The sequence below is a fragment of the Dermacentor variabilis genome, chromosome 5 (assembly GCF_050947875.1).
Source record: "Dermacentor variabilis isolate Ectoservices chromosome 5, ASM5094787v1, whole genome shotgun sequence".
In the NCBI taxonomy this organism is placed as follows: domain Eukaryota; kingdom Metazoa; phylum Arthropoda; class Arachnida; order Ixodida; family Ixodidae; genus Dermacentor; species Dermacentor variabilis.
In genome coordinates, this window is record NC_134572.1 from 176,805,716 (window position 1) to 176,877,804 (window position 72,089).

Consider the following 72,089-nt stretch of genomic DNA (forward strand, 5'->3'; position numbering starts at 1 on the left):
AATCGGCCCTTAGGGGTACCGGCGGCGGCCGTCTGTGCAGGCTGCGGGGCCGCATCCTCGATCTTGTCTGCTGCTTTTCCGCTGGCGTGGACAGAAAGATCACCCACCCTCTTTGCTTGCCTACACGAGTTATAGCTAGAGTTACTGCGCTGATGCAGTGGCTCATTGAGGATTGCGAGAGTTGGATGGTCACCTCACTGCCGACAGAAGTCTGAAAGCTCCCAGTCGCAAAAAACCGAAGCGCACAGAGAACTTTCGCTTTTGTCGGCAGTCCGGTCGGCCCCTTCGTCCCAATTTTGCCCTCAAGCTCAGCACACCGCCTACGTACCAGCGCCTTACTCATCCTGATATGGTGGCGGAAATCCTCCTCCGGCAGATCGAAGGCATCTTCCCTGTTTCTAGTTCTTCTCTGCCCAGTGCGGCAGCAAAGAGCTGCGAAAAGATACAAGTCATGGGCGCCGCCATGTTTGTTTACAGTGGCTCCCGCGAAGTGGACCTACTCGGCGCGGTTCTTGTGCCGGCCGGCGAAACGGTTCCTTTCGGCGCCGTGGCCACGCCCCGTGACGTAGGCGAAAACTGCGGAGCTGCCTCCGGAAGTTTTTCGTCACGCCGGACGTGACGACGGTCGGCCAATGAGAGGAGGCGAAACGAACTGGTTCTCGAACGGAACCGCAGTGGGATGTGGCCCCAGTTCCGGTTAGCAAAAGTGACGTTGATAAAATGCATCAAGCTAAACAATTTTATTACAATAATGCTAAAACAAAATATAGGAAGGCGAATCCATCGAAACAATGGAAATCACTTAACCACGATTGCCCTGCATTCTCCCAGCTTATAATTATTGAAGGAGCCTCCTTTGAGCCAGTAGTAATATCAGAAGCTTTTAACGAATATTTCAAATCAGTACTTATTCACGATGACGAGGCTAACGTTGTGGATAGTTTTGAAAATGCCACTTCCGGCTCTCCTGTAGAGTGAAACATGTCCCGTTGTGCTTAAGCTGTTGTTGAAAATTCAACTCAAGAATTTCTGGGCCTCACGACATGCCCAATATGTGCCTTATAATGTTTGCGGAGTGGAGTGCTAGGTGCATTGCGATTATATTTGATAAGTCACTTGACTTTTCTACAGTGCCCCTTATTTGGAAAATCACTAATGTAATAACAATGTTATAATCTCGTAACAATCAAATACGCCCTAATTATACGTTCATATCTCTAACATCTACAAGCTGTAAACTTTTGCGGCACATTATTCTTGAGAAAATTATATAACACATATCAAATAACCATGTTGCCCTAGGCCACCGACAAGGTTTCCTAAGCACATTTACTAAACTCATTCAATTTGCCTATTATGTTGCATGAGCGTGAAATAGTGGCAGCCAAATTCATGCCGTTTTTATAAGTTAATCCAAAGCGTGTGGCGTAATGTGCCGAAATGAACTACTAAGCTCGGCTCTTACCTTGACATACTTAACTACTTCGTCGGATTGCTGACTATTTATATTTGATCATATTTATAGATGGGGGGGGGACCACCACGTATCTAACATTGCACAGCACGGGCGCCTGAGAGCACGTACATATGTGTCAGTTTACGTTGCGAAAAGCGTGGCACACGAATGAAAGGGGTCATTTATAGCATTTGATTAATAGGTTTGCGTCACATGGGTTTCAAGATATGCCTCGTATCTGCACAACATTTTCAACCCCTTTCGCATCAAAGCCGCCCATTACCCCGAAGTATACTCAGCTTGCACATTGCCCATCATTAATTCAGCATCCCCATAAAGCTGTGTTACTCATTCATCAGCAACATTGGACGTCGGGGGATAGGCTTGTACTACCTGTGATAGGCATCTTCGGTTGAGCTTCATTACAACCACTGCGATCTTTTTGATATGGCTGTAAAAGTCATTACTGTTGCCCGCTTTATCTATAAGAATGAGAAATTTTAGCCCGCATTTTCTCTTTTCTGGAAGACCTGTGTAGCAGAAGACGTGGTAATCAGTCATCACTGTATATGACTCACCAGTTCTCCTAACCTGCTAGGGAAAATGATATCCCAAGAATCGCCGGATGATTCTTCAAAGAGCCCAGGTTGCAGGTAGCTTCGGAAGTAAACGACCACGCAATGAGCGATGGGACCAAAAACATCAGGCATAACCTAAATATACAGCAACGCAACGGTGTGTGTTATAGAGCAAATTGAGATAGCCACTAATATAGTTAAGCATATAAGAAGACATGGAATTGCGGGGATGCCATGTAACGCATAGGGCAGGTTGACGATTGCCTATTAGAGCAATACCGTGGGTCTCACATAAAGTGAGCCAAGCTGCTAAAAGAAAAAGAAAAAGAACAGTCACGACGCAAAGTACAATTAGGGAACCTCCAGTACTAAGTCATCAGAAGTCTGCCGACCGAGCACCGTAAGTTTCTAAATCGTATTTTGTGCCAGTTTTTAACTCTTTCTCTTTCCTTCCAACAGCTAGGCTAACGTTAGCTGGCAAATCCCTTGAGAGGGTGCAAAGGGAAAGGAAGCGCAGTCGAAGACGGTAAAAATCTGGGTGATGTAATGAAATTAAACAAATTAGCAGGGAGATTGCTGGGAGAGGCCTTCGTCCTCCAATGTTTATAAATAGGATGATGGGAATGACAATTTGATTAGAATAAAGTTTTAAAAATTCAATCATCTGGTAGCGCCACACAAATAATAAGCATGCATATAGCTCCCTTCATCACTGATGATTTCGAAGCACTTCTCGACTTCACAAACAGCTAAAGCTGGCCGTCTGAAGGATGATGATAACACGCATCGAAAAGTGCTCACTCCACGGAAGAACGGACACCTACCGCTATGGCTTATGCAAGCTGATTAGCGAACAATGGGAGGCAGACACACTAGACGCGACCGCGTTCTGTACTACTTTTTATTCTTCGTTATCAGACCTGCTAACCCGATTATTCTCGAAGCAACTCCAGATCCCACTTGAAAGAGCAAAACTTCGATCGCACAGCATGCTCCGTTATTCGGATGCACTGTACAAGCAAGTAGCATATCAGATCGGACAGCAACGATACTCGCTGCCGTTCGGTATGTCGAATTGACTTTGTGTAAGTGCTTCGCGATGTCCGTTCACCTAGCAACTGGATCTCAAGAAAGAATCACCAGTTCTTCGTTAACCAACTGTACTGTTCCTATTAATGGAAAATGGGTCTACGTCAAGGGGTCTAGCAAAGCTCTATTAGCATTGTTGTCTTTTTCTGCGTCCTCTACATCCTCTGGGATTAACAGGCGTCTATCTAACCTAATAGATTCTGCGTGGAGCACACTACTAAGATGGAGGCAAAGAGTACTGAATACGTGTAGGATCTACACGTCAGTATTAATTTAGTAAACTATCTTTCGCGAGGCAATGCCTTGGTAGTATGGCTCCTGTTTTCGTGTCTTGTGTGTATAATTATCGATAAGAAACATAAGATAATTAGAAGTTAATCGGTCTCGATTGTGTGCATACTGTGTGTTTTACATTTGTATAATTTGTATAGTTTTCCGTTTGACGCATGCGCAGCGGGAGTTCATTCACGATGGCTCGCCGTCCCTTTCTTCCTTTCTCTCTTTAAGGCCGTTGCGAATAGTAGATATTTGTGTGGGCTTTAATAAAGATGTTGTTGGCAGTCAGCGCTGGTCCTGAGGTCTTTCTTGTCCGTGTTCTTTTGGCGCTATTGAAATTGAATGACCCGTGCCGACTAGCTCGCACCCAAGCCCTTCTAAGTAATAATTATTTAAAACATTTAAATTAAAATTGGGTAAATTATTTAAATTAATAATACAAGTTAATTAATAAATTAATATAAGTAATATTATAGACATATATATTATTGAATTATTTAAATAATTTAAACCCTTCAAAATCATAATTACCGTTCCTGATGAACAGAGGTATCATAACTTCTTATAGCGCTAAACTGTTGAAGTTAGGAATCTTTGGTGAAGTGCAGTGGGAGCTGTGATGCATTGGGATATTGATAAGCTAGCGAGCAGCTCATTGCAAGGAGTCATTTTGTGCATTCAGGACTTTAGTGCTTATGGTTTAGGACCTGAAAGAGCCTGTCCAAGGCGTGCTGTTTCAGCTGTATCGAGATGATCGAACTTCTACTAGACTGGACATGTAAAAATTATACCAAAGTGACGATATTGCAGTAGGTGGCGGATGGCCTAAGTGCGAAGTTTGGAACTAATAAAGCATATGATGCTTCTTTCTACTGTAGCTTTTAAGCTTAGACGTTTCTGAAACACAGACAGCAATCTAAGACAGAGCTTGAAATCTAGTATGGTTTGCATATGAACAGGAACCAGACTATTCTTACGCAGATGTTAGCGAACCAACGGCCAAGGACTAAGGGCTCTGAGAAGAGTCATGTTCTAGAATCAGTCTACGACTAGTTCTTAATTCAATGTCCTTACTTAACCTATGAAGGCATTGCCAAGTTAAATGATTTGTATTGATAAATCAGTTGATGTTATATTGTATACATTTCTTTCTCCTTGGCAACAGTTTTCCTGAGGTGCAAAAACTATTTTCGCCGCTCACATCAGACAAGGGCAAGATGAAGGAAATCAGCGCGTCCTCATTACTCTGTGATTGCTACATCTTATTGTTTATTGCACTGTTCTAACACGTGCTAGAAGAGTCATGTAAAAACAGCGCAATAAATGTACTATCGGCGTCAAATGAAGCGCGAACCCAGGAGTGCGTGGACGAAGCATTACTGAAGGCACAGTGCGCGCCATGTGGTCATCACCAGTGATAGGCGCACATATCTAGTTTGAGTGCATTACGCGATGATGTTCCTCCTATACTGCGATATTTTCGTGCATGTTCTGGTATTTTGTTTGAAGGAAGAAAAGATCACGACGCAGTAATGATGAAGGCGCAAACTCAACTACGCGCATCGCTGTTCACGTTTCATTTGACGCCCATAGCACGCACGGCTTCGCCGCACTCCATCCATCCATCCATCCGTCCATCTGTCCATCCATCCATCCATCCATCGATGCATGCACCATGCATCCATCGATCCATCCATCCATCCGTGCATCCATCCATCCCTCCCTCCATCCGTGCATCCATCCATCCATCCATCCATACATCCATCCATCCATCCATGCATCCATGCATCCATCGATGCATCGATCCATCCATCCATCCGTGCATCCATCCATCCATCCATACATACATACAGCCCTCCATCCGTGCATCCATCCATCCATCCCTCCATCCGTGCATCCATCCATCCATCCATCCATCCATCCATCCATCCATCCATCCATGCATGCATGCATGCATCCATGCATCCATCGATTCATCGATCCATCCATCCATCCGTGCATCCATCCATCCATGCATCCATCCATCCATACATACATACAGCCCTCCATCCGTGCATCCATCCATCCATCCCTCCATCCGTGCATCCATCCATCCATCCATCCATCCATCCATCCACGCAGACACAGTGACCCAAGTTGTCTACATGCTTGCGCCACTAGGCATGTGCTCCTGGTCGTAAAGCCGTCGTGGATCATGGCATCCCGTCATTCTAGCTTTGTCATCCTGTACTCGTCATGCTGTCGTCGTCACGCCATTGTCGTCATACAGCCGTCATGCATTCGTCGTCACATCACCAAAGTGCTGCCGTCGTGTTCGCTCAAACGTTGTCCTGCCAGCTTCGTAATCTGACGTTCGCCATGCTGCCCTCGTCATCCCTTCTACTCCGACCCAGTGGTCCAGGTTGCTTGCTAGCTTGGCCCACTAGGTATGGGTTCGGGTTCGCGGTGGCGTCGTAGTCTTTGCATAGCAGTCATTCCAGGTTTTTCATCCGACTCTCGTCATGACGTTTTCATCGCTTCGTCATCTTCACGCAGCCGTCGTCATGCCGTGGTCGTCACGCTATCATTTTATCATATTCATCAGTCCACTGAGGCCAACCTATTTGTCGTCATTCAGTCGTTGTAATACCGCCTTTGTCGTTCACTAGACGTGAATCTGCATCATTGTACTATTATCATACTTTCGTCATTCACTCACGTTAACGAGTCCCTGTCATGTCGTAATCGTCAGATATTCAAGATCATGCCTCCATTGTGAGGCCGCCGTCGCAACGCCGTTGTGATCGTGCCACAATCGTCACTCAAGCTTCGTCATCATCATGCCGTCGTCATCCCTCCACTGTGATAATAAACTCGTCGTCATCCCACTGTACTCATGCCGTTGTCATGCCATCGTCATCAATGCATTGTCGTCACACAGCCGTAGTTATGCATTCGTTGTCATACCGTCGTCCGGATGTCGTCGGGGTTTCTCCATCGTCATCATTCCTCTTTGCAAAAAGCAGCGTCTTCCATTCCCATCCAGTGTGAAAGCAGTATATTTTTCGACACTGGATCGTACTGGGGGCGCTGGCGCTCGCTGGGAGCCACTGGGACACCATTGAGAACGCTGTAAAAGAGCTCGGTCACATTGAATTAAACGCTGTTCTCGCTGCTATGATGCTTGGGCGCGCCGGCTAGGGCTGAACACGAGCTGGTTCTCGCTGCAGTTCCGTGGCTCGTGCTGCAAATTGCGCTGGTTACGTTTGTGCCGCGCTGGTTCAAGTACGAAAGCAATATAGGCGCTGTTGAATATTAAATTCTTCATACAATATAGTCGGTAGATATACTAGTCCCTTGTCCTAAATAAGGCTGTATATTGGAGTGATAAATATCTATTTCCTGTCGCAGTTTTGAATACAGGTGCGTGAGCCGCCCCGATTTTGCATGCATATGTGACAGGTACTGAAGATAACTTTCGTTTATTGTAGTTCTCTTTTCACTGGTCGGATAGCTATATTATTGAACGGAATTACGCGAACGCAAATAACGCCTCGTTTTTTAGCAGTTTATCTCAACTACGGACTGCGAGTTATCGTTGTATTGTGCAGCCTACGCAAAACCCGAAAGTGGTTCAGTCGCCTCCGAGTAGGTGCAAGGAAGCCTTTTGCTGATTGATATTATCGTACCGATAACAAAGCTGATGCGATTCGTGCGCTTCCACTTTCCCTAGTGTAGTAAAAAATAATAGCTGAAAGGTTCTGAGGCTCAAATGCGCACATTTTGGCATTCACCAGGTACCCGTGCCGAGATTGTTCCGTTACACCGAAGCTTAGGCCTAGCGTACCCGCCGAGTCCGTCTTCACGCTATGGGCACGCTCAGGAATCAAGAAGTCTAAGGATAAATCACCCTACAGTTCAGATTTCACATTGTTGTTCCTAAATAAACATATTTTTCGTGTCTACTGCAGTGTCAGCACAAGAAGCGATGAGCGCAGCAGTGACGCGCTATAAAGATACGCATGTGCGTTGTCGCGGGAGACTGCCTGCTGGGCTTACCGACGCTTCTCTGACAGAGATATGTGACTACACAGACATGTTGATTTAAACGCGTTTGTGGAGCTAAGGAAATTTTGCATTTCCCTGGCGCGAAGGACAAGAAAGGGCTCTCAAAAGCGGCAGTAACCGCCCGTACAGCGTCCCGAGTCGGCGGTTCGTTTAAGACTTTTTCCCAAATTAATATACCAATCGCAAAAGAAAGTCAACGTTGGTGCACTCCCAGGCATACTTTTGAATACGGAAAACAACTTCATATTTCTAATAGAGGCGTAAGTTTTGTTTTCGGGGCTATAGCGCATCTACCACGTGTGCGCAAAACTAAAGTTGTGCCTTCGTGCTTGTACGGCAAATCATTCACAATTTACCACCTACCGGCGTGCCGTAGTGGTAAGGTACTGCGCTTGGGATCCGTAGGGTCAGACGTTAGAATCCTGGTGCTGCTGTGTCTCTTTCATTTTTTCTCTTTCTTTATTTGATTAAGGCATCCTGTGTTGTTTTTGTATGTAAAAGAATATATACGGCAATCAGGCACTTCGTATTTTTAGCTCTATAGAGCTGTATTTTGTATCAGTACTCCGCGCCTTCCAGTATGTCGCGCCTGTACCGCGCTCCAGCATCCATCGCGCACCTCTGGGCTCAAAACTCGTCATGGCACTGTACACTGAATAGCTTGTTTTTCAGTAGGTTTGTAACTTCTACATCCAAGTCTCGTCATACCGTTTTCCTCGTACCATTGCCCTCACGTTGTCGTCTCTCCATCGTCATTACTTCACTATAGTCATCTCATTGTCGCCATGTCATTGTCATCACACCACTTTAGTCGATCAACAGCCGTCATCTTTTGTTGGTTATTGTGTCGCAATCACGCTGTCGTCATTTAACCGTGATTATGCCACCACTGTCACGCCGTCGACCTCATTGCGTCGTGGTCAGACAGACGCAATTATGCATCGGTTGTCATAGTATCGTCGTCATGTCATTGTTTTCATGTCATCGCCTCCTCGTCGTCGTCGTCCTATCGTCGCCGTAATTTAAATAACGACATCTCATCGTCGTTGTGTAGTTGCCGTTATACGCCTGTGTAATTCGATCGACGTTATTCTTTCTTCCTCACATCATTGTCACTGCGTACGCGTCATACACTCTTTGTCCTGCCTCGATGCTGAAAGGCCATCTTGGCAAGCGATTGCCACACCAAAGCGGGACGATCTCGGAGTATGTGTCATATAGCCAAAGTAACGAAAGCATCAGATTTACCACTACATGTGTTATAAGGGTGACTTCAGAAATATGATCTGTCGCGCCATTTCTCGGTTGCGATTCGCATTACCATCGACAGTCGCCGTGAGATTAGTGCTGCCCTATTTTTCTTTTCTCGCTTTCAAATAGAGGAGAGCCAGTACAGAACCGAAAATATCGCAGTTTAGGGGTACCATCATCGCACAGTGCGGTCAAACCAGATCTCCGCGCTTGTCGATGGTGATGAGTGGATGGCGCGCACAACACCTGCAGTTATGCTTCGGCCGCGCGCTCCATTGTTCGAGTATGACTTCTGACCAATAGTACCTGAACGCATAACCTGACGGTCGAATAGACGTGGCTGTCGAGTGGTCATGCCGACGCACTGCTTGCTGTGATCATGCCCCCCCCCCCCCATTGTTAGATGTAAGTAATGAAAAAAATAGGTTTAGTCATGCCATACGATTTCCCGCAGACAAAGAAATAAAACAAAAAAAGGAAGAAAAAACAACAACAAACAGCTGTGGCGTTCTATGAAAACCGCGTACTCCACACAGCAAGCGGAGATCTTACCACAACGCCAAAGGCGCACTTCTCTATAGCTGCCTTATTAACCACCGACTCGAAACGTCCGAGCTTTCTGGCGCATGAATTTTGTATACTTTGGCGCTTCTGAAGGCCTATTTTTATACTATAACTTCTTACCTGTGTGGTGAAGACGAAGACGAAGAAGGCGCTCTTGTGTCGGCTGTGCGCGTGATCAGCTTTCGTCTACTGCCAGTGCTACTAGACTGGGCCTAGTGCCTCATAATAAATCATCTTATTACATTGCAGGGCAGCGGCTGTACCTCACCAGAAGGGCGCTGTGGAATTTTACGCCGTTGGCACGCCGTGCAAGCGCGTACGTACTGGCGCACGAAGTGATACATGCCGTGCCAGTAGAAACGCTGCCTTAGCCGAGTATACGTTTTCAGAACACCGGCGTGACCATTATGAGGAGCAGCATGAAAATAAGCGCATATGTCAGAACGCATGTGTCGTGGTATCACCAGGAGCCATTTGTGACCATCAGGCAAATAATTTCTGCGGTAAAGAACGTTGTCGCGGACAGTAAAGTGAGCGGCTTGGCGACGAAGTGTTCGAGAAGAGGGTGTGGCGGATGGGTCGTGGAGGAAATTCAGCATAGTTGAAAGCAGGGGATCCTTACGCTGCTCGTCCGGCATATCAGCGACGTTGAAGGCTGACATGGATGCGAAGAGCGGAGACACTGAAGCCACATCACAAGGTAGCGGCGATCGGGAAAGCGCATCGGCGTCAGAGTGCTTTCTGCCCGATCGGTAGACAACGCGGATATCATATTCTTGTAAGCGGAGTGCCCATCGCCCTAGGCGACCTGACGGATCCTTCAACGAGGACAGCCAGCAAAGTGAATGGTGGTCGGTGACAATGTCAAAAGGGCGACCATATAGGTATGGACGAAATTTGACGAGCGCCCAAATAATGGCCAAGCACTCCTTTTCTGTTACTGAGTAGTTGGCTTCTGCCTTCTTTAAAGTGCGGCTCGCATACGCGACGACGTACTCGTCATAGCCGTCTTTCCGTTGTGCGAGGACTGCACCAAGTCCGATACCGCTGGCGTCCGTATGTACCTCTGTAGGCGCTGTGGGATCGTAGTGTCGAAGGATCGGTGGCGAAGTAAGTAGGCGACGTAGTTGCTGGAAGGCTTCGTCACAGGAAGTTGACCACGCGGAGATGCCGTTGGTAGCGGTAAGCAAATTGGTCAGTGGTGCGATGATAGTCGCGAAATTGCGCACAAAACGCCGAAAGTAAGAGCAGAGCCCTATAAAGCTGCGGAGCGCCTTAAGAGTAGTGGGCGTCGGAAACTCTGCGACCGCGCGAAGCTTGGCTGGGTCAGGAAGCACGCCGTCCTTCGATACAACGTGACCCAATATTGTTAACTTGCGAGCAGCAAAACGGCACTTTTTGATGTTAAGTTGGAGGCCAGCAGAGGTGAGGCAGGTCAGTATCTCATGCAAGCGAACGAGGTGCGTCGGGAAATCTGGCGAAAACACCACGATATCATCAAGGTAGCACAGACATGTTTTCCACTTGTAGTTGCGAAGGATGGTGTCCATCATACGCTCGAAAGTAGCGGGCGCGTTGCAGAGCCCGAATGGCATTACGGTAAATTCGTACAAGCCATCGGGCGTGATGAAAGCTGTCTTCTCACAGTCATCATCTGCCATCGGCACTTGCCAATAGCCGGAGCGAAGATCCAAAGATGAGAAGTACTCCGCGCCTTGCAAGGAGTCGAGGGCGTCATCTATCCGAGGCAGCGGATAGACATCTTTACGAGTGATCTTATTGAGTCGACGGTAATCCACACAGAAGCGTATTGACCCGTCCTTCTTGCGTACTAATACTACAGGAGACGCCCAAGGACTGTGGGAAGGGCGAATGACGCCACGGTGCAGCATGTCGTCGACCTGCTCGTTGATGATCTTTCGCTCGGCTGCCGACACGCGGTATGGTCGCTGGCGTAAAGGAGGATGGGAACCAGTGTGGACGCTGTGAGTGACGGTTGCCGTACGCCCCAGAGATAGTTGGTCACAGTCAAACGACGAGCGAAAATTCTGAAGAAGCGCGAAGACTTGTTGGCGATATGAAGGCGGCAGATCGGCGTCTACGACAGATTCAAGAACGTCTGACGACGACAATGATGATGATGATGTGCACGGCACGGGAGAAGTGAGGGCGTCGAGTTCATAACAGGCCGTGTCGTCGGAAACATCGAGAATGTGAAGCGGGTCAAGAGGCTGAACACGACCGAGTGATTCGCCGCGCAGTAACGTCACATGGTAGTGAGACGGGTTACACACAAGCATTGAGGATAATCCAGACTCAGTGGTGAGTACGGCAAATGGGAGAGGTAGGGCCTTGCGACGTAGAAAAATCGGCGATGGTGTAAAAAGTACTGTAGCGTCTGGCGCGGTAGAGCAAGAGACGGGCACAAGCACACACATGTCGGGTGGTATGTCCGTATCGGACACAATAGTGAGCTTGGAGGCTGTTTGTTCAGAGGGGTCAGGCAGCGGGGCATCGGCAAGCGGGAAAAGCGCTACTTCGGCCCGGGCACAATCGATGATGGCACGATGGTGAGACAAGAAGTCCCAGCCGAGAATAATGTCATGCGAACATGATGACAACACGAGAAATTCAACAACATAGACAATGCCGTCGATGACCACCCTTGCAGTACATTAAGCGAGCGGGGCTATATGCTGCGCAGTCGCGGTGCTTAGAAGCATACCAGACAACGGCATTGTGACCTTATGGAGGCTGCGACAAAGCTTTTCGTCGATAACAGAAACTGCAGCCCCAGTATCAATAAGCGCAAGTGCGGCGGTTCCTTCGACCAAAACGTCCAATAAATTGCGTGGCGACTGTGCAGGCCTTGTAGAAGTCGCGAAGATTGCAGTTCGTGCCTGCGGAACTGCAGCAACTAGTTTCCCTCGCTAGGTGACTGGCGGCGACGTAAGGGGGAAAGTGAGCGACGACGTGGTGATGGCGAACGATGGGTGCCGACAGGGCGTCGAGGAGGCGGCGAAAACTCGTGGTCGGGAAGCATCGCATGCCCGGTGGTATCGTGGGAATAGGCATATCCAGGTGGTGCGACAGTAGCGTTAGCAGCTGGCATACGACGATGGCAGAAGCGCGCAACGTGGCCGGCGACACCGCAAGCGAAGCATATGGGTCGGTTGTCGCGTGTGCGCCAAGGGGTCTGAACTGGGCGTCGAGATGGAACGGCAGGCGACGCGGGAGGAGGTGCAGCTTGAAGTCGCATTGGCGCCGGAAACGAGAACGTCGGCGGCGCAGGTCGCGCGGCGACTTCGGCATAGGTCAGAGGTGCAGCCACGGGAGGGCAGGGTTGGGCGAAAGGTAAAGACCCAGCAAGTTCCTCGCGAATGGCCCGCCTAATGGGAGCAGCCAAAGATGTGTCAGGCTGGGGAGGTCCATCGTTGAGAGGCAGCATAGACAATTGGCGCGCCACCTCCTCACGAATGAAATCCTTAATCTCAACAGAGAGCGATGCTGCTGGCGTGGTGTGTGAGCGAAGCGTGAGGCCCGAGAGAGAGTCGCCAGGTGCGAGAGCGCTGCGCGCAAGGACCCTCTGTCGACGCAGCTCATCGAAGCTCTGGCAAAGAGTGACGACAGCTGCGACAGAAGTAGGGTTCCGCGCCAGGAGCATTTGAAATGCGTCGTCCTCGATGCCCTTGAGGATGTGCTTCACCTTGTCCTCTTCAGGCATGGTGGAATCGACGCGGGCGCAAAGAGCAACGACATCCTCTATGTAACTAGTATAAGTCTCGCCGGGCTGTTGAGCGCGCTGGCGGAGGCGTTGTTCAGCACGGAGTTTTCGCAAGGCTGGGCGACCGAAGACTTCCGCGAATGCAGTTTTGAAAGCGGACCAAGTTTGGAGTTCCCGTTCGTGATTGTGGAACCAGAGGTTCGCAACGTCAGCAAGATAGAAGATGACGCTACGGAGCTTCGTCGGGTCATCCCACTTGTTGTGTTCACTGACGCGCTCGTAGGTAGAGAGCCAATCTTCTACGTCAGTCTCACCTGATCCGCTATAAACAGGAGGGTCCCGCTGCCGTTGCACGGCGCCGCACATGACAGGAACGGCAGATGCGCCAAGCGGATTGTTGGGAGCGTCGTTCATAGTAGCGGCTGGAGCAGATGTTAAAGTTCGGCTGCGAAGTTCCAGGGTGAGGTCGGGGAGTGCAGCACCTTCCACCAAATGTAATAAGATGATTTATTATGAGGCACTAGGCCCAGTCTAGTAGCACTGGCAGTAGACGAAAGCTGATCACGCGCACAGCCGACACAAGAGCGCCTTCTTCGTCTTCGTCTTCACCACACCTGTAAAATATTGAACACATAAAGCCTCTTCTAGCTCCTCTTTCGTTAGAAAAGCGAGCTGTCAGCCACTATGGTGCTGAATATCATTGAAGTAAGCAACTGCGTGTATTTTCTTCCTAATGTGTAGAAAACCAAACGTAGCCCGTGTCATGACATCAAGGTATGCGTGCATGATGCAGTTTTGTACGTATCCTGCCCACTCTGCAAGTTGTGTGAAGCCTCGCGGGTGACGTCTTTGTGGAAAAGGTTTCTCCCTGTGAATCAGGCATGTGTGTAAGGCCTTTGATGTACCTATGTTCACGCGCATGTACAACCTTTCTCTAACACTTCGTTAACAGAAACTAAGAATTTCAAAAATGAAATTTGTAATAGATGCATATGAAAATATCGATTTCCCTTATATCACCGAAAGAAACATGGGCGCATGTTCAATTTCTGATTTTACCTTTGTTCTGAAGCACGCAACTTTCTTTATGTAATAGTAATGCGTGTTGCGAAATTTATTATACATGCACACATCTTAGCGCTCTTGCACTCCTCGCATCTAAGTAAACTAGATTTACGTACTTGTAGTATAAGTTATTTGGCTAACATTTATTTTAAGTATCTTCGATGGAATACGTTTATGGATTTATTTAGAGTACAAACATCATGTTCGCTTCTTTTTGGCCGGGAAGTCATGATATTTTAGCTTTTGTTTAATGGAGTACAACTTTTCAATATCTGAAACGATTTCATTCAGACAATACGGGCCACCATGTTTCTTTTTATTATTTTGGGTAACATCATGTACAGCTTGCCGTGATATCGAGAAGTTCCGTAAAACAAACGTACCTTACGTATCCATCCTTTAGCAGGAAAACTCGCAGCACCTATTCAACGGAAGTATGTCGGCGATGTGTGATATTTGAGATGACCTGAAGATGTCAAGTTTCCTGACACCGTTTTCAAAGTTTAGTGTCTCTGTTAGACTTTGAGTAGGCTCGATGATCCGTTTTTGAGGTGCCCGGCTGGAGATTAATCATTGCGATGGCAATTATATGGACACTCCAGGCGCATTTCTGCCGTCAACGTCGTCGTGAGGTTCCGTATGAGGGAAAGTTTTGAAGGGTGAGCCGGCGAACGTACGCGGTTCAATCTCGCATGCGCGAGCGAGGAACACGGCCCAGATGCGTGCCTTCTCCTGTGGCTCGCGAGGAAGGGGGGTCAAGCGAGGGAGGAGGCATATCTTATTTTCTTATAGCGCAAGCTTGACACGGACAACAGAAGGCACATCTGACACACACACAGCGCCTTCTGTTGTCCGTGTCAAGCTTGCGCTATAACAAAATAAGATATGCCGTACCATCCTCATCCTCATCGTCATCCTCATCGAGGGAGGAGGGGCGTTCTTCTCCGGCGGCTGCTAGGGTGTGTCTATTTTCCTCCTCGCCCGCCGATCAGTACAGAGTGACAGACAACCGCGGCGTCTACGACGGCGTTCGCTACGAGAATTGCAGACGCTGTAGCATACGCCTTATTAGGTGGACGCCGTAGGGACGCGTTACCGGTGCTAGTGTCTTGAAAGAGATCTGCAACGTGACCAAAGTGAAATGGAAGTTTATTCAAAATAGGAAATAGGAAAGTACACAGGAAATGTTGTACAGGACATCTGAATCCCTAGCTCAAGGCTAGTTGGGATCCATGCTAGTTATTATTCACAATCTTAACATGAATACGAAGGAGTATAAATAACTCATATATACATAAACATTCATTTAAAACACAAGGCAGGGTACGTGTATTAGCTACGAGAAACCCACAGAATCGAATTTGTATTTAGTAAATTATACCCTACAAGTGAAAAAGGTAAACATGTGTACACCATTCAAATGAAAACTATGCAGATAATAGTAATGAGTGATAATGGGATTTCACTGATAGCAAAAACCATTTTGCTTGTTTTACTTCTGTTGGTAAGCTGTTCCATAGGAGTGCTCCAGTGTTGCTTAACCTTCACCTTCCATATACATTATGCATTTTTGGCAAGAGAAAATTTCCCTTAAGTGCGCTGCTTGTATTGCTTCTGGAACGTAAAAAATTTGATACTCTCAAAGGACAGTTAGTGGTTATGCTGTTATAAGTATGCAATATAGTTTTAAGATCCAGTAATAAATTAAAAGGCAGTATATTTAAACTTTGCAACAACGGCATTGATTTAGCATTGTAATCCGAAAAAGTCATAAATCGCAACGCCCTTTTCTGAAGAAGTACAATAGGTTCAACATATGAAACGTACGTATTACCCCAAGATGCAATACAGTAGAATAGATGGCTATGGAATATGCTAAAGTAAACTGCTTTCAGAGTGGCAGGGTCGAAGTAATAACGGCATTTATACAGCATAAAACAAGCCTTGCTAAACTTTTTACACAGTAATGCAATGTGAGGCTTCCAATGAAGATGCTCGTCTAGTGTGACACCCAAGTATAGAATTGAACTCACCCGCTCAAGTATATTATGGCTTAGAGAAAGCGAATGACAGTCTTGTAGTGGTGCTTTCCACGAACAAGTAAAGAGAATATATTTAGTTCTCTTGATATTCAGACTTAGCTTATTTGACGCGAACCACTGGTTAACACTCCGAAGTTCATTATTAGCCACTTGAAATGTTTTTTCTAAGAAGTCTAGCGCACAAAGTAGAACAGTGTCGTCTGCATACATCACAGCAGAGAAGTTTTCTAAGGTATCAGGAATTTCGTTTACAAATAAACAAAAATACTGGCCCTAGTACTGAGCCTTGTGGGACCCCTGTAACAATGTCAGAAACGTGGGATTTGGTACCTGCAATGGAAACTAGTTGTTTTCTGTTATTGAGATAGCTGCGAAAAAATTGAAGAGTTAGACCTCGGAAACCATAGCATTCTAACTTATTTAGCAGTATGTCATGATCCACAGTGTCAAACGCTTTTCTCTCATCTAGAAATATGCCTAGGACAATTTTGTTGTGCAAGTTAGAATTCATGTAGTCAGACCGAGCTAATACTGCTGTGCTTGTCGATCATTTAGCTCGAAAACCATGCTGGCAATAAGATAAAATGGATTCACGTTCAAGAAATGAAGTGATTCGTTGGGCGATAAGTTTTTCAAAGACTGTGTTTAAGCAACTTAAGACAGATATAGGACGGTAGTTTCCTAATAAGTTATGGTCCCCATTTTTGTAAAGTGGAATAACCCTACAGCAATATTTAGTAAATCTGGATAGGTAGCAGTATAGAAAGAGAGAATGAATATTTTTTCTAATGGCATGCACAGTATATCAATACAATGCTTTAAGGCCACTGTGGATATTCCATCATGACCAGTAGAATGTTTGAATGGCATGCCGTTAACTACGGACACTATCTCGCCCTCTGTAATGTCCACAAAACTAAATGAGTTTGTCGTCCTTTCTCGGTAAGTAATGGATGAAAGAAGAGGTACATTATTAGATATTGCGTGACCAAACATACAGAAGTACGAGTTAAACCATGGGACTAAGGATTTCATAGATATTCCTAAGATTTTCAAGTCTGGCATTGTATATTGTGTAACCGATGGCTTAATTACCGAGTTCATAATGCGCCATGTAGCCTTTGAATTACCAGAATTACTGACTATTAAATTTGTGTAATACTCTTTTTTACGAACACGTGTAGCGCTAGTTACTACATTTCAAGCTATACGAATTTTTTTTTCATAATATTTCTCACCCCTATGGGACTTTAGTGTGCCAAAAGTCTTTATCTTTAATTAGTTTTAGCAGTCCTTTCGTCATCCAGGGGCAGATAGGAGTGCTATAATATCTTTTTTCGAAGGTGCTTGACGATTGCGCTAATGCATCACGCAACGCTTTGCTGAAACTGTCAAATTGGTGATTTGAATTTTTCTGCCTATCTATAGTTAAAGAGCAAAGGCATTCACGTAATACTGGATAGTCAACTTGATGAGAAATATGAGAATGACCCTGAGAATGAGTGCATCGAAGAAAAAAGATGGCAGCAGCAGAGTGATCTGTTACAGCCGAATCATAAGCATTACACCAGCTTGAATTAGTGTTGAGGTTGCACAATATATGATCGATCAGTGTGGATGCCAATGAAGTTATACGTGTTGGGGTTTTAATGACGTTATGTAAACCATATGATCTAACAAGATTAAAATAATCGCGGTCATGTTCCTTTATAGCATCAATATTAAAGTCTCCAGATATTATTATTCGTTTATTTAAATTGGTTAAATAAACTAATTAATGTTCAAAATGTTGCATGAAAGCTGATTTGTTCTTGTTAGGAGCACGATAAATTACTGCTGCAATGAAGCAATGAGAATTCACAACAAGCATATCAAATTCATTCGCGTATGAGTAAGAGTACTCTTTAACGACGGAGCACGATATAGAAGACCTCACAAATAGTGCAACGCCGCCACCCCTAGTTCCCGTACTTCGAGTAGAAGAATGCATATGCGGGTATATGGTACAGTTCGCCTGAACGCAGCCATGTTTCGGAGGTAGCAATAGCATCAAACGGGAAATTATGTAATGACAGAAGAGAGCAAAGATTGTCAATATGTTTGAGCAAGCTAGGCACATTACGATGAATTAAAGTGTAACAGGAGGAACTGTTCAGGAAGTCATTAGCAGACTGAACTATGGTAGCCATGTTAATGCAAAAACTAAAAAATAAGTGATAGGTCGTTATCATTACGAATATTGACAACCCGTGCATTCTCAGCCTTTCGGACGAGAATTTTTCCGTTTGCCACCCAGACAAATTTCCAGTTGCTTGTCTTTTTCCTGGTGATAGATTTCCCTAATAGTGTTTTCATTTCGGGGCAGAGGTGCTCGTTAATGTACACATTCGCTGAGCCATCGTATCCAAAATCCTGAGGGCTTATCTTTTTCTTTTTGAAACCTTTATTTATGCGTTCTCGAATAGAACGAGACATGCACTTAACTACAACATTTGGCCGATCCTTATCTTCACTGGGAACACGATCAATCACATCAAAGTCTGTTTCACTAACAGAAATGTCATGCTTTTGACAAACAGATGTCAATACTTCGACGAGGTTTTCGTTTCGTTTTAAGGGAAGTCCCTTGATTTCCAAATTTTGTTGTGTATATTGCTTCAGCTCGATTATTTCATAGCGGGTGCTTTCCAGCTTACTTCATAGTTCGTTATTTTCTTTTTTTAGCAACGCTTGTTCTTTCTTCATAGCATCAATTGCTGCCTTGAAGCTTTCAAAGTGAGAGTTCAAGAAATGAAGGGATTCCCTTATCTGTTGCATCTCATCTCCCAGAGTAGATCCATGCGAGTCAACCTTGCCTGATAGATCAGTAAGCAACTTTGCTAATTCCTTAATTGTAGTCGGTGGCTTGTCCGTCATTATCAAAGGCAATTCGCACTGGACAGGTAGTCAAAAAACGCGCTAAAAGAGCAGTCACGGAGCGATCCAGCCACTTCTGGTGGGTTATTATGAAAAGATCCAAGTTGATTTACCTGCACGATTTGAAGAAAACGATTAACGTTTGCCGAAGCGTCCAGTTGCCTGGACCGCTCCGTACTTGCGAATTTCGCACTTGTTACAGCTCCTTTTATAGCTGATGGGAGGGGGCGTCCATGATTTGACGATCACAGCGCCATTCCATGACGCAGGCGCAGTCGGTAGCTACCATGGTGGCAATCTTGAAGATGAAGGCTGATATAGTTGATCGGATGAAACAGCTGGTCGTTTTTTGACTGTGCGACCAGTAGCGAATTGGCCCCGGAATCTGCACGATCTGAAGAAAACGATTAACGTTTGCCGATGCTTCAAGTTGCCTGGACCGCTCCGTACAAAGTGCACGCCCGCGTGGGCCTCATCTTCAATAGGATATGCTATATTTGCAGAATGCACGTAGTGCCGGTAGCTTCCTATGCACTGTGCTTTCGGCACTACGTTCGAGTTAAGCGACACATCGCCTCCTCTATTTTTTTGCAATGCCAGCCAAATGCGACCGATCCGACCGTTCACCACCTTATCCTATCGTATTTTCCTACTGTCTCCCATGGGCTAGCGTTCGCGCCTGCGCCTGGTACAGGCAGGGGGGGGGGGGGGAGCACCGTCTGATTGGCGCCTGACAGCTGAAGTCGGAGGAAGACTGACAGACGCGTATTAACCTGACAGGTAACATGCGCAGGATCGGAGCGTCTACCACTGCTCATAGGGAATGGCAGCGTCGCGCGCTCGGACGCCCGCGTTACGCAAGCACGCGTAGCTAAATTAGTCGTACCATCTGCGTAGCGTCGCATCGATGCAACCCACTAAACTAAGGCTCACCAACGGCTCCCATTGGGGGGCGAACGGAGTATTGGCGTTGAAAAAATAGAAACTTTGGACAGATGCACGGAGGTCAATTGGCTCACGGCTGCTGCCGCGATTCCTAACTCCAGACAGTTTCCGCTATCATCTAGCGAAATGTGTTCATGCTTACGTGTGCGCTCGTGACACCATGCTCGTTAATTTAGTTAAAACAGGTTGGCGGACTGGTTGGTTTTAATCCATGATAAAATGTGCAAGTACAACTGAACAACGAAGTAGAAACAAGCAGACAGACAAAGACAACGCTGTCTCTGTGTGCAGTGGCGTAGCTAGGTCGTCTGGCACCCGGGGCTCTTAGCTCTTCTGTCACCCCCCCCCCCCGGGTGTAGTCGAGGAAGGCGGGGATATCGACAATTTTCGGGTGTCTTCAGACGTATATGACACCCCCCCCCCCTCTACTGGCCCCGTGCACCCGGGGCCCACGGCCCCCCGGCCCTCCCTGTTGCTACGCCAGTGTCTGTGTGTCTGTTTTTACGTCCTCGTTGAGTCACGCTTACACATTCTATCTTTTTTTCAGTTAGTAAGCGAAAGTTTACAACTTTATACTAACTACTATCCTATCCTTACTTCGTACATCTATCTACTAATTTGCTATCGCAATCGGTGCTTCGCCTTTCGGTTGGAACTGCGTTTGTTTGTTTGTTTTTTTTTACTAGTAGACCAAGACATCTATGCAACTGGTGTCCCGAGCCGAATGACACGTACAGGGAGTGGTTACATACAAGAGTTAAGCGAAAGTCTGTTTTCTCCCGGTATTCATATATGAAGCGCTTGGAGGATCTGATCGTGGGCTACTACGTGAGAAAACTATGCAGCATTCTCGTTGCCACGTTGCTGCTACCATTGACGGTGTCGACGCTTTCGTTGTTGTTTGCAACCAAATGCCTGGTTCTTTGCGCGTCTTGCATTATGAGAATGTGTCATGTTTAAGGCTTGTCATTGTCGTAATGTAAGCGTTTTTGTGGCACTGACGCTGTTTTCACGAAAGTGACAACTTCAGTTACTTCATGACAGTCTCGACTTGACAAGTAAAACTTCCCTGCAATTTATTTGTCATCCTCACCCGCTGCAGCATTCATTGTTGCGACTTTGGAAATCACGCGCAAACGCCACCGGTCTCAGGATCCATGTTGAGGGCGAAACATTGCAAACATTCGTAAACGCCTTTCTTGCGCTGTAGCAAAGGTTAGCACGTCCGGCTATGAAGTGCAAATTTACTTATTGATTAATTAGTTTTCATTTATTTATTTGCGATACTGCCTGTCCCAGTGAGACCAAAGCAGGTGGGAATCTTACTATACAGTTTTAGAAAAAGAAACAAATAGGTCATGCTACATGGTACAGTAAAAGAAAAAATAAAATAGAAAAAAGCTTCCTTAACTACTGCAGAAATCACCAATGACGATGTGAAATACAATATTTTTGGTTGGTATAACAATATCGCTCAGTAAAAAATATAGTATTACTAGAATTTATATAAAAATGCGAATGAATGACCTATGTAAGATTAAAGAAGTTATACAGCTAACAGATAACTGCGCAGAAGTGGCCAGTTTGGGGCTTGAAATGCAGAAATTCCACGCGCAGAAATAAGTATTACAGTTAAGATATGTGGGTGTGTTAAGTGGCGCCTTCTGTGTTTGAAGTCTCTAGTAGGTTGATGAACGATGCAATTGACGGCGAGGAAACTACGTCTGACACAACTACGACACAAGAACCTGTTGGCGCTCAGCCGATTCTCCTCCAAACTTTCATTTCAGACTTCGGCAGTTTTCCGTTCTCTTATAGAGGATTTAGACTGGTCTGATGTGGATAACGAGACTGATCTCAACCATCCAATGACACATTTTTACGAAAAATAAAATCTTTCTATGACGCTACCTTTTCTACAGTAGAAGTGAGGTGACAGAAAAAGTTTAGGAAGCCCTACCTGAGAGTCGTTCAAAAGAGTATATAGGTACAAAAGCCAGAAAAATTATCTGACGCATTCATTCACCTGAAGGACTTAAAGATATCAACCGAACATATAAAGATAAGCAATAATATAAACTCCCATCTTAAGAATGCTCAGTGTGAGTACTATTTATCCATGTTTTCTGATATAACAAATGACACCAAGAAAATATAGCGTTCTATTTGTAGATCAAGAGTCAGTCATGGCGATGCTTGGATTGCTAGCGTGTTTACTTCTGATGGTGTGCGATTCAGGGGCACGTTTTTCACCGACAGAATCATTTGATTATTTTCCTGGTTATTGGTGCATGCACCCAATCACATGATCAAACAGAGGACTTCGAAAATTCCTACCCTTTGAGAGCACCAGTACTATTTTCCTGCAGCCATGCAGTGAACTTGAAATTTATTATTTTCTTAAATCCTTCAAAAAATTCTGCTGCCGTAACTGATGGTGTCAAAGCTGAACCTATGATATTCATTGTTGACATTTTGTCTGGCCCCTTATGCCATATATGTTACAACACTAAGCCACTGGCATCTTTCCTGATAGTATGGAAATTGCTAGAATATCTGTATTGCATACGGGAGGCTGTCTTAATGACTTGACTAACTACAGGCCGATGTCAGTACTACCTGCCTTAAAACCTCTATTAGGACAAGTTCTGAAAACACGGCTAACAACATTCTTGAATAAAGAATCAGCTCTTGTTAAGGAGTAACATGGTTCCTTCTAGAAAAGCGCGGCGGAAATGTCAGTAACTGTTTAAAATAAAAGAAAAAAACGCTGCATAATTTGGACGAGAAATTGTATACTTTTGGACTTTTCTTATATTTCCGGAAGCAATTCGATTCAATTAAGCAAGACATCTTATTTTACAATCTCCCCTTTGAAGGAAACCACGGTTTGTCTTAAACATGATTTGTAGTTACTCCTCCGGGTGACAATATGCGTGTCACAATGGTTTGTGCTCCCGTATTAAGCAAATAACATACGATGTTTCTCCGAGATCTAGCTTAGGTCCGCTATTTTTTAATATATACATTATTGACATTGTGAGTATTACCCTTACTCCTGATATCGTTGTGTATGCTGACAATACAACTGTGTTCTTTTCTTGGTATCAGCTACGCGAAATAGAAATAACGGTGTCAATTTGATTATATGAGCTGTTAATTTGGCAGTTCATGAATCAACCTCAAATAAACATTGGTAAAACCAAATGTGTTTTCTTCTAACCCAAAAATAAATTCGATAAATTTCACATTCAGATTAACTTCAATAGCGTGCGTCAGGTGTTAAGTCCCTTATTGGTCTTTTGGTGGAAGGCTTAAGCTGACCACTCCATGAAAGTAAAATTCACTTTATACTCTTAAGGTACACAGGTACACTGTTTAAAATTAGACGTTTAGTTCCAACGTGGTTGAAACTTCGGTTGCACAACACACTAATTCAGTCGCATTTACACCAAGGTTTGCTAGTGAGGGGTACTAGAATCAAAGCTAATGTGGACGGAATAATCATACTTAAAGAAGAGTTATAATGGTTGCATTGAAAACCTAGGCCGCCGTCATCATGCAGCCGAGTTCTTTTTAAAATGGGATAATAAAAGTTACGCCACCATTTCATCTAAGGTTAGCTGCGTATATAAATGCAGAAACAGTTAAAAACGAGTCTAGTTTCTTTGACGCACTCCTCCTTGTAATTGTCAATATGATCTGAGACACAACAATTTCCGCATTCTTCGCTGCCGGAGTTATAGTAATTGTAATGAAAAAGGCAAGACGATGACGAAGCAGCCAAGTGAGCAAGCCACAGTGTTGCTGGTAGCTACGCGACCCGAGCCTTCGCTTGCCCGGATTTTTGGGGTGCTACAATGTAAAGATATTCCAAGCTTTTCTATTCCAATTCTGCAATAAACCCTCCGCGATTGGTCAAAAAATTTTTGGACCCCCCCCCCCCACGTCGCCTGTCTGTCGCCTGACGTCACGAAAACCGCGATAGCTCCCCATCTGATATGATGTTACACCCTGATTATGCATGATTGAACCGAACAAAAGAAGAATAGTTATTTCTCATTCGACGCCTTTTCACCATTAGACGTCGGCTATTGGTCAGAAGTTTCGGGCTGCACCCAATTCACCTGCCTGTCACGCGACGTCACAAAGCCGTGAAGACTCACCGCGTCAGAATGACGACTACGCATTAAAGGTGCATTAATATGCTGAATAAACCAGATTTTTTTTCTGAATATCCTCAAGCTGCCCCCTTCCGAAAGGAATAAAAGATAACTGCCGCCGATCGCTCCGGCACTGGCTGCTCGCACCTGCTGGAGAGCATGGGTTTATTTGCATACAATTAAACTGTTTGCGTGGCCGTGTGACGTTTCCGAGCACTTTCGGCACGTATACGACCTCGCTCTGCCAGCTCTTCTTTGATGAGGATGCGTTTTAGCAGCATTCTGAGCCTTCCGTTGCACGCCGCCGCGATTTTCGACCAGCCACCGCAAGATAAGTAACGGAAACTGGACCAATTGCAGACGCCGGCACAACCCTCTCCATCCGGCTATCGATTTTCAATGCACTGGCTCGGCCCCATCGAATCCTTCTCCACTTGAGCGTGCTCCTCGCCTCTTGTCAGCCAATTAGATAAGACAAGCCGCTCAGTGTAGACAAAGTTATTTGTTTTTAAAGCAATCAAAAGTGACCTCCTACAAAGGAGGAGAGCCTTTGATTGGTCCCTTCAGACAACCCTGCAGGTCAATGCACGATGCTCGCGTCGCTGGTTACGCAAATCTGAGGTCAGGAGATTGGAATAAAATATATTGGAATAGTGTTACGTTGTAGGGCCCCTGGCCGCTTGACGCCCACCATTTCTTTACGCTCGCCATTGACGTCCTCGTCGTTCCTTGACGTCTAGACGCCAATAAATCACGTGACATTTTGTGGAGGCTTCGCGGGTCCCCTGCACCACCCTGGAACTTCGTTCCCAGAGGCTCCTTTCTGTTCCTGCTCTCATTATGGCCAAGGACACCTGGAATCAAATTAACCCTTCGGCCGCCCATGATACCTGCGGCGCCGTGTACCGTCAACGGGATCCGCCAATCTTCAACGGCTCAGGCGATCAAGAGGTTGAAGACTGGTTGTCGACGTACGAACGCGTCAGCGCCAATAACAAATGGACGATCCAACGAAATTCAATCACGTCATGCTTTATCTTGCGTATATCGCGCTACTGTGGTACCACAACCACGAGACTGTCATTCCCACTTGGTCCGTTTTTAAGACTTGCATTAAGGAAGGAAGGAAGGACGGAAGGAAGGAAGGAAAGAAAAAGTGGAGGAGGAAAGGCAGGGAGGTTAACCAGTTTAGCTTATACGGTTTGCTACCCTACACATTGGAGAGGGAGGGGGTGAAAGATGCGGAAGGGGAAGAGAGAGAGCACATAGCACAGCACACACACATCGTCCGTTAGAGTCCATCAATCTGGTATGGTACGTGATATCACTGTCACAGCCGCTTGTCCAATCCCGTCTCTTTCAAAAACCGAAGTAGTCCCTTCGTCGCCTTCACCTGCGATGTCTTCTGTCGGCAGCATGTGAAAATCGTGTCGAGGGACAATGGTCTAGTGTCAAAATGCGCTAGAACGGATACCAGGGACTGTCGCTGAACATTATATTCAGGACAGCCGCACAGAATGTGTTCCAGCGTCTCCTCGCAAAGACAGGCATTGCAGAGAGCGTTGTCGGCCATTCCAATGCGAAATGAGTACGATTTCGTGAAAGCCAAACCTAGCCATGAGCGATAAAGCAGAGTCGCCTCTCTTCGGAGGAGTCCATTTGGCATATAGAGATCCATCAAATAAGGCAGGTGGTATTGACGGTTGCTCTGGTTGGTCTGGCTGTTTGGTGTGCACCAAAGAGAGAGCGTGATCTCCTTTGCAAGCACTCGAAGTGTGCTAGCTGCGTCGGATCGTGAAAGCGGTATGGCCTCTTGTGCATCTTCACGAGCTGCCCGAGCGGCATTATCGGTGTCTTCGTTCCCAGTGACGCCGCAGTGACTTGGCAGCCACTGAAACGTCACGTGGTGTCCTTTCTCCTGTGATGTATGGAGCGGGCATCAAATATCGAATACGAGCTGTTCGAATGGCCCGCGACGCAGAGCTGATAGTACAGATTGTAGGGCTGCCTTTGAGTCGCTGAAGATTTACCAATGTCGAGGTGGCTCCCGATTGACGAAACAAAGTGCAGCGCGAAGAGCAGCTAGTTCAGCAGATGTCGATGTTGTAGGATGGTCAGTCCTAACGCTGACGGTAATAGCTTTTGCTAGGACAACCACAACATCGGACGAACACTGGATGTTTGTGGAACCATCAGTATAAATGTGTTCCCTGTCCGCGTACCTCTCTTGCAGAAGGAGCAGAGATAGTTGTTTCAGCACAGGCGACGACAGTTCAGACTTTTTCCCGATTCCTGGTACACTGAGATGGACTGTGGGGCTGATAAGACACCAAGGGGGTATCGATGTTTTAGATGCAGCGGTGAAGCCCGAGGGATGTTTGTCGTTGTACTTGATGATAGTTTTAGAGAAAGATGATTAGTGCCTGTCGGAAGGTAGTGTTGCAAGGTGGTGATAGGGGGCACGTGCAAAATGTCTGATGTGCGTTCTCAGGGCTTCCAGCCTAATGTGAGTTCGCATTTGATGGTCCCGAGCAACCGCAAGAGTTGCCTCTGTTGACGTGCATCTGGGCAAACCAAGGCAGACTCTGAGTGCTTGAGCTTGTGATGCCTGCAGAACACGAATATTTGTCTTGCAGGGGTTGGTCAGTACAGGTAGACTATATCTTAAAAAACCGAGAAAGATAGCTCTGTAGAGTTTAAGCATTGCGTCTACTGACATCCCCCACGTCTTTCCTGTCAAGTATTTAAACAACTGGGAAGTTGCTGTCAGGCGCCGTTTCGTGTAGGCCACGTGCGGGCTCCAGCAGAGGTCTCGGTCAATAATTACGCCAAGGAATCTGTGGGTTCAGACATAGGAAATGGTCCGCCTATTGATTGAGATGACATAAGCCGTCATCTGTTTGCGAGTAAACGCTACTAGTGCGCATTTTTCTGGTGATATGCTGAGACCCTCTTTACACAAGTAGTTCGCTGTCAAAGTGGCCGCTCTTTGAAGCCGCGCAAGTATCTGAGGACATGTGACTGCGGAAGTCCAGACACAGATGTCGTCAGCGTATATTGAAATTTTGATGGTAGTTGGCAAGTATTCAGCAAGTCCAACAAGAGCGAGGTTGAATAGCGTCGGGCTGAGAGCACCGCCTTGAGGAACGCCCCTGCTGGTGTAGCGTCGCGTAGTTGGGCCAGCGTCAGTTAACACATAGAATGATCTCGCAGATAGGTAACTTGCTATCCATAAAAAAACTCGACCACCTAGGCCAACCGTCGCAAGAGCGTCGAGAATGGCCTTATGTAATATGTTGTCGTACGCCCCTTTCATATCTAAGAATAAAGCTGCAGATAAACGCTTACGGGACCTTTCGTGCTGGACATATGAAACGAGATCAACTACATTGTCGATGGAAGAGCGGTCACATCGGAAACCAGCCATGGAAATCGGATAAATCTTGTAGTATTCAAGGTACGATTCCAGGCAGCCAAGTATCATCCGTTCCATTATCTTTCCTACACAGCTGGCCAGCGGTATTGGGCGGTAAGAGGTGAGTTCGAGTGGGGATTTCCCTGCTTTAAGAGTGGCATCAGGCGGCTTACTTTCCATTCGTCAGGAACATTTCCCTCCTGCCATGAGGAGTTGTAAAGGCTCAACAATTCTATCCGTGCGGACTCTCCGAGATAGCACAAGGCCCGGTATGATATACCATCTGGACCCGGAGATGAAGAGCGCCTGCAGAGAGCTAGTGCCGCTTCGAGCTCCCCCATTGTAAAAGGAAGGTCCATGCGGCAATCACGGGAATGGGGGACGTCAGCTCAGGCTGGAGGATCTGGACGAGTCGCTTGGTCTGCGATCTGCGCACAAAAGTCTTCTGCGGCATCGATGTCTTGCCGCCCTTGGAAAAGCGCTAGCGCCTTGAGTGGAAAACGCCGTTTCGGAAGGCAACGCAGACCTTGCACCGTTTTCCAAATGTGAGACAGTGGCTTGCGGGGGTCGAGTGTCTGGCAAAACGTTGCCCAACGTTCCGACGCTAATCTATTCATACGACTCTGAATCTTCTTTTGCATCCTCCTGGCTGCCCTATGGTCATGGATTGATTTTGTACGCCGATATCGACGTTTCGCCCGGCGACGAAGCGCTCGAAGTCGCTCTAATTCTATGTTGAAGTCATTTCGCGTGGAAGAGATCGTCATCATGCAAGTGGCGTTTTGCATCGTAATTTTAATCGTTTGCTCTAACCCAGAGGGTCGGCCCTCACGGCAGGCATCTTCCACCTCACATTTGAAGCTGGCCCATTGAATCGTCCGAATGGTATTCCGTGGGCCTGATCTAGACGACAAGCCTTTGATGTTCAGATAGGTGGGAATGTGGTCACTCCCATGTGTCTCAATGTCGGGAAACCACTTCACACATCTGGCGAGAGAGTTGGAGACGAAAGCAAGGTCGAGGCAGCTGCCGTATGTCACGCCTCGAAGAAAGGTGGGGCTACCATCGTTCAGGCGAGTGAGGCCATAGTTGTGGGCGATGCTTGCTAATCTTCGTCCTTTTGCATTTGTCCTTGTACTTCCCCATGCTGGATGGTGTTCATTGAAGTCTCCTATGATGACCCATGGGGCGGGACAAACACTCAAGACATCCGCAAATCTTTTGGTATCGAAATTGCTGGAAGGCGATATATAAACGCCTATGAGAGTAAACAAGAGTTTGTTCTTTTTAACTGTTATGCATATATATTGATTGTCGTCGTGGGGCGCAATTGGTTGCAAAACATAGGAGATTTCACGACGAACAAAACGACGATTTTGCTGCATGCAGCATTTGTTGATGACATGATAAATTCGTATCCTGACAGTCTTATTGGTTTCGACAAATTGGGCTCACAAATGACGATGAGTGGAAACACATTGGTGTACACAAACTGACGAAAATCTCAAATTCATGATTTTAGCCCTCTGGCGTTTCACTGGATGACGGACGCTGCCTTGACTTCTTTCCGGAAGGATGGGGTATGGGTAGCCATCTTTCTAGTTGAGGGATACAAGCGCTGGGCTTAAGGCGTCCAGCCCTTTAAGTGCGCTCCGAGCAGTCGGTGTCCCCATGTCCACTAAAAGAGCTAGAATGGCCTCCATGAGAGAACGTAGCACCGAGATGACTTGACGGTCTGTTTTAGGTGAATCATCCATGGCCGGAGAAGGATCAGGGGGCGCCCCGACCTTCTGAGGTTCCTTAGCAAGGGAGCGGCTCGGTAGCGTAGGCCATTCCTCTAAAGATAGTCTTTTCTGCTTCCTTCGTGAAAGTGGTGGGCCTTTTCGCGACGCGACTAACTGGCACCGCAGTGGAGTGGGTACTGTCACTTTGCGCATGCGCCTTCTTCGAAGACGTACGATAGTGCCGACATCGACGCCGACGCCGGACTACAAATTAAGGACGCCTTCGTTCGGCCTACGGCCTGCCAGCTTCAAGCTGAGCAGCGCTTGCGTCAACATGCGCAGAATCCCGGCAAGAATTTCATGGGTTACATCGAGGATGTCCTCAATCTGTACAACCACGTCAAGCCCACCATGACTGAGGAGGAAAAAATCAAGCAGATCCTGAAGTGCATCGAGGACGACACTTTTCAGTTGCTGCTCGCCAGAAATTCCATTACGGTCTCTGCACTCGTCTCATTGTGTCAGAGCTTTGACGAGGTGCGTAGGCAGAGCACAATCGCCCGCCACGCCCTCACGACGCCCGACACATCATCCAGCATGCAGCTGGCTGCCCGCCAACCTAATCAACAGCCACTGCTCAACAGCCGCTGAGAGGTAGTAATGAAAGCCGCGTCAGTTTTCACTACTACCTCCCACGCTCGAGCCTGCGCAGTCTGTGGCTCTGGACATTCAGCACGTCATTCGGACCCAGATTGCTGAGGCCCTCCCGCCGATGCCTCTACAACCACCCGTCACTGCGCCGCTTACCTACGTTTTCGTCATGGTTCGGCCTCCTCAAAAGCCCGCGCGGCATGCTCGACTTGCGATGCCACCCCATGCCTTGCAGACGACCGCGCATCCGGCGTTGCTCCCCATCGCGACACCTCCGACTCCGTTTTTCCGCCGCCCAGACGCGTAGCGTATTCCTGATAACAGGTCCACCTGCTTTGCCTGTGGTGTCACTGGACACGTCGCCCGCTTTTGTCACCGATGTCCACTTTCTCCGTTTGGCATCGTGGATAGGCCTGTTCCTTCGTCGTCACGGACACCACCGAGGTACACCCCGGACGATCAATCACCCTGCTCCAACCTCCGGTCACCATCTCCGCGACGACGCTCATTGTTACCCGTGCGTGGCCGACCTACTACGGAAGAGGGAAACTGATGGCTGCGGTTCCGGAGGCAAGAGCTGCATGCGAGTCGAACTGCCGAAGGCCTCCATCTGTTTCGCTGCAAAACATTATGACGTCGCTGTTTAAGGAACTGCAGCAATAGCGCTTATTGACACTGGAGGCTCCTTTTCCGTAATCTGCAAGAATCGATGCTGCAACAACAACAACAAAAAAGTGACCACGTCACACTTGGGACTAATGCTCCGCACTTCTAGCTCACGGTACATTCTGTCTTCAGCTGGGTGCACCGCCCGTGTCGTCATTCAAAGTGAACTTTACGTCATAGAGTTATTAGTGCTGCCGTCATGCTCCCGGGATGTTATTCTCCAATGCGACTCCATTCCGCGTCATTACGCCATCGCAGACTGCGCCAGTGCAGAAGTGGCCCTTACGACACTTCAAGCCTCTTTCGGTGGCTTCTCTTCCCGACGCTCACAATCTTGCCATCGCTGCGGACACGGACATCGCCCCTAAAACTTCGACCCTTATCATCATCATCATCATCATCAGCAGCAGCAGCAGCAGCCTGGTTACGCCCACTGCAGGGCAAAGGCCTCTCCCCTACTTCTCCAACAACCCCGGTCATGTACTAATTGTGGCCATGCCGTCCCTGCAAATTTCTTAATCTCATCCGCCAACCTAACTTTCTGCCGCCCCCTGCTACGCTTCCCTTCCCTTGGGATCCAGTCCGTAACCCTTAATGACCATCGGTTATCTTCCCTCCTCATTACATGTCCTGCCCATGCCCATTTCTTTTTCTTGATTTCAACTATGATGTCATTAACTTGCGTTTGTTCCCTCACCCAATCTGCACTTTTCTTATCCCTTAACGTTACACCTATCATTCTTCTTTCCATAGCTCGTTGTGTCGTCCTCAATTTGAGTAGAACCCTTTTAGTAAGCCTCCAGGTTTCTGCCCCGTAGGTGAGTAATGGTAAGACAAAGCTATTATATACTTTTCTCTTGAGGGATAATGGCAACCTGCTGTTCATGATTTGGGAATGCCTGCCAAACGCACCCCAGCCCATTCTTATTCTTCTGATTATTTCCGTCTCATGATCCGGATCCGCCGTCACTACCTGCCCTAAGTAGATGTATTCCCTTACGACTTCCAGTGCCTCGCTGCCTATTGTAAATTGCTGTTCTCTCCCGAGACTGTTAAGCATTACTTTAGTTTTCTGCAGATTAATTTTTAGACCCACTCTTCTGCTTTGCCTCTCCAGGTCAGTGAGCATGCATTGCAATTGGTCCCCTGAGTTACTAAGCAAGGCAATATCATCAGCGAATCGCAAGTTACTAAGGTACCTTATACCCTTCTCCCTTATACCCTTATACCCTTAGACCCTTATACCCTTCTCCTAACGGTCGCCCCAGACAGAACCGTTCTTATTACCCTGTGAGAAGTACTTCTCCGCCGCCGCGGCCTACGACTGCCGTTTCCTGTACACACCGTTGAATCGGGTGCTACAGCCATGTTCATTTCCAAGTGGCTCACAACCTCCATTACTTTACGTCGTGGAGAATCTTTGGGACACGCACAAGATGTTGACCTCCGGCGCTCCCAGGAGTATGCTGAGAGGACCAACCCAATCTTCAACTGAATGTCATGACTACACCTCTTCCCAAACCTTCAACTCCAGACAGTTTCCGCCTTCTATTGCCGCGGATCTATTGTCACCGCATCGCAGTGAACTTCTGATCTTTATTCGATCCTTCCGCTCTTCCTGGATTGCGATCAACCATCTTTGGTTCGAACAACGAGCGTCACACACCACAATGACACCGGTTGTTATGCGCCCGTATGCGAACGACCATATTGAGTTTCAGTGGCAGAACTGCGTATTGTCAACGAAGAAGTCAATAATTTGCTTAAGCGTGGTCTCATTCAGCTGTCCCAGAGTCCCTGGTCTTCTCCTGTTGTGCGCAGAAACGATGGGTCAATCAGATTCTGTGTAGACTGTCGCCGCCTCAATAAGATCACTCGGTAGGATATACACAAGCATACCCGTTGCCGCGCATCGATGAGGCTCTTGATTGTTTCCAAGGAGCAGAATATTTCTCGTCTTTGGAATTATGCTCGGGTTATTGGCAAGTTCCAATGGCCAACCTTGACCGACCGAAGACGGCTTCCGTCAGTCCTGACGGACTATATGAGTTTAACGTCATGCCGTTCGAATTAGGCAATGCACCAGCTACTTTCGAACGGATGATGGATAACATCTTTCGTGACTACAAGGGGAATATCTGTCTCGGTTACCTTGACGACATCATTGTTCTTTCTCGAGATTTTCCAACTCACCTTGCTCGTCTTCGTGCGGTTCTCACGTGCCTCATTTCAGCTGGCATTCAACTGAACACAAAGAAGTGCCCTTTTGCTGCGCGCCAGCTCACGATACTAGGTCGCGTCGTCTGAAAGAAGGGCATTCTTCCGGACGCCGCGAAGCTCCGTGCCTTAGCCGAATATACCAAGCCAAATTCCATGAAAACGCTTCGAATTTTCATTGGGCTGTGCTCGTACTTTCGTCGATTTGTGCGTGACTTTGCTTCTATCATCGCGCCTCATACCAACCTTCTGACAACCTCTAGTGGCTTGCCTGCTTGGTCATGAGCATGCGACGAATCTTTTCTGACGCTACCGTTCTTACTAACGTCGCGGCCGATCCTTCCTCCCTTTGAAGGCAATGACGCATTGACCCGAATGCACCGCTGGCGTCCGTACTGAGGCCACCGGTGTTGGCTTTGGTGCAGCATTGACTCGAAGAAAACCAGGATATCAAGAATACATCGTTTCTTATGCCAGTCGAGCCCTCAAGTAAGTCGAATGTAATTATTCCGTCACTGAGAAAGAGCACCTCGCCATTTGGGCTTTGGCTAAGTTTCGTCCGTGCCTTTATGGTCGCTCTTTCGATGTCGTCACGGACCATCATGCTCTATGCAGGCTCTCATCGCTGAAAGATCCCTCGGGACGCTTCGGTCGTTGGGCAATTTGCATATAAAAAGATACGACATTCGTGTTGAGTACTGATCCGGCCGCAAGAACTCGGACGCTAATGCACGGTCCCGCTCGCCGCTAGCGTCCCACGCGGCTTCTGTCAGCGTGTTCGGCTCCTGTTAGGTCGCTCATCTCTAGAACATGCAGAACGAGCGGTGTAGGCCTGCATGATTGTTTTGTATATACATTTGCAGTGCCGCGAGTTGCCCACGTGTTTTGTGAATAGGGGGCGTCCACTCCCCAGCGCGTCCGGGCAGCAGCCGTTTCTGTTTTTGAGGGGTCGGACGGCCCGCGTGGTGTCGGCTGACGAGCCGCGGCGCGCGCCGAGGGGGGGGGGGGAGGTGGTGCGGATGCGGAGAACGGATTCGGAGAACGTGCTCTTACGCGCACTGGGTTGCCATTCCGCCGATGGTCATAATATCCACGCTGACAAACCTCGAGGGGAAGGCTGTACGCGGTGTTGTGGCGCCGGCTCCCGAGTGCCCTGCTGCTTAGAGACGCCGCCGAGGTTTAGAGGGGCCTAGCAATGTCGACCACGTGCTGCGCGTAAGGAGCGCGGGGGTCCACTCCCCAAAGCATCCGGGCGGCAACCACGTGTATCTTGTTTTGAGCGCTGAGAACGTGGTCCCAAGTGACAACTTGCAGTTCGCGTCGTAGATAGAGGCGCGGTGCGCTAGCGGAGATCGTGTTCGGAGAACGTCGTCTTAAGAACACCGAGTTCGGATGCCGCCAACGACCATTATTTTTTCACGCGGAAAAACCTTGAGGGGGGACTGCGGTACGCGGTGTTGGGACACCAGCGCCCGAGACCCCGGCTGGCTAGAAACGCCGCTGAGGTTCGAGATGGCCTCAATAAATCGTACGTGCCTGGCGTGTTTGCTGAGGCCGTCACTGACCACGTGTCAATAGGAGAGGGAAACGAAGTTGTGGGAAGAAGGAAAACAGGGTTGTTTTCCAATACATTTACTGTTGAGAGTAAGGCCTTTCGGTTGTGGCTTAAGCAAGCTCTCAACTCTCATTGGCAACTGCTTCTGCAGGGTGGGCTAACGGTCCTACCACCCTTTGTCTTTGTTTATTTCATCTATAACAATCGACACGAGGTGCTTGTTCCTCAGTCTAGGCTGTAATCACTAAACCTGATAGACCAGGAAGACTCCGTACGATGCAATGCTAGTCTGGGCCGTAACCACTTAGTGGTAGAACAGTGAGACTCGGTTGGTCCTATGTAGTGACAGTTGTCCTAGGATCTAACTTAAGAAAAAGTAGAAGAGTAAGGCGCTGTTTACTTGTGTGTTTGCATCAGTGTTCTCTTGCTAACTCTGCATTTGACTGTGTGAATACTTTAGCTGCAATATATCTTCAAGTTTTGTTACCCCCCAACCTTCCTCCTGCTTCATCAACGCCGATAATCACCTTGAAGAGACTTTGATCGAATTCAAGGAGAAAAGAAAAAAACTTAACTGCTCCCTTGTCGCCTATTAACTTCGCAGACATGTCGTCGGAGGAACCCAAGAATGCATGGATTTGTCAACTCCTTAACTTTCTAACTGATCGGTCAACTCATCTAGCTACGAGAACTCTCCGTCGCCAAGCCACCCATTTCAGTATTCGAGACGATCTCATCTATCGGCGAAATTATGCGTTTGATGGCCGGGCGTAGTTGCTAGTTGTACCTCGCCACATGCAAACGGAAATCTGCGCTTCTTTCCACACCGACCCTCAAAGCGCTCACGCCGGTTTTCCCAAGACGTACAGCCGCCTGCGTCAGTGATACTACTGGCGCGGAGTGAATGCATTCGAGTACAAGTACATGCGTCCTTGCACTGCCTGTCAGCGGTTCAAGGCTTCACCACAACACCCGGACGGTATGCTTCAAACGACAGAAAGCTGAGCTAGTTGGTAAGGATTCATTATGCAAAATAGAAGTGAGGCGTGCAGACAACACACAAGAGTAGAGAAGTGGACAACACGAACGCCGGCTATCAACTGAAGGGGCCACTGAGGCGAAAAAAGAAAGAAGACACAAAACTCATCTGCGCATGCTCAGGAATGGTAACACCACGTGTAAATCGGGTACACGTGCCGGCCTACGTGAGAGATAACTGTTAAGGTACTTAATCTCTTCCTTATGTAAAGAAATCGAAGGCTGACTCACGCACGCACTTCCACCGTTATAGATATGCCATGCCTCTACCATGAGACGCGTATCTTCATTCTTATGCCTGTACAATATCGCGCATTCATCTACCTCTGGCGTGCACTTATAATCTCGGCAACGTAGCGAAAGATTAGAAGGCGATCCACCGGTTAACGACCTTTTATGTTCCATTAGCCTCTGATTGATACACCATCCCGTTTGCTCTACGTAGAACTGGCCACAGCTAAGGGGAATTTTATAAACCACACCCATACGACAGTCAGTAAAACAGTTGTTCTTATTGTGCTTCACTGGACAAATATCTGTTCGTTTTTTGCCTTATACCCGCTCCTTTTTATTCTGTACGGCAGCGCATATCTTACCTAGCTTATTGGGAGCAGTGAAAGCAACATTAACATCGTATCTACTAGCAACATTTTTAAGCCTGTGCGACACTGAATGAATATACGGAATAGCCACTACTCTTTTTTATTTTTGCTATTACTGCTTTCTGTAATCACGTCCGTCCCTCTCGAAACCGACTTCTTTAGGCGCTCAGCAACAGTGGCCACCGCTACACTAGAATACCCTGCTTCTAATAGGCGCCGGACCTGCGCATTAAAACTGGCGCTCATTTTGTGCATGCAGGATCTGGTGAGGGAAGGCTTAAGGCACGACATGGCAATTCCGTTTTATACTAATTTAGAATGCTTGGATTGAAAGTTTAGCAAGGGCTTCGAAGATCTTCGGGAGTACTGCAAAAAAACATGATTTCGTTCGAAGATCAAGGAAATGTCAAGAAACTGAATTACGCGCCGCTGAGCAAATTCCTTGGTAAACTTTAATCCTCCCCCATAAAGTTTAAGTTGCTCACTTACTGAGGTAGCAGCGGAATCGAATTCTTCCCTATTACAGAAAATCAGTATTTCAGAAGGTCAGAATGTCAATCTATTACAGAATGTCAAGAAAGCTAAATCCCTCACCTTAGAACTGTTTCTCTCGGCCAAGACCCATAAACAAGAAATTCCTTTTCGTGCTATTGTGTCAGAGAAAGGGACGTGGCAGGTCTCTGTCGCTAGTTACCTACAGAATTGCCTAGCTTCTCTAGTTTTTTCAGACCCCTTTTGCCTGCGTAATTCTCAGGCACTAGTTCAGCATTTGAGAGAGGAAAATACTGGTGATTGTACAGCTTTTAGTATGGATATCGAAGACCTGTAGTATTCCTTGCCGCATCACGGGTTGCTGAATTCCGTAAATGAGTGCATTAAAGAACAATTGCAAGAGTCGGCTTTTATTGACAGATGCGGTGTTTCCATGGGAGGTTTTCTAGAAATTCTTTCAATGTACTTGAAGTCGACACTCATTGGGTGGAGAGATGGCGTTTTTCTGCAGAAATCAGGCATTTGTATTGGCTCAAAGGTTGCCCCTATTCATAGCAACATTTACCTGAGTAAGGTTGACAACTGCTTAGAGAAAGCCTTAGGTGATAGTGTTATCAAGATATTTCGTTACGTTGATGATTACCTGATTTTCTGTAATAGGGAAGAATTCGATCCCGCTGCTACCTCAGTAAGTGAGCAATTTAAACTTTATGGGGGAGGATTAAAGTTTACCAAGGAATTTCTTCAGCGACGCGTAAATCAGTTTCTTGACATTTCCTTGATCTTTGAACAAAATCATGTTTGTTGGCAGTACTCCCCAAGATCTTCGAAGCCCTTGCTAAACTTTCAATCCAAGCATTCTAAATTAGTAAAAAACGGAATTGCCATGTCGTGCCTTAAGCCTTCCCTCACCAGATCCTGCATGCACAAAATGAGCGCCAGTTTTAAAGCGCAGGTCCGCCGCCTATTAGAAGCAGGGTATCCTAGTGTAGCGGTGGCCACTGTTGCTGAGCGCCTAAAGAAGTCGGTTTCGAGAGGGACGGACGTGATTACAGAAAGCAGTAATAGCAAAAAAAAAAGGAGTAGTGGCTATTCCGTATATTCATTCAGTGTCGCACAGGCTTAAAAATGTTGCTAGTAGATACGATGTTAATGTTGCTTTCACTGCTCCCAATAAGCTAGGTAAGATATGTGCTGCCGTACAGAATAAAAAGGAGCGGGTAAAAGGCAAAAAACGAACAGATATTTGTCTAGTGAAGCACAATAAGAACAACTGTTTTAATGACTGTCGTATGGGTGTGGTTTATAAGATTCCCCTTAGCTGTGGCCAGTTCTACGTAGGGCAAACGGGACGGTGTATCAATCAGAGGCTAATGGAACATAAAAGGTCGTTAACCGGTGGATCGCCTTCTAATCTTTCGCTACATTGCCGAGATTATAAGTGCATGCCAGAGATAGATGAATGCGCGATATTGTACAGGCATAAGAATGAAGATACGCGTCTTATCGTAGAGGCATGGCATATCTATAATGGTGGAAGTGCGTGCGTGAGTCAGCCTTCGATTACTTTACATAAGGAAGAGATTAAGTACCTTAACAGTTATCTCTCACGTAGGACGGCACGTGTACCCGATTGACACGTGGTGTTACCATTCGTGAGCATGCGCAGATGAGTTTTGTGTCTTCTTTCTTTTTTCGCCTCAGTGCCCCCTTCAGTTGATAGTCGGCGTTCGTGTTGTCCACTTCTCTTGTGTCCTGTCTGCACGCCTCACTTCTATTTTGCATAGCGGTATGCTTCAACCTCTCCTTTGCCCGGCCCGTCCATTTGACGGCGTCGGTATTCCTCGACCACCTCCGGGAGTAAGAGGATTATTGTCAGCGTGGACCGCCTCACGCCTTACGCAGAGACTGCAGCTTTGCCCACAGCCACAGTGAGAGACGTTGCGTTTTTCATCTTACGCAACTTGGCCCTGCGCCATGGTGCTCTCCGTGAACCCTTGAGCGACAGAGGATGTGTTTTCCTGCCTGCTGCTATTGAAGCCTTGCTCGTTCAGTGCAACACCGTTCATCGCATGACATCTGCAAACTATCCTCAAACGAATGGGCTAACTGAACGATTTAATCGCACTCTCGGTGATATGCTGACAATATACACCGCATCGGACCAAACCAATTGAGACACCGTTCATCCATTCACCAGATATGCGCACAACACTGCTGCCACGCGACCACAGGATACTCGCCGTTCTTTCTCTTGTATGGACGCGAGCCATCATGCACACTGGACCCGCACTATGCTTCCCTACAGACCTAAATCCTCTTAATACACTCCCATTTAGAATGCGGCCAGGTGCACGGAAGATTGTTGACAATTAGCCCGTTCATTCATAACCGAGGACCAAGGTCACCAGCAGCTAAGGCACGACACGGACCGACCTCTCCCTACTTTCGCGACCAAAGCCCTCGTCTGGCTTTGGATTCCTCCGAGTAGACTTTCCTCTGAATTACCGGCACGATATCATGGGCCCTACCGCAACCTCTCTCGTACTTCTCCGGTCAATTATGAGGTTGAACCTTTAACAGTGTCCGAACACTTACGTCGTCGTGGTCGAGAAATCGTCCGTGTAAGTCGCCTCAAGCCATATTATCACCCCGCTATACTGTCAACGCCTTAAGTCGCTAAGTTGACTGCGCTACAACTATGGCTACGGAAGTTGACAATCTTATATCATGTTCACGATAACAGTTCGGCGACATATACTGTTTCTCACTATTTTATCGTCTTTCTTGTAAACTAAGTGTCACTTCCTTTTCTTCTCTCGTTATCTCGGCAGCTATAGAACCTGCACAACGTTTTCTTTGTTTGATATAATTGTTTTAGTTGGAACCCAGTTTGTGCTTTATGTACAAAAGTGCATCATCTCTTTTTTTGTTTTCCTTTTGTTTTGCATGACTTTTTATTATGTACTCTTCGAGAGTCGATTAAAACGTCATGTTTTCTCTTTCTGTAATGCCACCTACGCTTCGAGCAATGTACTGGTGACAGGGCCCACGTAAGGCAGAAGATTTCTGCTTTGAGCCTTGTCATAAAGACATACTTGTGTCTAAAACACCGTCAAAGAAAATAAACTGCGTGTAAGCCAAGCTTTATTTTCTGTCGAGCACCCTTGTTTATCTGATCTCGATGTATCAAAGTATAGCGTGCGCTGCCTACATGCATCGCCTAAAGCGCTGATGCTGCGAATATGAGAGCAGCCTGAAAGTCGACAACCGTATATAACTGGACAAAATGGCAATGAGGGGTATTTGACAAGTTGGATACGTAACGGTATATGCTTGCAACTTAAATTCCGTTAAAATGCAGGATAAAAATTGACTACCACTAAGCGGCTTCTTGTTCCTCATCGGCTGCAACATGTGTCACTGACTTAGTCTTTCGCGGTTGCGAGTGCCACCATTGTGGACCGCCCTGGCTGCTAGGACGACCGAATATCGCATAAATGAAAACACGTGAAACAAAATATTAAGACTACGGGCGCCAGTAGTTCTCCTGTCGAGCGGTTTAGACAGACTTAATGAAACAGAGAAGAAAAGGATAGCAACAGATATTAGAGTGACCAAAAAGCAGCCGGCGTGCCCGTTATAAGACTCAATAGCACACCGAAGGAATGCTAGAGCAACAAAGACAGTAATTTCCGGCAGAAACGACGGACAGCAGCGATAGTTTGTAGGTTGCGAGCCATTCTGTGGCTAGCGTGTAAAAGAGCACACAATGGAAAAAAAGAAACAATCCACACGAAAGACAGAAGCACTTTATTGGTGGAGTAGCAAGCCGTATACGGACACCAGGCGGCCATAGAAGGACATTCAAGCTGCATCAATAGCATGAAATCGCGGAAAAGTATAGAACAAGGCAAGCCGATTGCTTAGGTAGTTTAATGAGTTTTATTGCCCTTGAAATTACGCATAGTTCTGAAAAAAATGACGACTATGATTTCTTAGCTAAACTAAGTAATCGCAGAAGCTGTGGTCACGTATTGCCATAGCAACAAGAAGAATAATGACAAATGGCTATGCAAGTATATGGCTTGTAAATGTGTACATATTACCCAAGGAAGCATAGTACATTTCGAGAGAAGGAACGGGAAGGCAAACAAGAAAGATATTTAGCGGCGGAGAATTGTTAGACAGCGCAACCACATACCACATTAGCTAAATCGTCAGACGCCAGAAAGCTCTCGGTTGGCGTAGCAGCACGCGCCTCTCAATAAGTGCCTATTCCAGTAAGTGCGGAAAAAACCGCAGATATTATTTGTTTAGAACGGCACAAAAAAAGCAAGAAAGAATAATTCACCGACAATTACGATTCACCCTAATGAGAAGTTTGAGCGCAGCTCTATAAGTGTTCTCATTTCGCGTAATATTGAGGGAAATAATTTCAGAAAGATATGTAGCGGAGTCGGTGATCGTCAAAAATCTGGCCTTGGGGTCAAGCGCGTCGGTTTTTACACATGACTCGCCTACGGTTCCAGAGTTCTCGCTGGTGCCGCGTGGCTTCCAGAAAGTACTATTCAACTCGCGTCGCGCGTACACAATCAGGTTGCAAAACAATCGCATAACATGACAATCAAAACAAGCGCGAGCGAGAGCAAACCAAGCAAACCCAGCAAGCGCGAGCGAGAGCTGACGCAAGCAGACAGTGGTACGAACGAGCGGTCCGGCTGAGACCACATGCGAGTACGCATCGAGCAGTCGGGCGCCTCAGCATGACACCAGTTTCCCACGCGCGCGTCGCTGAAGAGGCCTCTCTCATTGGTCTCCGTCGTTCGCCGAGCCACGCGGAGTTTCCCAACCTATCCGCCATCAAGATTTCTCGTCTCTCGAAGCGGGCGCCATACCGAATGTGTCACGTTGCCATAAGGTTACGAATAAACGCAGACGAAGCAGGAATGGCCACAGGATGCAGCAGCACCACAGCAAAAATAGCGTCGATTCCAACAAAAACCAAGTCTTCACTCCGACAAACTTGTCTATTGATTGTAACAAGAGGTACAGTAAGTCAGCATAACGATAAATTCCGCGAGATCTCTGGTATTTTTTTTTTAACATTGTCAATTTTGACGTTATTCAATTGAAACGAGAGTTTCAAGTTCAAGCAATGGAAATAATGAATAAATGTCGTGTTACTAACTCGAATCTCATTGATTTGAAAATAAAGTTTACGCGCTCGCCCTACATGGAGTAAATACGGTAATCAAACTGACAACACCCCGGTCAGGGATCGTGCTGTTGCAGTATGTTTCTTCAAAGTATTACTAAGAAAACTCTGGCGCTGTCCTCGTTCGCTGCCATGTGGCTGACAGATATTACATCAATTTTTATGTCCTCCATACTGGCGGCTGTTTGCGTTATGACAGCCTTATTATATCACTTTCTGTGCGATCACTCACCGTTTTATAACAGAGCGAGGAAATTAGTCTCCGCTCACCTGCTTAACATGAAGAGTTGTGGCGTACATAACACAATTTTCCATTGAAAAGAATAATTTGAGTTCATGAAATGCGGTTTGAAGGGAAAAGCGCAAACTTAAAATTCAAGTGTTGCCCATTGTTTCGTGCTGGAAAAACCACCACAATTGCAGGTTCAGTAGAAAGTAGTTTCATGTAATAGTTGATACAGAAAACTCTATGCATTTTAGCAGTCACAATAGATGTGCTCGAAATTATTTCCCGCAAAGTGCTGAAGCACAAATCCACACACAGACATTGCATGTAGAAAACTCTACTCGCCAGGTGTCTCGAACGCGCTACAATTAATCCCATTCTTGTTCAGCTGTGATTAAGCCTAGTAGAGCCGTTGAATTTGTGTTCATGACATCAGTTTATATTCAACAGCAGGTTACGCAATTCTGACGACAAGACGTAATGATATAGTTTATATGTTTGTTGCACAATTATAAATTCTATTGAGCCGTTGTTTGCACTGTAGCATGTACTAGCGCGGCTAGAAGATTGGGGAACATGACGTCTGAAAAAATAAAACTAGAGGTAAAGCTGAACATTTGCAGAGTCTAGTATTGTCGGCACAATAGCGTTGTAATGATTTACTGCAGCAGCCAAGAACTTTCTGAAACTTAGCGGAAATCACACCCCGTAAAAATTTAATTCAAACCGTTTAAGCAAACGCTCCGCTAATTGACTCGCGAGCATATTACGTTCGCGAATAAATCAAACTATAGGCGCAGTATTGTTCTACAGCAATACTTAGCAAAAGAGCAAGCTTTTTTGAAGGAAAAGCACGACGCGCCAAACTAGTGCCAGTATCGGTAGCGGCAACCTTCATTACGCTTTGCTTTCTATAGCGGTGTGCGGATCTTTGAAATGCCAAATATGAATAATATTGACCCTGCTATTCGATTTTTATTCGACTCAAGAATTCACTAGCATAATTGATAAGTGGTCTTAAACTGTTTCAAGCCGACAAAGAAGTTGGGATTGTGCTGGTCCCGCATCCGGTTGGCGGAGACAGAGCCGCTGCTTTATTCACCATCAATTTCGTGGAGATTGGGGTGTTCAACGAGACAGCGTTATGACAAAAAATAAACGATGTTCTTCGAGAACGCCGGTCTTAAAAGACTTAGAACGGCACAAGCATATGCGTTTACGTGTAATTCCTGTGAAAAAAAAAGGGACAAGGTTGAATGCTTTCTTTCTGGCGTTGTGTCGGAAGCGACTGGTGGACGGCTTTCTGCCGAAGTCTGTGTTGTTACGTTTCGCCTACGACGCGCGGTTTAGCCGGCGCGGCTGCAACAAAGCGGCAGACATTTTGGCCCGTTCGGCGTCGCCGCTACGCCTCCCCGCCAAGCGCGTCCAGGCATGTTCCGATGCCACGTGTCTTCATGTGCGTGTGTGAGTGTATGTGCATATTGGTGCCCACGCTTGTCGAAGCGCGGCAGCCGGGGAGAGGAGCTCCCAACAACTGTGAAGCGAGGGGGTCTGACAGGCGGCGACACGACAGTATGAGCCACCTCCTCCTCCCCATTGTGCCCGACCGGCGGCGACACGACAGTGTGAGCCACCTTCTCCTCCCCATTGTGCCCGACCGGCGGCGACACGACAGTATGAGCCACCTTCTCCGCCCCATTGTGCCCGACCGGCGGCGACACGACAGTGTGAGCCACCTTCTCCTCCCCATTGTGCCCGACCGGCGGCGACACGACGGTATGCGTCACCTTATCCCATTGTGCCCGAGCGGCACAGTCACGTGCTCGTCTAGAGAGGGGTTCCTTCTTGCCCTCAACTGCGAGAGTATAAAAGCAGCTGCCCCCGGACGCCAAAGGAGGGCTCCGATTTCTTCTGTTGAGTAAAGTGCACTCCCGTCTCTCTACTTCGGTCAACCTGACCGCCAACTCTTTGCGATGTTAGAATAAACAAGTTGTTTTGTTGTTACCAGTCGACTCATGCTTTGCCGGGACCTTCGGATGCTTCCAGTTGTACCCCAGGCCGCCAGGCCAACGCTACCCTTGGGGCTTGCGACCCAGGTGCAACAACGGGCGTCAGCGCCGAGTTCCCAACAACTCGCGCCAGCGGTGCGATTACAACAGTGTACGTTCTTGCCATTGAAGACCCTTGCCTGCTTCGCAAGCCTGAAGTTGAGTCCGAATTTCTACAATGTCAGTGCCAACACTATAGCGCTATTTCTATGAGTGTAAAGGACCTTCAGTAATAAGCTTCATATTTCACGCCAACTTGGGAGCGGATCAGTGAACAAAAACGGAAAACATATATACACGCACGAATCAGTGAAGTCCTAGAACCCCTCTGATGTATCTGTGGATAATTTATTCGAAGCGTTCTCGTTGTACATTGGTTTCTCAGCTTGATACTTTCTACATCCTATGAAATGGCGTTTGCATAAGCTCTTCCGCTGCAGCTGTACTCAGGGACACTCTAAGAAGATCTTACAAAAATGTAAAGGTTTTCCTTGGTGGCTTGTCAATGACAACAGCTAAGGAAGAAGCTCTAGCTTATGTCCAACTCCGTTGCCGCCTACTCACATGACGCACAACAAAGAAATGTTTTTCGGAGGCAGCTCTTTGACCGATTTTATTGCGGTTTTTGGCTCCTGAAAAAAAAGTTGAATTATTGTTAATTTATCAAGCAGCAGTGTGATTTAGGGCTTGAATTCTTTCAGAAGCATTCACCAGAACCGCTAACATAAAAAGCATTAGAGGAAGTTATGAATTCCTAACTCTGCACGCAAAGCAGATATCTCAATTCTGTATGCAGCATCCCGAGGAGTATATAAACCTGGCCAATTTCATCATTTAATTTACAATTTCCTTGAATCGGTTATGATATTTACATAGGTATTGCAAAAGTCATAATTATATTATTGGTGTATTTCACGATGTTTTATATCAACTTTGTACGGTATGGATTTTTTCTTATATTTACTATGCGACACATTTTACATAAATTGTGTAATGGCTTCTCGCTGCTAGGTTATACATGAAAATTGATAATTTAGTTTTTCAATGTTGTGCAATGTTCAACTATTGTTATTAAAAATCCCCGGCCCAAATTAAAAGTTTGCTTCTTGCAGTCACTCATCTCGAACTATTTCGTTATAATGTATTAAACGTGATGAACTTCAGGCCAGTGGTTGCCAAGAAAAACTATTCCGTCTTTACCACGCATTCAGATAGGCGCTACATGGAGTAATTGTGGGGCTTTTTTAGGAATGACCAAGAATGGAGAACATTCATTGGCTGACAAGATTTAGTTGATGTTCTCTTGCTGAATAATAATACGAGTAGAACCAACATCACAAATGTGATCGAATCACATTTTTTTTTCATGTGTTTAAGACTCGAATAAGTCCAACGCGCAAGTTCGTTGGCGTCGTGCTGTTCTAGACGGCATTGAAAACTGGTTTTGACTCTAAAGCGTCAAATTGCCCATTGAGCGAAAAGGCGGTCGTCTGTGATATGCGCCGGCGAAAGACTAATTAAATTCCCATTGGCTGTGAGGCCACGTCACGTGCGCGCCTCGAGGGGGCAGAGCGGACTATAGGGAACCACGACAGGCGCGCCAGGTGTTGGGTGAGAGGAGATGGCACTGCTCCGACACAACGTCGCCCTCGCTCTCGGAACCTTGTGTTATCCGCGCGTACCTTGTCCGCGCAGTCTCTCGCTTGCGTTCTAACTGCGCCCCGGTAAGGTCAATTCGAAACGCGCCAAAAGTCTCAACGCCCTCGATTGCCTGCAAGGAGGCCATAACTCTGAGGACTGTGCAGCGGCGTTCAGTTGGAGATTAATGCTTCCGCATTCACAACTAATGCGAGCTGCTTTGGTGTGCTGGAATTTTTTTAACATAAGCTGAACATTTTAAGATGACCTTGAGTGATCTTGCTGACAGCTAACTGCGTAATGTTTCGCATTAAAAGTGTCTTACGGGGGAAACGCACGTTATTGCACGAACGTTTCTGCACGGGGGCAGCAACCATCAATTTCTCTTTTTCTGTAATTAACGCAAAAATTGCGTGGAAATATCTGCATTTATCGCGTGAACAATGTAGAATATTCCCATCATTTATATAGAATATCGTCGCTGGCTAAATTTGTTGCCACCTTTCTTTTTCAATGTTTTCTGCAACATTCGCTTAACATGTCGTACAAGAGTTGGCTATAAATAACATTCCAGACGGTAGTGAACATACATACATACATACATACATACATACATACATACATACATACATACATACATACATACATACATACATACATACATACATACATACATACATACATACATACACACACACACACACACACACACACACACACACATACATACATACATACATACATACATACATACATACATACATACATACATACATACATACATACATACATACATACATACATACATACATACATACATACATACATACATACATACATACGAATGCCTGACCACGGCCGATACGTGGAAGATAAAGCATCGTTTTTTTTTCATATATATTAAGTGAGAGTCTGCCGCGATCCGGTAGTTGAACAGGCACTTGTAAGTTGAGGATGGACCTATGAAGAAACGATATATATATATATATATATATATATATATATATATATATACGTAGGTACCAGTGCAAGCAGACTAAACAGAAATTGCAAGCACAGATACTGATTGTGGTTTATCCGACAGCTTTTATTATCTGAACGTGGTAGCTGTGAAGAGTAGCATAAAACACGAAAATCTGCCCCGGGTAAAAATGTGCTTATGAAATGGTAGGTTACATCGAAAAGCTTTCTTTATTTGGCCACAGGCAATAAGTAGCGCGCCCTCAAAGTAAACTTGCTTTGTTAAAAATTTACAAGTGAAATCAGACAAATAACGCTGGTCACGCTCACATCCAGTGTCTCCATATATTACCACTCTCAACATATTGTTACGTGCGAAGGAGACCGTTTTTAACCCTTACGGATGAAGGGGACCGTTTACTTTAGGTCGCGATCGAAGGTGAGCGCAAGAGCGGCCAGCTGGTTAATCAACTCAGCGTCGTTCTCTTCTTCCTTCCTCCACTCGGGACCACAAGCACGTTCACTGGTCTTCGTTTTCTTCATGCGTAACATTCCCCTCGTCACAGACGAAGCCCGCCGGGTGAGTTAATCCATTTGCCTGGACGTGAACGATTTCAAGCGGGCGATATGGACCACTTGTGTGTTGGCAGCTTTTCTACCACTCGCCGTGAGGCGAGCTATGTTATACGTTACTTCCGTGAGTCTGTTAAGAATAACAAATGGTCCATCGTAGGTGGCCAAAAGCTTTTGGCATAACCCGCGTTTCCGTACTGGAGTCCACAGCCAAACTAAATCACCAGGGCGATAGGTTACCGGACGGTGGCGAATGTCGTAGCGTTCTTTTGATCTGTCCTGCGATGCCAAAGTGCGCAAACGAGCAATACGACGAGCTTCTTCGGCAAGGCAGAGAGTCTCGGCGACAGTGGGATTTTCATGACTACAGAAAGGGAAAACAGTGTCGATTATGTACCGGGGTGGCCGTGCGTACAGCAGGAAGAAAGGGCTATAGCCGGTAGTCTCGTGCTTGGCGGTGTTGAACGCGTACGTGATAAAAGGCAGTACGTCATCCCAGTTCTTGTGGTCGGATGAAACATACATGGATAGCATGTTTACAATTGTGCGGTTGGTGCGCTCCGTAAGCCCATTCGTTTGTGGATGGTATGGTGTCGAGTGACGCAAGTGGGATCCACACAAACGAAGCAGCTCCTCTACGACGTCCGCTGTGAATTGTCGTCCACGGTCGCTGATGATCACGCGAGGCGGACCATGTCGCAGGATCACATACTGCAGCAGGAATGTTGAAACGTCAGTGGCAGTTGCGGAGGGCACGGCCGCCGTCTCGCAGTAGCGCGTGAGGTAGTCGACGCAAACAACAATCCAACGATTTCCCTTGGCTGATTTTGGAAATGGACCTACGAAGTCAATGCCCACTTGTTGGAAAGGCGTGCTTGGAGGCGGGATCGGCTGCAGGAGACCAGCTGGAGCAGTAGATGGCCGTTTGTGGCGCTGACACTGCAAGCAACTGGCCACATACGTCTCAAAAGACTGTCGCATTCCAGGCCAATAAAAGCGCTCCTGAATCCGGTAGAGCGTCCTCGCCGAACCTAAATGGCCAGACGTAGGGTCATCGTGCATAGCACTCAGAATCGCTGTGCGAAGGCTCTCCGGTACCACTAGGAGGAAACGTGCGCCAGTGCTGGAAAAGTTCTTCTTATACAGGAGTCCATCACGTACACAGAAATGGTTTGCTGTCGTCGAGGCGAAGAGCGGTGTTAATTTATCGTCTTTTCGCTGTTCGGCTTTGAAGCAGTCGAAGTCTGGAAAACGATGCGACACAGAAGCCACGAGGTGATCGAAGTCGTCGGCGTCACAGTCCGTGATGCGAAGTGGCATACGCGAGAGGCAGTCCGCGTCAGCGTGTCGTCGACCGCTCTTATAAGATACGGTGAAGCTGTATTCTTGCAGTCGGAGCGCCCAGCGCGCAAGACGGCCACAAGGGTCACGAAGATTCACAAGCCAACACAATGAGTGGTGGTCGGTGACCACTGTAAGGGGGCGTCCATACAGGTAAGAACGAAACCGCTGAACCGCAAATATTACCGCGAGGCATTCTTGTTCCGTGACAGTGTAATTCTGCTCGGGCCTACTTAATGAGCGGCTTGCATACGCGATCACGTGTTCGCGGTCACCGTAGCGTTGAAGTAGGACGGCACCAATACCTATGCCACTGGCATCCGTATGGAGTTCCGTCGGAGCTGAAGGACTGAAGTGTTGAAGAACCGGTCGTGACGTCAGCAGAAACTTCAACTGACGAAAAGAAGAGTCGCACTCCGGAGTCCACTCAAAGGGGGTGTCCTTTCGTAGCAGGCATGTCAGCGGATACGCGACGTCGGCGAATTTAGGAATAAATCGGCGGAAATAGGAACAAAGCCCCAGAAAACTACGGAGCTCCTTGACAGAGCGCGGTGCACTGAACGCTTCAACGGCTGCTGTTTTCTGGGGATCAGGGCGGATGCCATCCTTGTCGACAAGGTGCCCAAGCACAAGAGTTTGGCGTTCACCGAAGTGGCATTTCTTAGAGTTTAAAACTAGACCAGCGTTTCTGATGCAGTTCAGGACAATATCCAGGCGCGAGTTGTGTTCACTGAAGGTGCGGCCAAAGATGACGACGTCGTCGAGGTAGCACATGCAGATGTTCCACTTCAAGCCGCGCAGAACAGTGTCCATAAATCTCTCGAAAGTTGCCGGAGCGTTGCACAATCCAAATGGCATCACATTAAATTCGAAGAGGCCGTCAGGGGTTACAAAGGCAGTCTTCTCCTTGTCGTCAGGATGCATCGGAATTTGCCAATAGCCAGATCGTAAATCTACTGAGGAAAAGTAAGAGGCGGAATGAAGGCAGTCTATTGCGTCATCAATACGTGGAAGTGGGTACACTTCCTTTTTTGTTATAGCATTCAAACGGCGATAGTCGACGCAAAATCTCCAAGATCCATCTTTTTTTTTAACAAGAATCACTGGAGCAGCCCACGGACTCGCTGACTCTTGTACGACTCCCTTTTTCATCATTTCGTGCACTTGTTCGTTGATAATCTGGCGCTCTGATGGTGAAACACGATATGGCTTTTGTCTAATCGGATTTGCCGAACCCGTGTTGATGGTATGGCGCGTTCGAGACGCAGGGATCGCAGGCATTTTGTCTTCCTGCGCATAGTCGAATACTGAAACGTGCTTCGAAAGCACACGCACTAACTTTCGGCGTTCACTCGTGCTGAGCGATTTATTTACCATCGACATTTTCCGGCTGTTTCCGAACTGTGGCCATCCGGTTCTTCCGGCACATCTGTAAGTTCAGCCACTGATAAGGACGCGTGTTCCCTGGCGAAGGCTAATTTCATGCCGTCTGGTAGTATAACGGGCTCCTTAGAACAGTTTACTGTCCATAAGCCAGTGCGTCCGCCTTTGATTGACACCACACAATGCGGCACCAACACATTCTTCTTCAGACAGTTAAAGTGCATCGGTTCTACGGTAGCTTCGAAGCTGTCGGAATCGGCGCCGCAACAGACAACGGGAACGCAAACGGTAGATGACGCAGGTATGACCGCATCACCACAAACACACAGTGTAGTTTCGCGATCTACAGGGTTCTCCAGGAGTCCTGATGGAATCGCACCACTTATGAATACTTTCCCTGTGCGGCAGTCGACAGTAGCACCACACTCCCGCAAGAAGTCCATGCCGAGAATAACATCATGGGTCGACCGAGGAATAATTACAAACTCTGTCGTAATAACATGGCCTCCCAAAAACACGTCAGCACTACACAACCCAATAGGTCGCAACGGCTCGCCACTCACTCCACAGAACTTTGAACCTTCGTCCCATTTAAACAACACCTTTCGTCCTAACACGTGTTTAAAAGAGACACTCATAACAGAAATTGTTGCGCCTGTGTCCACCAGAGCCATCACAGGGACATTATCTACAAGAACGCGCACTTTGTTTTTCAGCATCAACACAGGAGGTATTTCTGTCAGTAGCATGTCTCCAGCGACCTCACCTCCATCGGCCGCGCTAGCTAGTTTTCCGGTGACGAAGGGGACGTGGTGCGATGCCGCGGTGAGGGAGAACGGGGAGCACGACGTTGCGGTGGGGGTGTCAAACTCCTGTCAGATGCCGGGGAGCGATTCCGGGAGCTGCTGAGCCAATACTCGTCGCCAGATGATACGTGTGGTGGCCACGGGGCACCGTGTGACCGTTCGGAGGGCCGAGAAAACTCTGAGGGCTGGCCATACCACGTGGTCATACGCTGGTTGCAAAACCGCGATATATGACCCGGGACACCGCAGGAATAACACACCGGGAGAGGTCGAAACCTTGATTGTTCGTCAATGAAGCGGATATTATCATTTTCCCGCGTGTAGTGGGTTGGTTCGTGGCGTGTGTCACGACGATACATCGGGCGTCGAGTAGGCGTGCGTTGAGCGCGTTGGTCATAGCGCGGAGTCGGAGGGCGTGTTGTCATCCTCGACTGTGGGGCTGCGCTGTACTCTACGGCCGCTGCGGTAACCATCGGTTGCCAAGGGGCCGAATGTGGCGTCGTCATAGCCTCACGTGACGTGTACACGCCATGGTGGTCAGCAGTTGAATGCAACTCCTCGCGGCGGGAAAGTTCCTCGCGGACAATCTGTCGGATGGTGGAAGGAAGGTCGAGGCAAGGACTCGTGTCCACACTGGCAACCGTCGTAACGTTTGCCAATCGACCAAACTTTGGCGCAATCCGACGCATCTTGAGCGTTTCAAAAGTTCTGCAGTGCCGAATGACGTCAGACACAGAACTGAGGCTCTCCTTTCCAATTAGAAAATTATACACATCCTCAGCCACTCCTTTCAGCAAATGTCCAACTTTATCTTCTTCCGACATGCGAGCACTGACCACCTTGCACAGCTTTAATACTTCTTCGATATATGTTGTGCATGTCTCACCTGGTAGCTGCGCCCGTTGAGACAGTGTCTGCTCCGCACGCTTCTTTTTGGCGACTGAGTCCCCAAAACACGCCTTTAGCTCGTCAACAAAATGTTCCCACGTCGTAAGCGCGTCCTCGTGGTTCTCGTACCACACGAGGGCGGTATCGGTCAGGGAGAACACCACATTGGTGAGCTGCGCGGTAGCATCCCACCCGTTGGACTTGCTCACTCGTTTGTAGTGGACGAGCCACTCGTCGGCATCTTCCCCCGCTTTGCCTCCGAAGGTGGGTGGAACTCGGTAGTATGGCAGCGGACTGCTTGGCGCTGCCCTAGGAGCGGCTCCTTCTTCTGGCATGTCGAAGACGATCACGGCTGATGGCGGGAGGCCGGTAAGTCGACGGCTTCGACGAAGCTGTGGCAGTGACGGTTCCGTTGTTGTCAGCGGTACTCCGCACCTCCACCACTTTGTTACGTGCGAAGGAGACCGTTTTTAACCCTTACGGATGAAGGGGACCGTTTACTTTAGGTCGCGATCGAAGGTGAGCGCAAGAGCGGCCAGCTGGTTAATCAACTCAGCGTCGTTCTCTTCTTCCCTCCTCCACTCGGGACCACAAGCACGTTCACTGGTCTTCGTTTTCTTCATGCGTAACAATATGATGAACGCTGAAGAAGTTAAATGGATGCAATGTCAACGCCATAGCGTCAAGGGCCCCGTGTCGCAGAAAATCCGGTGTCGGTGTCAGCGGCGGCCTCCCCGGCCAGGAAGATCATCGCGAACTACGCGACGGTATACCACGCAGGCCTTCCGCGTGTCGCAGAGGTGTTACTGAACTAGCTGAAGTTCTCAAAATAGAATGCATAAAAAATTCGTAAAGTACGACAGACACACAACCTACAGACATGATAGCGCATGATTGTAATTTGAATATACGAGAAAACAATTCTATTACGCGAAAACTCAAACACAAGCTCCTTTTAACGCGATAGCGTTTTTCAGCTGCCGTTTGAAGTACGTCTGAGCAGGAGCGGCGCGGGCCGCTCGGTTCCTTGCAACACCACCAAAATAAGAACCAGGAAGCTCGAGCTCGTGCATAGCGTTCACCGCAAACGTTTTCAGCAAATAATTGCGCTTATACATAAGCAGCCGTTGCCGGAAAGCGTGAGAAGCAGTCGGGGATTTTGAAATGCTATCGGAGTTCCACTCTTAAAGGCGAAGCATAAGCGTCCTCCAAATTTTTGATGCTACAGTTCACCTAGATCTATGATTAAACTTTTCGTATCACCTTCCTTTGACTTACTTTCACTTGCTCAAAAACTGGTGTGCTCTCTGAACTACGACGAGATCTAACATTGAGGACTTCGTCTGGGTGGATGACCAAAAAATTAAAGGACAAAAGTTAGAAAAGGAAGCTCGTTACCATCTCGCCAGACTTTCTGCCCTTCTAGGTAATGCGATATATATTGGTTCCCCGAGAGCAACAAATCTGAAAGATTCGAAATAATAACTACGGTGTACTCAAAGTACCTTGAAACAAAAACATCCCGTCTCTGGCTCGCATGCACTCTGTTTTTTTTTTTACAATCTTCGCGAGGGCTCACTCAAAAACCAGAGTATCCTGCGGCATTGGTTGCACGTAGCTCATTTTAAAATTTTTTTCCCTGTAGACACGCATACGCGTATAGGCGTTTTGAGTCCCTCTCAGAGAAATTGAATCGCGAAACGAAGTACACCCCCCTCCCCCCCCCCCCCCGCATGGCGAATATATTATCAAGGCTGGAAGACTCTCGAGCATTACTTAGCGATGATGTTCAGTGCAGATGCGGGAAAATTGCTATGTCGAACCATGAGACCAGACGTAGACATCGAGTGCGGTGAAACGATGATATTTGATTGAAGATTATCTGCTCAACTTGACGCTGACAGTGAAATAGAGCCACACTTGCCGTTCCTACATTGAAGCCCTAATTTCATCTAACAGCTGATAAGAAAAAGGAGGTGGAGTGTAAACGATACGCCACGCGGTAATGAAAGGCCGTGCTTTTCTCACGACTTTATTTTCATGCGAAATTTCGGTTTTGACAGCCAATCAAATATTACGCTTTGCCTCCGATATCATCAATGGAAGGGGGAAGACAGCTCACTTACGGCAATACTTCTTGGTAAAAGAAATGAACGTTGAACAATTTTTATGCCCGTAAGGAACGCAAAAGTTATGTGTGCAATGAAAATATGATAATACGCATGATGGATGTAACCTAAGTTATCTCTATAATCTTCGACGAGTGAAGCACATTTTACGAATATGGGAGGCCTTTCGTCTAAGTTCAAAAGTTAAGAGAAATTTTTGAATTTATTCAAGAAGCACGACCACAGTAAGCGTAATTCGCTGGAGGGAAGCAAGGAGACCGGTTTTGGATTGCTTGAATTAAGGTAATTATTATTGTACGCTGTGCGCAATATAATATTGCGGATGGGTCCGAAATGGGGAACCTGGGTCTCTGGGGCACCAGCAAGGTTAACTTCTTCTTGCATAGCGAAGGCCGACTTATATGTGAGGTAACTTACTCGAGAAAAGGTTTCCTTATTTAGCGTTATCACGAACATATATTTTGAGGCTGTGTCAGCGCTAAAGTCAAAATTTCAGAACGTTCTGCGATAGTTAATACAGTCTGAACCACAATACTTTATTGCAGCCCTTCGTAACACGATAGAGCTTGTTAGTGGGCAGTTAGCGCTCATTTGAAGTAATAAAATATTTTGTTTTAAAGATTTAGCGTCACATGAAAATCAAGACGTTTTCAGTGCAACTAATTGCTCGTTGTCGGTTAGCTCTGGAAACCGTTCCAACATCTATTAAAACTGTTCATCCTCTCTGCCCATACAGGAACTGAGAGACGAGCATAGAGGTATAGGGCCGCTCTCTAAAGCCACGTGTAATACAGTGTTTGCACATAAGAGCAATATCGTTACATGGGATTCAAACAGTGCTTGTTTTTCATTTTGTTATTTCTTCGCATTTTAATTTAATCTTTTGTAGTGCAACCAAATACGAAAACGAAGTGCCTCTTTACGAGTCGGGTTTCACAGCTCTCACTCCGCTTCTTTTTTTTTTTCTTAACTGCAACTACTCGAAGTAACGATCTCCGACAACACCCTCCCCCCCCCCCAAAAAAAAAAGATATATTAGCAGGGAGCAATGGGTAAGGCTTGTTTTAACTCATGTATTTTTATACGCGTGCATAACTGCAAGGAGTATTATTTATAGCACTTGCTTAGCTCCCATTAAAACGCTTCGGGATACACGTTAGGCCTAATAAATCTACATGAAATGGGCACTACCGCAGATAACTTACCACCTACTATATTTAACGACACCTTTGTTATTTTCATTTAGCTGAAGAACCACGAGTGATAAGTCTGCTGCATAAGTGTCAATGAACTTTCCCTAGCGCGAGCGCACACAGTGCGAGTGAATTCTGCCGTTCGAGTACCAATGATGCTCTTTTATAAATAATTGAGAAGCTGCGCAACATAGTCAGCAAGAAACGTGTTTCACGACTAGGCGCGTTTGAACCTCTTATAGCTTAACCTTTAGGCTGCGGCAAAAGGTGGGTCTGACGTCTCCCTCGAAGTTTATTTACGAGTACTCTAGAAGAATTAATTGTAGAGCTAGTTGGTTTTGCGTAGCTGAACAAATAAATTAGCGCAAGGAAACACAGACACAAGAAAGGGAGACAAAGACAAGCGCTATTCACAACTGTTTAATGCAGAGAAACGCCTTTGCACTGCAAAGGCGCACTGCAATGAAACGCCTTTTCTTTCTTGGAAGACACCTCCGACTAGCACCACCCGATACAAAACTTCTTGCTTACAAAACTTTCGTCAGGTCAGTCCTTGAGTACGCAAATGTTATCTGGTTTCCACATACTAAACAACTAATTAAAAAACTAGAAGGTGTACAAAGGAAAGCTCTACGGTACATATACAATAAACATAAATTAACAGACTCGCCCACCGAACTACTTAACAAAGCCGGAATCCTAACAGTACAAAACCGAGCTGTACTAGCCCGTTCTAAACTTATGTACCAGCTGTTACACAACAAGCTTAAGATTGATACCTCTAGATACATCTCCAGAAATGAAACACGGCCAACGCGGCATAAGAACACACAAACACTCAATGAGCATTCTTTTCATACCGATTGCTTTAAGAATTCATTCTTTCCTTTAGCGATAAGAGAATGGAATCAACTGAGTGAATCCATTAGTAACAGCTCCTCATTAGATACATTTGCTAATTCAGTGGAAGAACACCTTCTTGCCTTACAGCTCTGACTTACATAGTCAGGTTTGTTACCGATCTTCATAGCCTAACACTTTAATCTATGAGTGTTCCTTTTGTATGATGCATCATACGCATGACTGCATACTGTTTGTCATGTTCATTAGGTATTGTATATCACAGGTGATTTCAGGTGTTTCTTTTTCTTTTTTCGTGTTTGGTTTCTTGTTTCCTCAGATTCTTCCTTGTTATAGTATATTGTACCCAAATATTGCATTTGTGATGAACTGCTTCATTCTTTTGTTTAGTGAAACTAAAACCTTTGCAATAACACACTTATGATTATATAATCTATATATACACTTGTTCGCAAATACTACCATATGTACTTGCCCTTCCTGTTATAATCCCATGAGGGATTGACAGTATGTGAAAAAAAAAAAAAAAAAAAAATAAGAATGGATTTTTTTTTTTTTTAGAGAATGAATGGATGCTGATTTTTTTATCTCGAATACAATTTCAAGAAAGGTACAGGAGTGAACGGCGCGCAGGGCCTGACAGGGGCCCCGGTCGGGCGCTACATCTTGTCACACATGCGCTTACAGAACATTATGAGTAGGTGCGCGTACATCAAAGGCGGTTGCGCAGTGAGTCGAACTCAGAATCAAGTAATGCGACAGACGGCTCACCTACTCACCGACCTCCGTACTTCTTCATAAACGAATTCGCCAGTGCAAGTCTACATGAAGCGTTACCGCTGAATGGTCTCCGAAAATGGAACGTCACACCCACACGCGGTAACATATGACCCCATTGAAGAATGCATATGCCCGATAACTCCCACATCCAATAATCCTATGCAGGGTTTTCTTTCAGTAGGGTTAGGCCGCCATTTGTGCGCCCTTTTCTTTCTTCTCGTTTAATTCTGCCTCATGTTCTCTTAAGCGATGTTTCATGCAACCTTAGGTTTGGCCGATGTACAACTACCAACAAGACTAGGTGATGGCATAGACAACCCATCTAGGGCACTTAACAAAGGGCTTCTCATGCCTAGTGCGGCAGCCCCGCTTGCTTTCACAGCCAAATCGAGCGCACTGCTTAGAGAGCTTCTTGGGCGCTGGAAAAAAAATAAGGGGTATACCGTGACCGTTTGCAAGCTCTTTAAGGTTGTGTGACACTTTCTGTACATATGTTATAACCTCCGACCGAAACTTCAGTTGTTGGATTTCGGCTCTTACTTTTCGCGCCCCATGCTTTACTTTTTTTGGAGCACATACACGGCTACAGCGTTCACGACCGCCAAAAGGAAACCGGATTCCAAAAGGCGGCCTACTTGGTTTGGGGAACTAGACCGCACTTGGTGCGTCATAAGGCAGTAGTCGCTTCAAGGTGTGCGGTCGATAAGCCCAGTAGACCTGACGATTACCAAAAGACAGCTTTATATCTAAGAGCTGCTGGCCTGTGACGCCAGGGAGTTCACGCGCAAGAAAAAGGCATTGGCCTTTCTTGTTGAAAGGTTCTAAATAATAGCAGGGGATCTATCGTCACCCTGTCTGCTTAGAAAGACTAAAAAAATCATCAACATAGCTTAAAAATATTAAAGCATGTCGCTAAAGAATAACGCTAAAACGGATCCTCAGCAAAGAAGAGAGCGCAGAACGAGGTCGCGAACGTGCTGAAAGTGCTCGAAAACGTTACACGGCCACGCAAAAAGTTTTATTAACGCAGATAAACCCATGCTCTCCGAAAGGAGCGCATGGGTTTATCATAGGAGCATAGGAGCCAGTACCTGAGCGATCGGCGGCAGCCATCTTTTATTCCTTTCGGAACGGGGCAGCCTTCGGCTATTCAGAAGAAAATTCAGTTTTGTTCGGCATATTAATGCATCTTTATCGCATACACGTCACTTTGACGCGGTGAATTTTTGCGGTTTTGTGACTTCACGTGAGAGGCAGGGGAAGTGAGCGCAGTCCGAGAACTTTGGACCAATAGCCGAGGGCTAATGGCGAAGGGGCGTCGAATCAGAAATATCTATTTTTCTTTTGTTCGGTCAAATCACGCATTATCCGTGTGTACACGTTATATCAGATGGGGAGCTATCGTGATTTTCGTGACGTCGCGTGACAGACAGGTGAAATGGGGTGGCCCAAAAAGTTTTTCACCAATCACGGAGGGCTGATTGCAGAATTGGAATGGAAAGTTTGGAATAGTTTTACGTTATAGCGCCCATGGTTGCTCGTTAGAGAGAATAAAAGTTACGCTTAAGTAAAACTCAAGTAAAGTTTAAAAAGTCGTTTTTTTTTCTAATTAGGATAATGCGTGCATCTGTTTTAGCTATATCAAACCTATCGCATTTTCATTGTTATATCTTTTGTCAATACTAGTTTTTCGTTTTCTCAGCATATAATTTCCCCGCTCCTTTTTCCTGACAAGCGGTCTCGTTCGCATTTAATGCGGTGTGACTTCGGCTCAGAAGCGAAACTAGCACCTTGTCCTCCTCTCTCGCTCTCCATTTGCTACTCGTTCCGCTCCGCACAATTTAAGCGCTTTTGAAGAAACAGTGGGAGGCTAAGCTGCCTTTTCCACAGCTCCCACTTAACCGGAACGGGCCTTGCCACCGCCTTGCCGAAGTACACTTTGCAGGCGCTCCCGGACAGCAATTCAGCTGTAAGCCAACACAAGCTTTCACGATGAACTTACAGATGAGCCTTACACACACACACATAGTAAAAGAAAGAAAAAACGTGTTCGCAATGTGTGGAATCAAATGCGAACAGCGAGGAAATGGTGGCAAGAAATGCACTACGGAAAACAAAAGATCTACCAGAGCTTAAAAATTAGCGTAATTGCAACATGAATGAAAAATCCGTAGGCCACACTAATCTCTCATTAGTTGTCTCTTAATGGCCCTGGCACCTCGGCATTGGTCTTCTTTAGGTTAACTTTAGGCAGACGTAACGCATGAACCGAACTTTAAAGCTGTTTTCCATTAATTAGCTTATTAAATTTCATGCCACCTTCTTGTGCGTGACGTCATGAATGACGTCATTGCTTCGGATTTCTATTTACGGGTTTCCCGGAATTTCGCCGAAGTCTTGCTCGCGTGGCGGGTCTCTAAAGTCTACGATTCTGTGTTTCTTATGTGCGATAATCTGTTATTTCTAATTAATTTCAACTATTCTAGACATTTCTGTAACTAAACTTGTAACTAATCTTATGCTCTCATAATATATCTATAATGAAGCCCCTGAATTTTATACTGTACTATTTATTTCCATTTTTTATAATTTATTTTGAATTTCCTCCTGGTCGTCTCAGGAGGTGAACCGGAAGTGCTGAGCAAGAAACAAGAGTGTCACCGATGCTCGTGCCACTAAAATGTTCAACAGCACGTTACAATCACTCCTGTAACACGTGATGGCGAAAGGCAGCTGCACACTAGCTGATGCGTCGGCTCGCATCGTCGCGTTGCGGCTTTCTCAGTTCGGCTTCTTCCACGCTTTCACGCCGAAGGCGGGGCGGGAAAAGCGGGCAGGCGGAAAGCGGGAAAACGGCGAAAACCTCCTCGCCGAGCGGGCAAAGCAGGCGGAAAAGGAGGCGGGCAGCCCGATCGCTCTCGGACCTATTTCTTCCTCCCCGCCGGAGTTTCCCGCTTTCCCGCAACCTATCAGCGCTCGAGGAGACGAGCCGACTCAATGTGGCATTCACCGAGACAGCTGGATTTTGCGCTTAACTTTCGATTGACACAATCAAATGTTGCCCGATGCTATATGAGAAGAGACACGACGTATACAAGGACACTGAATACAAGAATCAAAGCACTGGCATGACCCATTCTCTCTGGTTCTTGCAAGGCAGAGCGAACCCACCAGTGGTGTTGGTGGGCTCCTTCGAGCTTTCTGCTGCTCGTCTTGAAAAGCTGCTAAAGAAGCGGCTAGTAGAATGCCAACTATTTTGCCTTCTTCGTCCGAGCTGACCATTCATCACAAGTTGCTAGCAAGCGAGAGCGGCTGGCCAGGCGACGGTGGCGCGATGACGACGCTCGCGTGCACGCGTTGAGGGTGGACGACCGGTGCCAAGAGATGGCCACATGCGCGCCACGAAAACGCTAGATGATCCGCCTCCCCTGCTGCGCGGGCCGGCAGGCAAGCCGTCCGGTCTGAACAGGCGCGTGCGCTCACCGCCTCGCCGCGTTGAAAATCCGCTTGGCCGCTCCGCTTTCGGTGGAAATGTGCCTTTAGCTGCGGCTTCGCGCGCTCGTATAGCGGGGTCAGGATCGCGCCAATGACGTCTCTCTTCGACATTAAGTTGCATCCTCTCAGCAGGGAAGTGAAACGTATTTTATTGTTTTTGTTGCGCGGGTGATTTCGACGAATGTATGCACTGTTCACTTCACTTTGCTGAGTGCTTCCAGCCGCTGTATTATGAGAGAATTGGGCCATTGAATTCTTTGCTTGCTTAGGGGTAAAGTCTCCAAGCCGTGGCAGCGACACTAAGAATGTTGTGGACTAGGTCATATCCCGGTTTAGCTTTCCTCGGCATTATCGCTCAGGACGCCTTCGAGTCTACCTGCCTGGACTGCGGGGCGGTTAGAAGCTTAGATCACATGCTCTGGCGGTGCCCCTTGCTAAGGAGGCCCAATCAAGTCACCGAAGAGGAGTGGAGCTCTACCATCAAGATTTCCGATCTTCTCCCGCAACTTCGGGCTGTCCAGAGAGCCCACGACGCGGCGGTGAGGCTAGGCCTCCCCGTCCCGACGTGGTAGCGGCCCGCGGTGCTGCTCTAAGGGCAGCCCTTCTCAGGACCTCATTAAAGTCCTTTGTCTGTCAGCCTGTTTACGGGGTATGAGCCGTTGCTAATGACGATATTTTTTGTAACATTGGTCCAGACGACGCGTTCTTTTTTCAAGACCACCAGTGGTATCAGCCACTTAAAACTTTCGCCTCGAAAAGCAACAGGTGCATCAACGTGCAAAAACAAAACGTCCTAGAGTAATTATGATGAAAACACTGCATACCTTCAACTCTGCGGAAGCTAAAAGAGAACTACGCACTGGTAACCGCAATCGAAAGCTCTAAGGCAGCTCGCATTGCAATGTAGGCATCGTGTTCTAGTGGTTAAAATTTTCTATTGAAAAAAAAATACAGTAACTTCTTAACCTCCTTGACTAGGCAGGCAAGATTATACTTACCACTGCACGCGACGTTCGCGCCACACTGCCCACGACACTTTGTGTCAAAGTTCGGCTGTCTGAAATGCCCTTTTAAACTTGTCGCACCTTCGGCGATTCACCAGGAAAACGTTAGAGCAGCCTGCGCCATGTGTATTTCCAGATTACTCTAGGTCGGTAAGGGACTTTAGTGTCACGCCTGCAGCTGTGCTAAGCGAAGGGAATGGGCACGTGACGTCACGTTCAAACACATAATTCAAACTTATATTGGAAATCAATAATTAACGTACCAGCATGAAATACGACAACAAAGAAAACGAACAGTTCACAGAAAAGTCAGATATCAACTGTGACATAACAGAACATGAAGCATAAAGAAAGAATGAGATTTTAGGAGACGGTTCACAGTTACAGGTCTATCATCCAACACGATGTGTCGATGTTAGTTCATCAGCGGAGTTTGGCGCTGTGGCTCCTGTATAGGCAGCGGCGCTCCTAATTATCATCGGCAGTGGTGGCAGCGACCGGCGGAGTTGGCGATGACAGCGCCTGGCCTCGCGCAGAGTTGCGGGCCTCACAGCGCCCGCCAGATCCGTCCTCAGACCCGCGGTCATCCGATGCCAGGTCGGGGTGAAGTGTCTACTTCTTCCGCCCATTTCTCCTCCAGATGCCCTGTGCCGAAACACATTTGTTTTAGTCAGCTTTTTTGAGGTTTGGCAGTCCGGGGACGACCCTCAAGATTGCGTCTGGTCTGCTGTTTTCCAGGACAATACTCGGTATCTTGAAGGGAAGTCCGAGCCTATAGTCGCGTGACCATAAATGCGCAGTACACAGTGCGCATAATGCACGCTCTAGATATATAGAATATTGTTTTATAAATGAGTTTCGAATATTAGGTACAACATTGCAGCGCAATTAAATAAATTCAACAGCACACCTGACATCACGTGCGTTAAAACAGCTCACAACTAATTTATTACAGTCCCATATTCACCCCCCTCCCCCCCACCCCCCTCCCCCCCACCCCTCAGAACCATACAGAATAATGTCCGCGCGATTATTTTCGACACGGCTAAAAAAGTAAAATTCAAAGACGCATAGGTATTCCTACGTGGATGCATGCCAAAGCATTGCAACCTCTTCGCGATGACCACTCGTTTTACGAAACGTAATGGTATTGTTTTAACGTTGCTTTGTATCATTTATCGCATTACGTGCCCCGGCCTCGTTCACGTGGACGTCCAATAGATCCGGGCGCAGCTACTGACTGAGAAGTTGAAGTGAAAAGTTCGTCTATCGGAGCGCACGTCCGAACTCCCCGAAATCACCGCAGCGACTGGCAGTGGGCCTTCGCAGAGAGAGGCGGGGCAGTATGGGAACGCTGACGTCATGAGCGGCAACGGAACCAGCTCTGGAAGAAGACGACGACAAACGCGCGAGCAGTGGCACGAGCGGGCCTCTGGGACCACGTGACTTTGTGTACAACCTACGGCCACGCTGCCACATTTTTCGCTTGATGAGCCCCATGACACTGTCGCATTAAAATGAAAAATATGTAGCTAGTCTGGAAATCGACAACTAGATGTGCCAATTCTGGGGTTTCACGTGCCAGAGAAAGAGAAGGGAGGAAGAAAACGCAAGAAGGTTAACTAGAGAGCAGTGATTCTTTATGAAGAAGGGGCAGGTTGTCACTGTCTTCTGCAGCGCTTGAGAGAGCACGCCTCAGTCCGAAAGGGGAGGGGAGTGGGGAAAAGAAGTTGGCATAGGAGAGGCCGAAGTTGTCACCAAGGTGGGGGCGAAGCAAACGGGTAGGCTGAAAGGTCAACTAGATTTTGAACAGTTTGCTACCTCACACGTGGGGAAGGGGGAAGTGAAACACAAAAAGAGCAGGAACCATTCTTGATCACGCTTTCACATGCACTAAGCCAGGCGCAGCGTATCTACAGTCAGGTGCGCCAAAACTACGATATGATTACATACATACATACATACATACATACATACATACATACATACATACATACATACATACATGCATGCATGCATGCATGCATGCATACATGCATACATACATACATACATACATACATACATACATACATACATACATACATACATACATACATACATACATACATACATACATACATACATACATACATACATACATACATACATACATACATACATAATACATACATACATACATACATACATGCATGCATACATACATACATACATACATACATACATACATACATACATACATACATACATCTTTATTTCAGCAGCTCACAACTTATTACACATATCGTGTCCCTATGAGCGCAAGTCGCTTGTGGGCGCGTCACGGCAGACATGAGGTGCTGCTAGCTCGCTTCTAGCAAAAGAAGTACAACGTATATTATACATATCGCAACAGTTTCAAAAGAACACTAAATATGAATATTTTACAGCGCTAGAAGTGTGAGAAAAGAAAACTAATTTGATAAAGAATGGCGTAGTGGGGGACTTCCGATTAACTTTGTGCGCCTGAGTTTCATTAACGGGCTACCACTGCACGGCACACCGGCGTTTTGGCATTTGGCCTCAATGAAATCCAGTCTCCACGACCAGGATTTGATCGGCGCAGTCACGCTTCGCCGCACCATGCCATAGCCGCGAAGATGCCGCGGAAGGTGGATAGACGTATCACTGACGCAGTCGATGCCTCCTGTCCTGATAGCGTAAACTAAAAAAATTCACGAGCCACTTTCTTTGATTCTGCCTAGAGTATTTATCTCGTGAAACTGAGGCTCCCACTCCTAAGCCAAGCCATATCCAAGCGGATGCGCATTACCATAATTCTTAACTGAAAGTGTGCGCTCGCGTGCTCGGCCATTAACACACGCCGAGTTAGATTGGAGTGGCACCACTGGAAAGACTAGCGGTATAGTCGGCTTGACGTGTCATGAGGGATCAGGAGTGCACAGGTGCCGCGTCAGAAATAGGGGAGGCGCCGGGAAGGAATGCTTCAGCAATATCATAGAAGGCGTATACCAAATGTCGAATGATACATTAAAAATTATTTGAAAGAAAAGGGGAAGGCGATTCAATTCCTCGTTGAAGTCGACGAAAGACAAAGACTTCCTGAGCAAGTTGGCGGTAAGAATGACTGCATAGAACCTATCATGTGTTCAGAGTCGCTCAAGCGACAGCGTCTGCGTCTTCCACCAGTGGTGCGGCTGCATCTGAGCGAGAGAGAGAGAGAGAGAGAGAACGCTCTTTGCTTAAAAGCAGAGAGATTTGCAGGCGTAGAAGTATTCGCCTGCATGCTGCTCGTCAAGGGAAGGAGAGAAGGAAGAGAAAGCCTTAGGAGGAGGAGGAGCAGGCCCGAAGGAAAGAAAAAACGACACCGTATCAAAATACTAGCTGCCCAAAGGGAAGGTTACGAGAACGCTCCCTCCACTGGTACCTATGGTTGCCAACTCTTGAGTGGGCCTAAACGAGGGGGACAGGGGGGCATAGTGAGAAGAAGGATTGGTGGGGCTGATAGTGAAAAGAACTGCCAGTTCCTAAATGCTACAATGTTGAAAATTCTTTAGGCCTGCCGCATCGTGATTTACAAAAAGGTACGGTGTAGTTACCTGACTGAGACGGCCACCAATACGGATAGAGGTACTATGAATGATTAGAGCTCACAACACAAGAGAGCCACGATAAAAACGAAACCGCCTTAATGTTTATTAAAGTTGAACAGAACACAGAAACAGTTGGTAGCCCTACTGGTACCATCAGTACCATCGCACAACGGCACCGCCACTGTTAAAGGGGTACTGCTTAGAAGTGCCACCGGTACCATCGACCTAACGGAGGTACCACCATTACCAATACCACTGGCACACCGTTAACGATACCACCAGGAGCCCCGGTATCCCAAGGTGCTACCGCCGACTGCATGGCGGGCACTCGTAACGCCAGTATCAAAGGGTGGTATTACCGGTATCACTACCAGTATTGAAAGCACCGGGAGCGCCGGTACCACCGATACGAGATCTGCGGGATTGGAGCACATATTTAGTGGGTCGTGATTGGCCCATGAAAGAGATTAGAAGCACCCAAATTCAGTGCTGCCATAGGTTTTTGGGGCGTGCTGCTAAAACGACTCAGATATATTGCTAAATTACCACACAAAAAATTGCTTCAATGTCGCTAATATTGCGGCTAAAACTATCAAATGAATTTGAAACACCGTAGGCATATTGAAACACTGTAACACACGCTAACGTGGTGGAAATCATCTAAAGAAGCACTTCACCTTTTTGTTTAGTGTAGGAACATGCAGTAAGTTGACCGGCAAGGTGCAGAGGCCTTTTAATTTACTGATATATCGACAGAACAAAGGATTAAAAACGCTGAAATTTTGCGGTTAGATTCATATAGTGTGGTTACAAACCAAGGGCGATGAAAAAAAAAGCAACGTAAACTGTTTGTCTTAGCTCAAAAATTAAAGCACTTGGACCACATTATTCGTTCAAATTTTGTAGTTCTCGGCACTCGTGAGAGGAGATCAAAATTCTCCGACACATACTTCGTTCTACGTTAACCCCGCGATGACAATTGCGCGGTCGTTATGTAGGTCATATGCTGCGCTTCCGCCCCTTGATTCACCTGGAAACCTCGAGCAGTATTGATTTGGATGGAAGCCGGGAAAGACGGGTGTGGCGTGTTCATATTCGCCTGCATGAGCGCCTGCATGAGATTTGTGCGACTTGCTACGGTGGTTCTATCGGACTGTGCACCTGCTGCGTTCGAATTTTCACCATGCACTCCATTCCAACTTGTTTTGATTAATTAGATTACTGGTAATTAGCTTCCTCGCATTAGCCGATTGAACGCATACATAGTTAAATTGCAGAAACTGCACAGGGTTAAGACCCACTGAAATCAGTTTCGCAAAAAAAAAGAAGAACACGTGCATTTGGTGAGCACAACGTGAAAATTCGCTAAGACCACCGTGCTGCAAACAACAAGCACAATGTGAATACTAATCATGAGAAGACAACCATTGCTTCATCATGATCACAAAGCGAACGCGTCACTTAGGCAATTTGGGCCGCTTAATTGTAGTTTTTCGACGATGAAGTACGTTTTAGTAAGCTATTTTTGAAGCATATTTTCTAACTGCCAGGTCACTAACGTGTCGCGAGTTGTTTTCTCATGTTAGAACGTCGAGGGTCGCTAAATTGTAAGATTGTCGCTAACCGACAAGAAATTCGCTAAATTTGGTGGCACTTTACTGCGCTCTGTCATGTTTTCTATCTCGTGCCTGTTTTTTTGCGCTATTGTTGCTTCAGTATGGATTACCAACACGTCCAACAGTCAGTACTTCTAAAATGCTAGACTGCCAAGCTAGACCACCTCTCAATATTATACGGAACGCAAAGTAGTATAGTGCCATAGCAACTTTTGCAAGATGTTTCCTTCTCCTTGTGGTCTTCTGGAATGAACAGCATAGTTCTTGAAGTTTACGGCTGTGTAGGCGCACCAGCATTTTCTTTGCAGACTGGAAGAGAAATGATTGCAAAGCAGTGCAAATATTTTATTGTAATTTTTACGGCTGCAGGTACATCTAAAGTTCAAACCAAACAAACATGCCTCTTGCATTAAATGCCCTCATTAGAGCACAACGTTATCCACATGACTCAAATGAATAAATTACCGGCTCCTGTTTCTTGTTAGGCCTTTAGCTAGTCATCATGGTTATCTAACGCATCCCGTTGTGTTCACGAAAACGTACAATTTCAGACGGAACGTCTAATGTGTCTCGGCCCACTTTGTGACGTCGCCCCTGAAACCGGACGTTCGAAAAGCGAACTGGTACTTTGCATCAGGCCCTAATATACAGAGGTGTGTTGTCTATGGCATTGACCCGGAAGACACCCCTGAGCTAATATGTAGTGAATTGACCTCCACGACACGCAGGGTACTCGCAGCTAGATTCATGGGCAAAAGCCGTGCATGCTTAGTGACGGTACAGGGCCCTCAATGTATTCCAGAACGGTTTTATTGCTATGGTTGCATATTGCGACCTAAACCCTACCTCCCTCGGGCAATAATCTGCTACCGCTGCTTTCAACGTGGACACATGCAGGCATTTTGCCACCAGCGTACTATCGATCCAGAAAAGCTCACACCAGAAGGCCAACCACGATATCGATGTGGCTTATGTAAATCTGATGAGCACGATATGACAAGCATAAATTGTCCAACTAAACAGAAGGCCACAGTACGGATACGAAAGGCTATACCAAAAACGACTGTAGTAACAACACACAATCATTATGAGGTTCTTGCAGAAGAGCCAGAGATGCTCTTGGCAGAAGACGCAAAATCCCCAGGAACACAACTGTATTCTTCTGTTCTTATACGTGGCAAGCAGTCGCAGACAAGGAATCAGAAATTACCGGAACCTCTGTATCACTCGGATGATGACCATGATGACGTTGACGCTCGGATAGACGCACTGGCCAGAGAGATTGAGCGACTACGCAAACATAAAGAATTGGTAATTCTGCGTCGTCAGAAAACAGGACCAACACGTGACGCATCAACCACTGCGAATGCCACCGTTACGCCTGGATCCCGTCCGGCACAGCCGGTCAACCAAGCTGTTTGGACAGCAGTTTTAGATCAACTTGCTCAACTAACGTTGCTGATTCAGAATTGCCTGCATCATGGCTAATTCTCTGCAGCAGCTGTCACAGGATGGAATTCTACAGTGGAATGGTCAGGGCCTAAGCTCGAAGTTAGGAGAAATTAAAACCAAGCTTCAATACAATAAGCTACATGTATGGGCACTACTTATTCAAGAGCATAATAAGCTATGCTCCCTGTCCAATTTTAATGGGTATCATAACCCATATATTAGAGATAGACGTGCTACTACAATAGCTTCAGCTCCGGGAAAAGCTGCAGTTTATATATCATCGCATACTGCTCACACAGTGATTGATCTGTAGCCATGGTGTAGTGGTAATCAAGAAGTAGTCGGGGTCCTGACACGACCAGTGAAGACTCCTGTAATTCTAGTGTCATTCTTCGCCAGACCACAGCGCACACCTTTGAACTTGGGCTGGATAGCCCACCTCCGGTCTACGTACCCGGGAATTCCTATTCTCGTGGGTGGAGACTTCAATGCCCCACATACAGAATGGGGGTAAAAGTACAACTCCCGAAGAGGATAACAAGTTAAAAACATCATGAGCGATGCCACTTTTACACTGTTGAACCATCACGCTGTAGCTACCTGTGCTGTACCCGCAGTATATAGAACAAACGCTCCAGAGCTCACGTGGTGGTTGGGTCCTGGAATGCCGCAGTGGCGGGTGGAACAAGATACATGGGGCAGTGATCATATGCCAATAATGATTGGTTTGCACAGAACGTGCATAAAGAAAATTCTACGACGAGTAACAGTCACGCATTGGGATAAGTTTCGGGAGAGAGAGAGAGAGAGTAAAACATCTTTATTAATAATATCTGAATGGCGAGAGCAGTGTAGGAGGAACCCTCAGTCCAGGGTCCCTAAGATGATTCCGGCGATGTTTCGAGCCCGTTCTACCACTGCTCGGAGGACTTCGGAAGGTCCGTCGCGGAGAGCATCGTCCCACAGCTCTTTGTTGCGTAGAGGGTAAAGGAGAGTTGGCAAGGGAGGAAAGAGGTTTGCAGTGCACTCAATCATGATGTGGAAGATTGTGGGCGAGCTGCCACAGCCAGGGCAACGATCTGCGTAACAGTGCGGGCAGAATTTATTGAGAGAGACAAGATTAGGAAAAGTTGCGGTTTGTAACTGGCGTAATGCCACTGCTTCCTCCCGCGAGAAGGACGGCGGTGGTGCGGCGTGGGTGCGACGAATGCGTGTATAATGACGGAGTATGTCTTTATAACGGAGCAAGGGATCCCCTCACTCTGAACTAGTCACCTCACCACGCCGAGTCACCCGGAGGGAAATTTCTCGGGCAACCGCATGTGCGCGTTCGTTACCCGGCAGCGAGGTATGACCAGGGGTCCAGAGTAAGTGGATGCGGGGAGGTGTGGTTAGTGTATTTTGCGGGATCTGTTTGAGAATTTGGAGCGCCGCTCTCGGGATGCCATGTCCTGATAGGAACGCCAGGCATGCCTGTTGCGAGTCCGTCAATATATACACTTCCTCAGGAACACGGATGGCGCATCGAATTGCAAGAGCAACACCGAGAAATTCTCCGTAAGCGGCACTCGTTCCGCGCATTGCAGCAGAGTCTCTCAGGGATTCGGTGCCATCCAAAACTACCGAGGTATAGCCCTCTTGAGTGCGTGATGTGTCCGTGTATAAAGTGTGCGTTTCCGAGATGTTTTTAAGCATGCGGCCAATGTATCGTACACGGGCTTTGCGCCGCCCTTTGTCATGTTCGGGGTGCATATTACATGGCAATGGATTAATACTTAGTGCTTGGCGTATCGCTGACGACAAGATCGTTGGACGGGTTTCAGACTCAATGGGTGGGACAGAGTATCCTAGCCGTGTTAGAAGGTGGGGGCCAGTCGGAGTGAGTAGGTGGCGCTGGCGATGGCTGACCCAATGTGCCTCTAGCAGCTCGCCTAGTGTGTTTGTAGTTCGGGAGGCCATGGGCCAGCTTCTTCGCTTTGCGAATCAGTGCGTCTATGCGAAGTTGTTGCGCTTGGGTCAACCACTGAAATGGGAGATGGTATGCAAGGCCGCTGATCACGCATGCCTCCACCAAGCGCAGCAGGTCCTCTTCTCGAAGGCCCGAGCGCCTGTTGGAGACCCTCCGGATCATGGCCAGAATTTGCTCAATCTGTCAGGATAGAAGGGAAACAGTGTAGTTTGACCTGCCATCTGCTTGGATGTGTAGGCCGAGGATACGAGCATGATTAACCAGTGGTATCGGTGTGCCATCCACGTGCACAGTGATAGGGGGAGTAGAGGAACGGCTCCGGGGGCGAATGATTATGAGCTCCGACTTTTCCGGAGCACATATTAAGGCGCATTTTCTTGCGTACTCGGAAACTGTATCGAGTGCTTGCTGCAGTCGGTCTTGGATGGCTCCGTCGGAACCGCGTGTCGACCAGATAGTAATGTCGTCCGCATAAATAGCGTGGGCGACATCAGGGATCTGGTCCAGTAGCCGGGGGAGCCCTGCGAGCGCGATATTGAATAGAGTAGGGGAAAGAACTGAGCCCTGGGGTGTCCCACGTCCTACAAGGCGAATCGTACCGGATCGATGCGGTCCCATTCCTACGGTGGCTCTGCGATCTCGAAGAAATGCACGGATATAGTTGTACATACGAATTCGACAGTGTGAATGTGCAACATTGCGAAGGATGAGGTCATGTTCAACATTATCGAATGCCCCTTTTAGGTCTACGGCTATGAGTGCTCTCGTTTGGGCGGACGACGGAGGTCCTATGACTTCCTCCCACAATTGTAAAAGCACATGTTTGGCAGACAGATGAGCCCGATATCCGAATTGAGAGTTAGAAAAAAATGATTTTTCTTCGAGGAAGGGTTGCAGACGCCGCAAGAGTACAAGCTCCATGAGCTTACCAATGCAGGATGTTAGGGAGGTGGGTCGTGAGTTTTCAACCTTAACAGACTTGCCTGGTTTGGGGATCAGTGTGATGTCGGCGTGTCGCCATGCTTGGGGAAGCATGCCCTTGCGCCAGCAATCATTGAAGATATGGGTTTGGTGGTTAATATCCGCGTCACTGAGGTTACGAATGGCGGCGAATCAGATGTGGTCGGCTCCCGGTGCCGTGTTGCGGCGTAGGTCTTGTAGGACCACCCGCACCACGTCAGATGTGATGTCCGCATCTAGCAATTCGTTCGCCTCGCCTACATAAGGATAGTCAGCGTACTGCAGCGGCGGGCCTGTGGGTATGAAATGCTTCTCTAGCTCTCTGAGGAGTGTCGAGACATCGTCCCTGTACTCGTGCATTAGGATGTGCAGCTGTTGAAATATTTTTCCCTTTGTTGTGGTGGGATCTGTGAGTGAGCGAAGAATCGACCACGTTTTTGCTGTGCTCAATGTGTCTGAGAGGCGATCGCAAAATCCTCGCTAGTTATTCCTCGTAAGGATCTCTGCATACTCCTGAGATTCCCGTGTAATTTTATCTATACGTTACCTAAGTTTGCGGTTGAGGCGTTGTCGTTTCCATCGTCGTGTCAACCCTCTGCGGGTGTTCCAAAGATGAAGTAAATGCGGGTCTATGTCTGGTGTCTCGGTTGTGGTGCGCAGTGTGCTCGTGGTGGCCTCTAGATCTTGTGCGAGAGAGTCGAGCCAGCGTTCGTACCCTTGGCGCTCAGGTGGGTCCTGGCGACGTTCCCTGAATTTCGCCCAATCCGTTATACGCACATTTCGCTCGGGCCTGCGCTCACCCCGTAATGACAAGGTTGTCGCCACAATGTAGTGGTCACTACCAAGGTGCTCCTCTAGAGGCCCGTGCGCAACGACTGGGCCAGTATTGCGCACGAAGGTAAGGTCAGGGCAGGTGTCACGAGATACGCTGTTGCCCATCCGAGTGGGGGCTCTGGGTCGGTAAAGGGTGTGTATCTCATGTTACAGATGGCATCCAATAAGCGGGTCCCTTTAGCCTACGATTAAACGTAACCCCATGCAGTATGCGGAGCGTTAAAGTCGCCGGCCACCACACAAACTCGTCTAAACCTACGAAATTCTGTTAGTAGGTGCTGAAAACAGTGCGTTCGCGAACGGGGGGAACTGTATGCATTGACTATAAACAGTCTATCGCTGCGTTTACCTTGCGTAATTATTTCCAGTATTTGGTGAGGAATGTCAATGTTAGTGGTATGCATGCGACATGTAACATGTTTTGAAACTAAGGCTCCCACAAGAGGAGAGACACCCGAGAACGTGCTGTAGCCGGATAAAGAAGGGGTGCAATTGACTTCCTGTAAGAGGATGACATCGGGAGGGTTCGTGGATGCGGCGATATACTGCTGTAGGGAACCTCGTTTTCGGAGGAATCCCCTACAATTCCACTGCCACACCACTAGTTGCTCAGCGTTAAACGGCGCCATCATCATCGCGAGGGGAA